The sequence below is a fragment of the Nicotiana tabacum genome, chromosome 22, assembly GCF_000715075.1.
Source record: "Nicotiana tabacum cultivar K326 chromosome 22, ASM71507v2, whole genome shotgun sequence".
In the NCBI taxonomy this organism is placed as follows: domain Eukaryota; kingdom Viridiplantae; phylum Streptophyta; class Magnoliopsida; order Solanales; family Solanaceae; genus Nicotiana; species Nicotiana tabacum.
In genome coordinates, this window is record NC_134101.1 from 52980259 (window position 1) to 53040229 (window position 59971).

Below are 59971 nucleotides of genomic sequence, written 5' to 3' on the forward strand. Positions count from 1 at the left end.
GTTGCATAATTGATAAGGAGAATGACTCCTTACTCGAAGAGAACTCTATCCTAGATAAGGGAGAACTTAGAAGTTGAAAATAACTAAAACTCTTCCACCAAGGAAGAGTAAAGCATTAGAAATATAGGTATTTCCTATTCTACTAACTCTATAAATTACAGGATGTTTTCATTTTACAGGCACGCACAAACGTACGAGAGTTGAGAGCAAAATAGCAAGGCATTTTTCTAGCAATTCTTGTGTGATTCAAGCGTGCGAATCTGAAGCTACATGAACCAGATAGAAGAACCAATTCCAAGTGTTTGTCTTTTATTCTAGTTCAATTGTAGGAGGGCTTTTGAGTTGTACCTTTCAGCTTTCGTTAGAATCATTTGTACTGGGTACTCTGAGTATAGTGTTCAAATTAGTGTTAATTTGAAATTGTCGCAACAGTGTGAGGTTGTTTGCCACAAAGGTTAGAGGTAATTCTTAGGTTTACAAAGAGTTTTGTAAATGCTGTTTTTGACTCAGTGATTTAGTGAAGTGTTGGGAAAAATCCTACTGAGTAGTAGGTCGTGGTTTTTTCACCTTTTGAGTCAGGTGTTTTTCACGTAAAAATACTTGTGTTCTTTACTTTTGCATTATTATTCCACAACAGTAGTATAAAGAGCACATAGAAGAACCAGATACTTCTATAATCCGTGCACGCAAAAAATTAGACACCACACAAATCATCCCCCTCCCCCTCCCTTCTTGTGTGGTATTGAAGTATAAACATCAAAACATATATTATAACATAACATGAAAATTTATTCCAAAACAACTTGACTTTTATAATGAATGGTTGTCATAAATGGATGCTATTGTATATTTAAAGTTCACGTTTCGATGCTCTCATTTTCTTTTAATTTGGGTGAAAATCATTTTTCTCCTCCAATATTGTAAGAAGTCAAAAATTGATCGGGATAACAAAATTGAATGGATTAGGAATGGTTAATGACTTGGTTAATTAGCTGTCACCATGTGTAATTTTAGTAATTAAATTGGTTAGAAGTCATAGTAGTAATAAACGTGGGATAGTGACAAGTAAAACATTCTGCATATTGATAGTTGGAATAACTAAGCACTGATTCAATCACTTCCGAAAGTCAATTAGCAACCAAAGAAACGTATGCACTAAGTTAAAAAGGAAAAGCATTAGTTCATTACCAAGAAATTTCCATAACAGGAGTTGCCTAGTCCACAGCCAAAAATTTCCACGAAACGAGCTAGTAGGAAGACACAATCTGAAAATTTTCTTGTCAAAATACGTGCCCCAAACTTTAGCATCATCAACTACGTACAAAATCCCACTTAGGTTTATCTCGTTAATATATTATTATACTACGAAATACTACTAGCAAAGAATTTGATGAGTATAGAAAACCTTGGTTGGATGTCAGTTCAAAACCACGTTCCTGGGAATATATTTTATTAAATTTTGGTAGCAGTCAACAGTCAAAAACCTATCCTATAAGAGAACAATAGGAAACCCCTGCCTATAAATATGTCCCATCTTCAATAGAAACCTTAATCATAAAAAAGCTACGGATAAAATTAAAGAATACGTGTCAAAAGTTAGACCTCGATAAACCTTTGGGAACAACATTGTTTTTAGATGAAGAGTCTCAATACCACATTATTAGTATTCTTAGGGCTTGTTCTTGTGTGCTGTGTCCAACCAGGAAAAGGAAGCAGGTTGTTGTATGAAAAAGAGTTGATGAAATTGCAGTCTCTTCAAAGAGGTCCAGTCCCTCCATCTGGACCATCTGGTTGCACCAATATCCCTGGAAATGGTGGCTCTGGCTCAGGCTGCCCGCTCAATGAAATGCACTTTGCTGGTCGACATGTTAACTTGTTGAGAGCTACTTCTGCCTATCCCAGCAGCCTCATGGCTCACGAGTTTGGCGTCGCTGTTAATAGGAATGAAGCTCATCTATAATACCACAACAAGTGTTTTACGCAGACAAAATTATATTACCAGGATGGTGCCTTTTGTTTTTATATTTACTTTAAATTTCTTGGAACTCATTTTTGGATTTTCTTTGGGAGGGTTGTTGGGAGACCGCTAGCTAGCGTTTCATATATTCCAATTTTTTCATTTGTTTGTAAATTATGTACAGAGATATTTGTTTCTCAATTATTTAAAGTCGATGCCAAGTTGATGATCATATAAAATATCTTGTTTAAGTATATTATTTCCCATATGTTGTTAACGGAGGAAATTATCTCATAAATATTGCATTGTATACGGTCGAAATCGAGCTCGTGGTGCATCCTACCCTCCGACATGGTAAGCCAGGCTCGAGACATGACAATAAAGGACTGAAGATCGACCCCAAATCCCACCGGGCTAGAACCTGGAAACAGGACGCCTGCCTTTGAGAATATCGAGGCCATGGTCCAGGAATCGATCTTAGCCCCAAACGATGACATTGAAGAAACATTGTCAGCATAGCCAATGGATATTACGGCGGGAATCTCGGCACGTACCGATAAAGAACCGACAGTCAGTGAATCAAATGATTTTTTACCTTTTATAGAATTGTACCTAAAGTATGACTCTTCTACTATATAAAGGGGGTCTGATAATTCATAAAGTACGTTGTAACACGCATTCCAAGGCAATATACCATTATTTTTTTTGTTATTAGTTCTTCTACTTTCGTTCGTCAGTGCTTGTTGTTATGAGCCTAAATCAAGGGCAAATACCTCACTAAGGCTCAAATTGTCTTGTGTGGTTTGAGCTTACTTCATCTTTACTTATTTAATTTGTCTTTATTTACTGCTTTGTGTCAAATAAATCTACATATCCTTAAAATCACTTACAAATTTAATTGTTATCCGATTTTGAGGGTAAACAATCTGCCACCCACCGTGGGGGCAAGGATAATAGTGGCTATTCGATACAAATTTTTATAACACACACTACTTTATACTTGTTCATTGGAGTGTCTCTAATTTCAGATTAAAGCTCAAAATGTTTAACTCTCAGTCAGCACCTCTACATGTTGGCGATGAGTCCGGTCATCACGGCGAAAATAACAACATAGTGCCAGTTGCGAGGTACCACTTGTTGATCCCATCGGAATTCTGGTCGCTGACCTGATTGACGCCAACTCGCATGTGGCCATCGACGCAAATCTGCCTACTGACCCCGAGAATAGCGTCTGTGGTGAAGCCCGATCAGCAGCCCGAAATACATAAGGCATCGGAGGGGACGGGATGAATTTACGGGTGATCTTCGAAATGTTGCAGGATCAACAGGCGGTGATAGCACAGTTACAAAACCAAAACCGCGCGCCGAGCAGAATTGAACCCGATCCATCCTAGGAAATCACCCGCAGAAATGAACCGATCGCAGAGAGGCCAACTGAAAATGAATCGGGGACTAACCCCGAGATCATAAAGATGCTCGAGGAACTGACAAAATGACTAGAATCAGAAGAGGAGAAAAATCGAAGCTAATGACAAAAAGGTGGAAACCTACAATTCCAGGGTAGACCAAATCCCAGAAGTACCGCCGATATTAAAAGGCCCGAATTTCAAGAAGTTCGTTCAAAAACCTTTTCCTCCGAGTGCGGCTCCGAAGCCGATCCCTAAGAAGTTCCGCATGCCCGAGATTCCTAAGTACAATAGAACGACCGACCCAAATGAGCATATGACCTCCTATACATGTGCCACCAAAGGGAACGACTTGGAGGATGATGAGATCGAGTCTGTCTTATTGAAAAGGTTCGGGAAGACCCTATCAAAAGGAGTTATATTATGGTATCATAACTTACCTCCTAATTCCATTAACTTGTTTGCTATACCTGTAGATTCCTTCGTAAAAGCACACGCCGGGGCTATCAAGGTCAAGACCAAAAAGTCAGACCTTTTCAAAGTAAAACGGAAGGATAATGAGATGCTCACAGAGTTCGTGTACCGGTTTCAAATGGAACGGATGGACCTGCCGCCGGTCACTGATGATTGGGCCGTTCAGGCTTTCACCCAAGGACTCAACATTCGAAGCTCGTTGGATTCATAGCAGTTAAAACAAAACTTGGTAGAATATCCGGTCGTCACTTGGGCCGATGTCCATAACTGGTATCAATCTAAAATCAGGTTCAAAGATGATCAGCTTAGGGCATCGATCGTGAATCGAGATCAAACAAGCATCGGTATCAGCCATATAATGGAGACAGAAGAAGCAGTGGGTCTGGCCGGAACCCTTTGAAAAATGAAAGGGGAAATGATCAAGGTCAAAACAACCGGAGACTCATGAGCAAAAACAGTTTCGACAAGCCCGTCGGGCCTAAAGAAGCACCAAGATTATCATAGTACAACTTCAACATCGATGTCACTGCTATCGTATCTGCCATCGGATGCATCAAAGATATCAGATGGCCTCGATCTCTACAGTATGATCCAGCCCAATGAGATCCTAACCTAATGTGCAAATATCACGGCACTCATGGCCACAGAATAGGAGACTACAGGACAATTAAGAGAGGAGGTGGCCCGGCTGTTCAACAACGGACATCTCCGAGGGTTCCTGAGTGATCGGACCAAGAACCACTTCAGGAACAAGGATTTGAATAAACAGACCAAGCAGGAGGAACCTCAGTACGTCATTAACATGATCATTGGTGGGGTCGATATTCTCTAGCGGCTGTTGCTGAAGCGCACCAAAGTATCCATCATAAGGGAAAAACGGACTCGGGATTACGTACCTGAAGGAACCTTATCTTTCAACGACGAAGACGCTGAGGGGATCGTGAAGCCCCACAATGATGCACGGGTAATATCGGAATGCATAAATAAATCTAGATTTAAGCGTGTGTTAATTGATCCAGGTAGCTCAGCCAACATCATCAGATCGAGGGTCGTGGAACAACTCGGCCTACAAGATCAGATCGTACCTGCGGTCTGAGTCCTGAACGGGTTCAACATGGAATGTGAAACCACTGATAAGTAGGGATTTTGACTGCTTATTTGCTCTCTTTTACTTACGTTTTAGCTCAAAAATACTTAAAGGTATTTTCGAGAACTAATGAAATGTGCTTTATTGCAGAAACATTGGAAAACGAGTCAACGAAATAAAAATCAACTAAGAAGGAGTAAAAATTGGACAAGAACCAAAACAAGGCAAAATGGACAAAAGTGCGGACCGCACAATACTGTGTGCGGCCGCAGACTCTGAAGAGCCATTGTCAGAATTCCATCACAAAGTGCGGACCGAACAATTATTGTGCGGCTGCAAAAGACAAGGTTTAGAGAGATGTGTTTTGGGGACCTGAAGATGTATGGACCGCACTATCATTGTGCGGCCGCAGAATGAAAAAGTGCGGCTGCACTCATAAATGTGTTGTCCGCAGAAATTTTCCATGTCCAACCCAAGATCAAGAGTGCGGCCACACTCAGAAATGTGTGGTCCGCACAATCAGAGGAAGTGCGGCCGCACCCCAGATTTATGCGAATTCAGAAGACCACCCTGTCAAGTCAGTTTCAAAGTGCGGACCACACACAGAATTATGCGGCCGCACAACCTCCGCAGGGGCAATTTTGTCCGATAATTTAGCCGGGTATAAATAGATCTTTTTTGTCATTTTAGGTCAAGTTTTGAACACCTGAAAATAGATATCCATTTTTCTTTACTGTTTTGGGCAATTTTATAATATTTTATCATTTTAACATTAGATTTTCTTCCCTTAATCATCTATTATGAGTTTTATCTTAGTTTATTTTTTAATTTTTTCATTTCCTATGAGTAGCTAAACCCTTAGCTAGGGTTGTGACCCAACCCTAGTATGGGTAAATAATGGGTGATTGATTTAGGAAAGGCAAAGAAAAATCATTTAGGCGCCGAATCATTGATTCGAAAAATAATTAGAGCCGGCTACTACTGGATCGACATGGAAAAGGATGCGAATGAGTTCATATGAAAATGTGATGAATGTCAAAGGCATGCTCTAATAATTCATCGAGCCGGGGAGCTGCTGCACTCGGCCTTGTCACCTTGGTCGTTCATGAAATGGGGGATGGACATCGTTGGCCCCCTTCCATGGGCACACGGTAAGGCTTAATTTATATTATTTATGACTGACTATTTTTCTAAGTAGGGGGAAGCCCAGGCATATGAGAAGGTCAAGGAGAAGGAAGTCATCGATTTCATTTGGGATCACATCATATGTCGGTTCAGAATGCCAGCCGAGATCGTGTGCGACAATGGGAAACAGTTCATCGGCAACAAAGTAAGTAAGTTTCTCGAAGACCATAAGATCAAAAGGATCCTATCAACACCCTACCACCCTAGTGGGAACGGACAAGTAGAGTCCATCAAAAAAACCATACTCCAGAACCTCAAAAAGAGGTTGACCGACGCCAAAGGAAAATAAAAGAAAATCCTGCCCTAAGTCCTATAGGCATACCGTATGTCCTCGAAGTCTAGTACCAGGGCTACCCTGTTCTCGTTGGTTTATGCCGCCTAAGCTCTAATACCGGTCAAAGTCGGAGAACCGAGTCTCAGGTTCCGATATGTAACAAAAGAATCAAAGGACAAAGCCATGAATACGAGCCTGGATCTTATAGATGAAAGGAGAGAAGACGCCCTTGTTCGGTTGGCCGCCCAAAAACAGCGGATCGAGAGGTATTACAATCGAAGAGCCAACCTTCGACATTTCAATGTCGAGGACTTAGTGTTAAGGAAGGTCACACTAAGCACCCGAAACCCGAACGAAGGAAAGTTGGGGCCGAACTGGGAAGGTCCTTATCAAATTATCGAGATCCTCGAAAAGGGATTATACAAACTCGGTACAATGAATGGTGGGCAACTACCGAACAACTGGAGCATAACTCACTTGAAGTGATATTAATGCTAAGGCATGACCCCATTCATTCCTTTTAGTTATTTGCATTTTGAACTAACACTTGCAGGCGACCGTCGAAGAACGACACAATTTTTAGGCCTGAAAGCACGCTTTGCACTCTTTTTCCCTTGAGCCGGTTCAAGGCAATAGTAAATCGTGCTAACTTAGAATTAAAGGTCGGCTACGAACCGGTCTCAAAGATCATGAAAATAGTATTCGAGGCTTCTTTATGATCGGCCTCGAACACTAGGGGCATCACCCTCGGATAATGACTTTAGTAAGGAAAGAAACTTTGTGATCGAATGGTCTCGGCTCGATCGATAGGATTTACTGTAAGGGCTAAACGTTCAAATAAATCGTGTCCACATAGACATCTCGAGCCCTGACAAAAAGCTTGTACACATATGTAACCATATATATTACGCACAGAAATAAAAAGAAATTTCTACCTTACGGATAAATATCTTGTCCCTTAAAAAAAAAAAAATCTTTCTTTTATCTTAAGGAATTTCCTACATTCGATATCCTAAAGATATCGAGCCCAAGGGCCGCCTTTATACGGGTTCAAAGGGTCTCTCTCACTCGGGGACTACTGTCCAAAGACAAACTCGGACGGCCCAGGATATCAGAGCCCGGGGGCACATGACCTATAAGGCAGTGCCTGAACCTTAAAGGCTACGACCATTCCTATTCGGGGAATGTTATCTTGGGCAAGCCCGGATAACTCGGGGTAACAGGCCCACTGGGCAACACCCGAACTAAAAAGTCTACGACCATACTAAAATAGCTCAGAGACGTCTGAGACCCGTAACAAAAAACAAGACCTTCAAAATTTCTAAATCGGTTCAAAAGTCTACACTCGGCAAAATTATCATCTAAAAAGTTCTAAGTGTTTTGGTAAAGCTTACGGTCATACCGAGCCCCCACAAATCGTAAACAAAATAATATCAAAAAGAAAGGCTTGTTCGAATCTCCGGGCAAGACCTAAATATTACATGTTAAGGAATTTCGATATCTTCACAATCATAAAGAAAAAAGTGAAAAGAAGAAAGCTTAGAAATTGTCGGAGGGAAAAGAGACTTATATATAAAAATTATCTTTATAAAGGCCAATCGGCCTTAACAAAAAGCACAAAGGTGCAAAAACAAAGAAAAGTTTACAAAGGCCAAACGGCCTTGACTAAAAAAAGGAGTACAAAAATAAAGAAAATTGCACAAAGTAAACGGCTTGGCCTCCACCAGAGCCCGCCTCGACACCAGGACCATTGGAGTCTCCTCTGTCCTCGTATCTGCATGATCCCTCGAATTCTTATTCATCCTCGGGGTACGCCAACTTCTTGGCCTTAACCTCAAACCCCTTAGCGGTTGCGATCTCGTCTGACACATCAAAACCAAGAGAGTGAACCTCCTAGAGCGCCTCCCTTTCGGACTGCCACTTCGTGTATTTGACCATGTCCCTTAAGCGGTCCTGGGTTGCCTCGACGTCGGCCTTATACTGGGACACCATCTCGTCGGCATCAGTTTTGGTCACTTCAACCACCGACTTGGCTGTTTCGAGCTCCTTGGCAAGGGTTTCTCGATCGGAGACGGCCGAGCTTAGCTGAGACTGGATCTCCTCAATTTGCTGGGCCTGCACCTCGGCCTTTTCTTTTGTTTCCCAAAGCTAGACTTTGTCGAGGTCAACTGCGCTCGAACAGTCTCCTTTTCTGAGGCCAGACGATCCATTATTCGGCCTCGACCTTGACTGTATCCATCTCGGCTCAGATTTGGTTGATCCTATCAATCTTCTGTTAGACCTGCGAGTTCCGACCATTAGTCACCGTGTGTAGCTCATCGTCACTAACTTCAAATATTTTTACCTGTTCAACCAGGTCGGTGTGTTCCTTCTGAGCCACCTCCAACTCAGCTAGAAGGTTCTTAGCCTCTCCTTCACGTTGCTCGCTGAGGAGTTTGTAGATGTCTCTCTTCTCAGTGAGCCCTCGAACTTCGGCTTCTAGCTAGTTCAGCTCGTCTCGATACTGGAGGAAAGTTTTATGATGAAGCTCTGAGGCCTAGAAATACAAAGAAAAATGTTAGGAGTATCGATGGATTAGTTTGAGTAAAAAAGGAGAAATTGAAGTCATCGAGAGATATCTGAAGTTACCCGGTTCAGCGTCTGTTGTGCTTTGTTGAGCAGGTAGGGCGCGTCTACCTCGTTCATCTCGGCTTGGTCTTCCTTGGTCACCAGACACTGAAGGTAACTGGCCACCCTTACGGGGGCGGAGAGGACCCAGGCATCATCTGGAACAGAAATGATGATGGATCGCTTCTGGTCAGGATCCACACTCGGAGCTGAGAATCGGTTCACCATTTGGGCCTCGTTATAAATTGACTCAGTAAACGAGGGTGATTAGGTAATTCCTATCACATCGAGTGCTTCCTTCGGGGCACTGCCCGCATCTCGAGAAGCCTCAGCCCCAGCCTCCCCATCGACCTCCTTACTTGAGGCAGGTCGGTCTCGAGATTCTATAATTCGGAGGCCCCCTGCCCTTCGAGATGCGATGGCACGTGGATCATCAGGATAAAGGCTTCTTCTTCTTCTTCTTCGGACTCGTCTCTCAGCCGGTAAAGCGAATCCTAAGGTGTTGCTCGGGCACTGGTGATGTCTTTTAGCTTGCCCACCAACCTTCTTCTTGTTTACTTTTTCTCTGAGCTCGGGAAACTCAGATCCCTCTTTCTTTTCTTCTCTTCAGCCTGTCTAGGAGCAGGGGACTCGGTAGGTAAGTCCTCGCTACCAGTTGGAGGCCTCAATTCGGTATCCTTGGATAAACCTGCAAAAATAAGTAAAGAGAGTGAGGACTTAATGATAAAAGAGGAATCCAAATATTACCTACTCAGGAAAGGAGTCTCATCATGGGAACGGGAATCCCAAAGGCCCTTCGAGAGCTTGAGCCATTAGCTCTCGGAGTAGGGCATCTGTGATACGATACCCTCAACCCACTCCTTGAGTCGGACCCGAGCGATGGTTGCACTGCCACAAAACACCGATAAGAAAGAAGGAAATAAGTATAAAATCAACTTTCAAAAATAAAATTGCACTTACGTGATGTATTCCACTTCTAGGGGAATGGCATGCGCTCAGTTGGGATCAGGTTTGAAATCCTCACTCGGACAAAACGATCTTGCCATCCCCAATCCTGGTCTTTATCAATACTCGAGAGCGGGGCTTTGCTGGCCCGACGCACAAGCTTTATCAGTCCCCCCCCTCCCCGGGAATATTCGGGGACTGTACAAGTGTAGAAGATGGTCGACGGTGAACGAGCACCCATCGATTCTGCTCACGAAGAACCGGAGGAGAATCACGATCCTCCAAAGCGAAGGATAAATCGGACCGAGGCATACCTCGTACCTCTTACAGAAATCTATGATGACCGGGTCCATCAGGCCCAATGTAAAGGGGTAAGTGTAAACACTTTGGTATCCCTCGACATGGGTGGTAATGGCTTCATCGGGGTCAGGGATCACTATGCCCTTATTGGCCCAGTTGCAGTCTTTTCGAACCGTAGGGAGGACTTCTTCAATGATCGAGCAGATGTATCTCGAGACCTCCACACATTGTCCTTGTACGGAGAAAGGTTTTTCAACCTTGAAATAGGCGTTGATCGAGCATCCTCCAGGGATGAACATTTTCAAAGGGGGTTCCGGTGCTGGTTCATCGATAGCAGTACGCAAAACAATCTCCTCGGCCTCAGTAGCCGGCCGCGAAATAGAAGGGGTTTCTTTTTAGGGAACGATTTTGGAAGTCTTTGCCATTTCTTTAAAATGGAGGAAGAATGGAGAAAGAAAGGAAGTTGAAGGATTGTACTTGTTGGCTTGAGATGAAGATAAATAAGAGTTCTTGTAAAGGATCTCAGATAACCGGAGTGAAAGCGCTAGAAAGTATTGAAATCTTAAGGATTCGATGGTAGAAGATTTGGATGTAAAGTTAAAATGAACAAAGAAAGAGGTATTTATAATATTTCAGCGACGGTTCGCATCCAGGAATGGCCGGCTGGCGGCTGACATGCATTTAATGCCATCAAGACTTGAATGACGAGACGTTTCGATTGTTTTGTCGTTTCTGTCACGATGTATTGAAGTAAAAATCGGAAGCGCATGTCGTTTCTCATCGTCTGCTCTCCAAAAAACGAGGGGACTATCTGTGTACGGTGAAAATTGAGCTCGTGGTGCATCCTAGCCTCCGACATGGAAAGCCAGGCTCGAGACATGACAATAAAGGATTAAAGATTGACCCCAAGTCCCACCGGGTTAGAACCCAGAGACAGGACGCCCGTCTTCGAGAATATCGAGGCTATGATCCCGGAATAGGTCCTAGCCCCAAACGACTTTGAAGAAACATTGTCAGCATAGCCAATAGAAGACCGAAATATCCGTGACCGGACGGATATTACGGCGGTATTCTCGGCACGTACCGATAAATAACCGACAATCAGTGAATCAAAAGATTTTTTACCTTTTATAGAATTGTACCTAAAGTATGACTCCTCTACTATATAACGGGGGTCTGATAATCCATAAAATACGTTGTAACACGCATTCCAAGACAATATACCATTGTTTTTTCTGTTATTAGTTCTTCTGCTTTCGTTCGTCAGTGCTTGTTGTTACGAGCCTAGATCGAGGGCAAATACCTCACTAAGACTTAAATTGTCTTCCTCATGTGGTTTGAGCTTACTTCATTCTTACTTATTTAATTTGTCTTTATTTACTCCTTTGTGTCAAATAAATTCGCATATCTTTAAAACCACTTATAAATTTAATTGTTATCTGATTTTGAGGGTAAACATGCATGTTGGGTAAAATGAAACTACACCAAGCTTCAGAGTGTTAAATTGGAGAATAGCATTAAATTAAACATAAGGAGAACAGACTCACCGATTTTATTTTGTGTTACACGTATTTTAAAATGAGGAACCAAACTAAATCGAAAAATTCAAATATTCTTACCGATTAGCACCTTAAATAATCACTTAACTTAGACCTTTATGTGATCTTTGCAGTTCTTTCTTTTTAACATGCCTCAGCATTTTTATTTGAACGCCAAATTGAATAAATTTACCTTTCTGAACCGTAAGTAATGAATAAGGCTGCCGTGTACGTTTCATTCCACTTTCGTTAAAACTAGTTAAAAATAAAGTTAGGTTCTTAAAATTGAAACAGTAGATTGCTTACTGGATAACATTGATATATGGGTTTTATCCTTCGGTGGAAGATGACTAAGCATGCAACACAAAGGTTCACTGCTTGGCGATTGATCAAATAACAACAACAAAAAACCAATATAATCTCACTAATAAGGTTTGAGGAGGATAGTGTGTACGCAGATCTTACTCCTACCATGAGGTAGAGAGGCTGTTTCCAATAAACCCTCGGCATCCTTCCCTCCAAGAACTCTTCACATTGCTCTTAGGGTGATTCGAACTCACAAACCTCTTAGTTGAAAGTGCAGGTTGCTTACCATCACAGCAACCCCTTTTATAAATTAATCAAATAAAAAAACTAAAAAAGCACCTTGTTTCAAATTGCGTATTCAATTTGAAGATGCTTTGAACAATGGAATCAGTTGACAATAAAGAATTGGTAGCTCGTTCTTATTTCAATATAATCAATGTCAAGACATGAAAAATAGGAAGCAAACTTGCCAGTAATTGTCTGAATGTCTACTGGACGCTACGTACAATTATAAATATCATTAATTAGTAGAAATTCAAAAGACGTGGAAGAAAATTTACCATGGTAACGAGCAATGAATTGATAGTAGTACTTGAGGAATAAATCTTGATCTTAATCAGTTGTAGATGCCAATGACGCAACTGATATCTCCGGGGTGTACATGGGTCGGGTTAGTTCGAATTTTTAATTACCAAATCAAACTAATTATATCGGGTTATTAAATCTAAAGACCAAATCAATAAAAGTCGGGGTTTTAAATCTCGATTTTCCTCGGGTTTTTCGGATTTTCAAGTTTTTTTTTTTTCATAAAGTCTTCATACCACAAAACATAGAATTTGATATTTCTTTAATCCTAGTAAAACAAAACTATATAAGGTATTTTTTAATAAAATAACAAAAATATCAAATGATTCATGGCATTGTACTAAAATATTTAACAATAAAGATGAGAAAATCACATAAAATAAATATTATTAATAAGTCATAATGAAAACAAACATAATTTAAAATTACTAATAAGTTGCTAAAATAAGTACGACTCATAAGTACTATTATTTATATGACTAAACACTAAAAGAAAAATAAGTTATGCATGCTATCTAAACCATGAAAAAATAAAAAAATAGATATTCAACACTATTTTCATTCATAGTACAATTGAATTGAATGTCTTTTATTATTATTAGTATTGATTTGATTTTGGTTTTGGATTTATTTGAGTTACTAACATTTATGAACTATAAAACTCATTGAAGCATCCTAAAATTATAAGTCCACGCTTGAAATAATTCGTTAAAAGATAAAATTATGAAAAAGCTTAAAAAATATTTATAAACTACACTACAATAAACATTTTCATGTATTAAATATATTTAAAACTTTTATACATATAATGTTGGGTTGGTTTAGTTTCGGTTTGACTTTTTTTGGTTAAAACCAAACCAATCAAATATCGTCGGATTTTTTTTCCAACACCAAACCAATCAAACCAAATCATAGTCGGATTTTTTTTTCTCGATTTGACTTGGATTATCTATTGTTCTAATTAAATTCTTTGCGACGTTTCTTTAATTTGCCAAACCTGAAATTTTGAGTAATCGACTTCGACAGTACTATGGTAAATATTATAACAACAAATTTAATATACTAATTAATAGTAGCAAAAATAACTTTATTAAGCCACTCTTGTTCATACTAAACATTAGTTTACATAGATATTTATCAAACTCATATTGGGGCAAATTGTATAGTACAATCACACTTTTAAGAAAAAGATATGACTACTTCATTCTCAAGTCATTAGTGAATCTCTAACCAATGACAGGAACCTGTGCAACATTGTTGTCTCTGTCAACAAAAACACGAACTCGGTCACAACGAAAATCAGTGGTACCAGATGATCCCACTGGAGCTACATTAGCTGTGACCAAAGGGTTTTCTCTCTCAATTGTTTCTTTTGCAGTCTGGCCGTTCTCTCCAACTAGTTCTGGCCATGAACTCTTTCCTGTGTAATAGAAAGAAAAAAAATAGTAGTTAATCCAAATATACTTGATAATTTTTCAATAAATGTCAAAACACTAGCTTGGTGCATTTTGTTTGTGAGATATGGTGAGCTTATTGAACTTACCTTGACATGCCATTTGTATTGTATAATGCTTTTGTAGCTGTAACACCTTCTTTTTTCTTGGGTACTTGATTACGGTATGACCATATGGGTATTTATAGTAACTGATTCCAACTTCCATAGAGCCTTTTCCTTTTCCTTTTTGTGAAAATTTAAAGGGGGTTGCTTGTACAATAGAAACTCTTGACTTTTTGCCCAGTATTACTTCTTTTTCCTTTTCGTTTTTTCCTCCCCGAAAATTCTGACTTTTATTATGATAGGACTTTTATTGGTCATACTTTGTTATCCGAAAAAATCTTTATGGGGGACCCAAAAAACAAGGAAAAAATTACTACTATTGCAATAGGCTGAAAGGAAAGTAAGATGACACTAATAGAGGGCTGTCAAGAAAAGGATATTTTTATTTTTTATTAATAACTAGTATCTATGAACATGCGTTGCACGCTAATAATAACACGTGATGATTTAAATATTTATTTATATGAAGGAATAATAAAATTTAATAATGAGAGAAATTTTATGTATAATAATACAACAATCATCTAAATACCGAAAAATATTATTACATCAGCATAATACATAAAATTTAAAATAAAAAGACATCATTAAAACTTACACAAATGATCAATTTTGTCATGTTAGTTAGATAATTATATATTATAGTTTAAAAGTATTTAATGTGATGGTATCTTAACGAACACTTCTTTGTGGACAATATTTTTTTGTGTATGTTTCCTCCTATTGCGTTGGTTGCTCTGCCTTAATCAGAACTCTTATTGTCGATTTTGATACTCCTCTTGAAAGTGCAACATACAGTTATCCGTGCAAGAAAATATATTGCGGTAATATAGTCTAATATTTATGATGTTTGTCCTTGTGCTTTATTTATTATATTTGCAAAATATAAACATACTAAACATTATTTTCACACAAATTTAAAAGGATATTCCTTAGTTTCGGAAGAAGAAAGTTGAATTCATGGATAAAAATATACTTAGAAGCACATTAACCAGTATCATAATTTTTGCATGTATGACGTTAGTGTCAAAACTTCTATATACTATTTGTGTGCTATTACATACGCTATTCGACGTATCTAAGTTTTCCAGTGGCATGACGGGCATATTTTTCTTTCAAATTAACCTATATAAAATGGAAGATCAATTTTAACTTAGTCTATTATATATACGGTGACACTAACATACGTAAAAAATAAGAAACTTGACAACAAACATGTATGGTAGAAGGTCATTTGGTACTAAAGTATTTAAGTATTCTTCTTGGTAGTAATTATTGGTATCATTTTCTGCTGAGTCAAAAACTAAAAAGTATTTTGTTTTTACTATATATATTTGCAATCAACCTTTTATTTAGTTGATCAACATATTCATTTCTGCTAGCTAAAATATCTTTTTAATTCTATCATGCGATTTGCACAAATTGCATTTTAATCTAATGATAGAAATATTTCTCTTATTAAATGCACTACTATTACCATTGGGATTGATAACCAAGTGTTCAGGAAGAACCAAATCATCTTTTATGGGATGCTCTTCTTCGTTTCCGACAAGAAGCAAGAAGACACCGAATACTGGATCTGTTCTCACTTTATATTTCTTGTCAGTTGAATCTTTTCGTTTGAGGCCAGAAGTATAACTTTGGCAAGCTATCTTTTACAGTCTCTACTTTTGTCGATTTTGGAACTACTGGTAGTACTTGACAGAACCTCACCTCCCAAACTATTAATTTTTCACCAAACGGTTCATTAATATCCATATCTCTAGAACTCCGGGCAATTATTTTGATCGTTTGACACTTAGCCATAAGTGCTTCATCCCATATTATCAATTTTGCTTTTCTTATAAATTTAGCACCATTGCTCTGTTTTGATATATTTGCGATGGTTATTTAAGTTGTTTGAAGAGGTATATCAAATCTAAAATGGGTGGCCTCACAATAAAATCGTTGTTGGTACACCACTTGCTATTATTGCTAATAGTGGCATGCCTCTTAATATGATATTTGCAAGTAATACATGACATAGAAATATTATTTTGATTCCGCTGGAGGCATCTACAAAGAATAATCCTGTTATACCAAAGTCGACTCTTTATAATATAGTCTTGAAAGCTTACTCTTGTTTAGGATTTAGCTTTTATTGTGCTTCCTCAGATACTTGTGTAGCATTTTGATTCTTAATAATATACTAACTTTTTTACTTTGTGTTCTAACGCTCTTTTTATGGAATAAATTTATGTACCATAAGATTTCTTTTTTAACTTGAATAAGAATTTTACTCATGTGATGAATTTAAAAAATAATTGAATTACATTCTCTTGCTAAACAATTAATTAAAAAAATTAATTATTTGGTTCTAACATAAAAAATAATTTATTCTATGTATCTTAGTTCATCTATTCTTTTAAATATTTAATCTTAATTATAATTTTATCCACCATAAATTTTATTTTCAAAGAGTAAAAGATTGATATGATATTTCACTTTTAGATCTTTATGTTTGTAGAATCATTAGTGGTATTGACTTTTACCAATCAATTATTTTCTCTTTCTCACACATTTATATTCTTAAATATTTTCTTAGTTATTGTTTAATAATTAGGTATTTTTCAATATTAAACGAAAAATTGATTAAAAAATATTATTTGAGTAGGAAAATAGTTTAAATATAATATAAAAATAAATTATCGTTGGGGTATTTTTCTCTCTCAATTTCAACTCTTTATGCAGTCCATTTAATATTACTTTTATTTTTTCTTCGTATTGGACATTATGGAGTAGTAGTGTATTGCCAATACGGAGGATTCTTATGAAAATAATTTTATTAACCCTTCCTACATATTTTTAATCAGAATTTAATAGACAAAATTATATTAATTTTAAAATTTTAAATATTAAAAATTAGCATAGAAGGTGTTGTAGTCCAAAAATAGGTTATTGCAATTATGTCCTTATGAGTTCTTCCGTTTAATATTTTAGGTCTATTTTGATATATTAATATTGTATTTATGCTATTATAAAAATATAGGCTCTCATTTTTCTGTATGAGTTTGGAAAATATAATATATTCTCAAATTAAATTAGTAATATGATATTATAATACGTTTTCAAATTAAATTAGTAATAGAAATTTTTAAGAAGTGTATCATAAAAGTAATATGATTACATGACAAAAGATATTTACTTGTTCAATTTAATTAGACAGCCCGAAAATAATTATACTAATAGGATTCTTAAGGTAATCATCTAGGATTCCTAACGTGTTATGTCCTAAAATTGATAGGATTATAAGGCTAATATCTAGAATTCCGGTTATGTCCTTTTATTATGAGTTATTATGCTTAATATTATAAGGTTATTTTTGTAAACCGACATTGTATTCGTACTTTTATAATAATATAGATAATAATAATTAATACAATGACAAGTTGTAGCTTGAAACCTTGAGAAATTAAAGCAGATTTATTGGATAAATAATACTAACCACTCATGTAATATAACTTAACGGATACATAGCCATTGTAATTTAATGGCGTGCAAAGTTATCAGTTTAGTTTTTCCATTCAGAATGGAAAATATTTCGTCAAAAGAACCAAATAGTTATGTCCTAAAAATGTAAAGTACTTACGATATCGATCTGCCTAATTGTGAACTGGATGGAGATCGCAGTCTTTGACACAACCATGCATTTGTATATTTCAACTACAAAGCACGTTTATTGGAACTTTGTACTCGTGTTTGTCAATGAGAACTTTCTGGTCGTATTTGTTATTGAAAGATAACATCGTGATAATGTTAAGGCTCATCACCAAAGTTTGTGGTGATAAGTAGCATACATCTTTTTGTAATTAGAGGTCTCGCGTTTAAACTTTTGAAATTGACAAAATCTTTGTAGGGAACGCTTTCTCCTTTAGTGGACCGTACACGATATAACTTTGAATTAATTGGATCCCCTCCGGATATCGACACCTGATGGGAAACCAAAAAAAAATGTCAAGGCTCAAACGATAGCTCTTGGATTCAAAATTTCTTTGAAATACAGGAATTATTTTACTATTCCCCTTATGCTGTAATAGTCCTTGGCAATCAAGGATATTTGTTATTTATAGCATATTTGATTAAGTTTTTAGGATATTTGAATGCTTATTATTTAAGAATATTATTAAATCACAATCAATATTACGACACAATACAATACATTATAGAACGATACATTATGAAATGATGTAAAATATCAAACCAAACAACCTTTTAAAGTTCATAGAGAAAGGTGTTTACACTTCTTCGGGCTAATTTTGTTATACAATCAAATATTCGAGAAAGAAGGCATGTGCAATTGTTCATTATAGGATGTCTAACCAACTACAGGATTTCTCAGAATTTTGCTGTGTTGGTCTGAATGGGAGGGATTATTGGACTTAGAGAATTCAATTTGAAAAATTTTTCTTTTCTTGTTGTATTGAATCTATACAGTACTTATCTTTATACTACTAGATCACATTGTAAAGAAAATAATATATGTACACTTGTCCTATTTTTATTCATTCTATTGTAACAACAATAATTAATTAATATTCCTCTGCACATGCTTAGAAATATCAAGCTTCTAGAAATATTTATTTGACACAACTAGCTGAAAATTGAATCGGACGGTCATAATTTAATCCATCATGAAATCCATCTTCTCTTGAGATCTTGCCATGTGGCTTAGTCTTTGACTGAGATGACTCGACTTGACCGAGATGTTTAGGACTCAAACACTTACGTTTCACTTTACTCTCTTCATTCAAAGTCTTCTTCCTCATTTCTCTGTTTGCCTCCATAACTTTCTTCTTATCAGATTCACACTAAGAATTAAAACCAACGTGACTCTCAACGCACAAAATATTAAAAAGTGTACCCGCTCAGATCTTAAGAAGTTCAATCTCTTCAATGCAACTTTAGAAATCAAATCTGAAGTTCTTCTATCTTTTAAATGCAAATCAATCTCTTCAATGTAACTTCAGAAATCAAATCTAAAATTTTTCTATCCTTTAAATGCAACTTCAAAAATTTGAATCTTAAGTAGTTCAATCTATTGGAACCAACAGAGAAGGAGAAAGTGAAAGGTCTTCAAGCAAACGAGTCAACCAAGTTAGTTCAGTTGCGACCCTTCGCATCGATATGTATTCAGCTTTTGTCGAGGAAAGGGAAATGGAATCTTGCTTCTTAGATTTCCACGAGATGGGTGAATCACCTAAACTAATGAAGAAACCACTCACCGAATGCCGGAAATCTGGACATGATGCCCAGTCGGCATCACTGTTAATCACTCTGTATTATTGTAATAAACAATAAAAAAACCATTAAACTTTCTGAAATAGAAAAAGAAACAGAAAGTTAGTAGAACCAATTTCACGAAATAAAATTCTGAAAAAATAATATTGGAATAAATCGAGCCCGCTGAATGCACAGTGTATACTTAAGGAAATTATTCCCCTTAAGTACCCGAGGTGTTGGAATATTATCCTCCCAGAATAGAACGATTTAACTCACCAGCATATTGGTACCAAAAACTCCGGTGAACTTCGAACCACTCAATGGTCGCAAAATACACTGAAAAATATTGTGAAGAAGAAGAAGAAGATAATCAAAAAATTTAGTAAGTAAAGATTCTGGGATTCAAGTCATATTTATAGACCATTTGGCACTGCTTCTGAAAAGGTTTGTAATATTTCAGAAACAACCATAGCTGTTGGAACAGGTAGAAATATTTCTGTTAAAATATTGCGGGAAAACAGTAAAACAGATTTAAAATAATTCGGGAAAGAAAACGGGTCGGACTGGACCGGATCGCAGGTCATGAGTTATTCCGGATTGAATTTTTGTTAATTAATTTAATTAATTAATTAATTAATTAAAAGAAATTTTGTCCAAAAAGATTAATCAATCAATTGATCTTTGACCAAATCCAAATCCGAATCTGAATCTGAATCCGAAGCCAAGTCGAGCGAGCGAGCGAGCGACGACGACGGCGCGAGGCTTGCTTTCTTCTTAACTCTTTAAGAGCTAGAAGAAGAGCAATTGTATATATACCCATCAAAAGCCTTTTCTTCCTCCAATATGGAACAATGTCCCTTTGCCAAGGAGTGAAACTCAAATATTTTATTTTCCCTCCATTTCCCATTCACCCTCTTTAAACTACACCAAGCTTAAAATTAAGCTAAACCAAGCTTAAAAGCTCAACAATCCCCCACATGAATGGGGAATGGCTATAAAATAAAGGAATGTACGGACGCGTGTGTATTTTACATGCAAGAATTAATTGCATCTGGATAAGTAGATTTTCCTTTGAACTTTTCGTAGTGAACTTATATCGGATATACTCGGTCAATCGGTAGATTTGATATCTTTGAACAGTCGAGCTTTGTTGTATACCTAGACAACATAAGTCACACAATTAACCCTTAACCATCTATGGTTCTCACGGTTGTGTTCGTTTCAGCCATGAACACCGCCTGGTTTCATGAGTGCTTAGAGAATGGACCTTTACTTTCATTCCCTGAGGTTTACACTTCACACTCACATAGGTGATTTCTAAACGTGTAATCCTATAAACACACTATCTGGTCATATCCTGCCAGAATTAGCAAATCATTAAAAAAAAATTAAGCTTTATTGACTCATCAAAAAGCCTTAATGCTTTACCTCGATTTCTGAACATTGTCTTCATCACGAGAATGGGTTGAGTTATTTGACAATGTTGAACCGTTATTCATAACTTTATTTGATCTCTTTGAACCTAATTCTTGGGATCTCCAGTCTGCTAGATAGAGTTACCGTCATGATGACTTGTCCTAGGTCTTAATCCCATTCCCTTTGATGATCTTTCAACTGCCTCTCTAGATAGGCCTTTTGTAAGTGGATCTGACACGTTATCTCTTGACTTTATGTAGTCAATCGCGATAACACCACTAGAGAGTAGTTGTCTAACGGTATTGTGTCTCTGTCGTATATGACGAGATTTTGCGTTATACATAACACTCTCTATCCTGCCTATTGCCGCTTGACTATCACAATGTATACAAATAGGTTCCAAAGGTTTGGGCCAAAATGGAATATCTTCCAAGAAATTCTGAAGCCATTCAACTTCTTCACCGGCCTTATCTAAAGCTATGAATTCAGATTCCATTGTAGAATGGGCGATGCACGTTTGTTTGGATGATTTTCAAGACACTGCTCCACCCCCAATTGTGAAAACATATCCACTCGTGAATTTAACTTCAGATGATCCAGTGATCCAATTTGCATCACTATATCCCTCGATCACTGAGGGATATTTGTTATAATGCAAAGCGTAATTTTGGGTATGTCTTAGATACCCCAAAACTCGTTTCATTGCCATCCAATTTATTTGATTGGGATTACTTGTAAATCGACTCAGTTTACTAATAGCACATGCTATATCCGGTCGCGTATAATTCATGATATACATCAAACTTCCCAACACTCTTGCATAGTCCAGTACCTTTGCTAGACACCCCCACACTTTGAAATATTTCAAGTTGGGTTTTCTTCCTTTCTATTTTTCATATGAAATAGATTGCGTTTTGCTGTGGGGTACTCTGTTGAGTATTCAGTTAGCTGTAAGGATAGCTTCCCCCCACAAACTCTGCGGTAATCCGGAACTTATTAATAAAGAATTCATCATTTCCTTTAATGTCCGATTTTTCCTTTCCGCAATTCCATTGGATTGAGGTATGTAAGGTGCAGTAGTTTGATGGATAATTCCATATTTTGAACATATTTCTGCAAACGGAGATTCATATTCTCCACCCCTATCACTTCTAATCATTTTGATCTTTTTATTCAATTGATTCCCCACTTCATTCTTGTATTGCTTAAATGCTTCGATTGCTTCATCCTTACTATTAAGAAAATAAACATAACAATATCGAGTGCAATCGTCAATAAAAGTAATAAAATACTTTTTCTCACCTCAAGATAGTGTAGACTTTATATCACAAATATCAGTATGAATTAAGTCTAAAGGATTTGAATTCCTTTCAATAGACTTATAAGGATGTTTTACAAATTTAGATTCAACACATATTTGACATTTTGATTTATTACACTGGAATTTAGACAATACTTCTAAATTAATTAACTTCCACAATGTTTTATAATTGACATATCCTAAACGAATATGCTATAAATCATTTGACTCCAATAAATAAGAAGAAGCTAAAATTTTATTCATACTGTCAACAATCATTACATTTAGTTTGAAAAGGCCCTCTGTGAGGTAGCCCTTTCCAACATACATTTCATTCTTGCTTACAACAACTTTATCAGAAATAAATGCACATTTGAATCCATTCTTAACAAGTAAAGAAGTAGAAACTAAATTCTTCCTAATAGTAGGAACATGAAGAACGTTGTTGAGCGTTAACACCTTGTCAGAAGTCATCTTCAAGAATATCTTCCCATAATCTTCAATCTTGGCTATTGCAGTATTTCCCATGGAAAGCTCTTCTTCGGGACCAGCAGTAGAGTAAGTCGCAAATGCTTCTTTGACAGCACAAACATATCGAGTGGCTCCAGAGTCAATCCACCACTCCTTCGGATTTCCAACTAGGTTGCATTCCGAAAGCATTGCACACAGATCATCAATGTCATCATTCTTCTCCACTATGTTGGCATGTCCCTTCTTCTTATCCTTTTTCGAGAGACGACAATCAGGGGCTTTGTGACCGGCTTTTCCACAATTATAGCAGCTACCCTTGAATTTATTTTTGTTCTGTTCCTTAGTCTGTCCAGAAGACCTTTTTCTCTTCTTACTTTATAGAGCAGTCTCCTCAACGATATTAGCTCCCATGATAGTTAAATTTACACGAGACTTCTTCTCGGCTATTTTATTGTCTTCCTCAATCTTGAGACAAATCACAAGATCTTCTAACTTCATTTCTTTGCGCGTGTGCTTAAGATAGTTCTTGAAATCTCTCCACGAAAGAGGCAATTTTTCAATTATTGCAGCCACTTGAAATGTTTCATTCACGACCATACCTTCAGTAATAAGGTCGTGAAAAATAAGTTGAAGCTCCTGAACTTGGGTTCCAACAGTTTTGCTGTCAATTATTTTATAGTCTAGAAACTTGGCAATCACGAACTTCTTTAAGCATGCATCTTCAGTCTTGTACTTCTTCTCATGTGCGTCCCATAATTCTTTCTAAGTATTCATCGCATTGTACACATTGTACAAGTCATCCTCTAAAGCGCTTAAGATATAGCATTTGCAAAGAAAATCTGCATGTTTCCACGCCTAAACAATCATAAATTTTTCGTTGTCCGGCATGTCCGCAGCAGGCACTGGAGGTTCTTCACTAGTGAATTTCTGCATACCAAGTGTGGTAAGCCAAAAGAACACCCTTTGCTGCCATCCTTTGAAGTTGGCTCCAGAAAATTTTACCGGTTTCTCGGCCGGTGGAACAACAGTTCGACTTGACGAGGCTATCGTTGTTGCCGCAACAGTTGCAGAAGGATTTCCGTTATCAATTGCCATTTCTCACTGTCAATAATATAAGAGTTCAATTAAAGGCAGAAAACAAAATGGTAAAAAATACTATAATTTACAATAAACAGTACGTTTAATAAATAAAAACCCAAAGTTTTTATATTTGTTTCACAAAAAATGATGAAGTTTGTATATTCTTCAAATCGTTTCTGAATTTCAATATTCTAATGAAGTTTTTATATCTTCAAGTCAGAATAGTAAAATTCAGAAGGAGTAGAAAACCATACAGGTTTTAATCTCCACAAACAGAATACAGAATACAATAAAATAATTTTCTTAAGATTGTTAACCACTATGTATTACTCTAATAAATAATAAAAAATCATTAAACTTTCTGAAATAGAAAAAGAAATAGAAAGTTAGTAGAACCAGTTTCACGAAATAAAATTCTGGAAAAATAATATTGGAATAAATCGAGCTCAATGAATGCACAGTGTGTCCTTAAGAAAATTATTCTCCTCAAGTACCCGAGGTATTGGAATATTATCTTCCCAGGATAGAACGATTTAATTCACCAGCGTATTGGTACCAAAAACTCTGGTGAACTTCGAACCACTCAATGGTCGCAAAGCACACTGAAAAATATTGTGCAGAAGAAGAAGAAAAAGATAATCAGAAAATTTAGTAAGTAAAGATTATGGGATTCAAGGCGTATTTATAGACCATTTGGCACTACTTCTGAAAAGGTTTGCAACCTTTCAGAAACAGCCATAGCTGTTGGAACAGGTGGAAATATTTCTGTTGAAATATTGCGAAAAAATAGAAAAAAGGATTTAAAATAATTCGGGAAAGAAAACGGGCCGGACCGGACCGGGTCGCAGGTCATGGGTTATTCCGAATTAAATTTTTGTTAATTAATTTAATTAATTAATTAAATAATTGAAAGAAATTTTATCCAAAAAGATTAATCAATCAATCGATCTTTGACCAAATCCAAATCCAAATCCGAAGCCGAATCCGAAGCTGAAGCCGAGCCGAGTGAGCGACGATGACGATGGCGCGAGGTTTACTTTCTTCTTAATTCTTTAAGTTCTAGAAGAAGAAAAATTGTATATATACCCATCAAAAGCCTTTTCTTCCTCCAATATGAGACAATGTCCCTTTGTCAAGGAGGGAAACTCAAATATTTTATTTTCCCTCCATTTTTCATTCACCCTCTTTAAACAACACCAAGCTTAAAATTAAGCTAAACCAAGCTTAAAATTAAGCTAAACCAAGCTTAAAAGCCCAAAAATCACAATAAGCAATCAAGGAGAACAAAGGTGTTGCATTTAAGAACAATATCCTTGACCTGTATCTGTTCTCAAATAGCGCAACACTCGAAGAGCCACAAAGAAATGACCAACACAGGGATGTTGCATGTATTGGCTTAAACTCAGAACCGCAAAAGAAAGATAGGGTCTTGTATGTGTAAGGTAATTGAGCTTGCTAACAAATCGACAGAAAATAGTTGGATCTACAAGTGGTGGCCCTGAATTAGAAGATAATTTCGAACAAGGATCAAGCGGAGATGAAACTGATGTCAGTTGGTTGCAGTCAAACTTAGCAAGTAAGTCTAAGGCAAATTTCTTTTGACTTAAAATGATCCTTTGTTTTTCACGCAGAATTTTCATTCCCAGAAAATAATGCAATTCCCCAAGATCCTTGATCTGAAATTCTCTGTTTAAGAAAGTTTTCAGTTCTGCAAGTTCTGTGGGATTATTTCATGTGATCAAAATGTCATCTACATACACTGCCATAATAGAAATAAGATTTTATGTCTTCTTAAAGAATAAAGAATAATCGTTTAAAGAACAGCTATAGCTTTTAAAATTCAAAGCCCCAGCAAGTCTAGAATATCACTGTTTGGAGGCTTGCTCTAATTCATACAGAGATCTTTTAAGTTTACAAACAAGGTTAGGAGATGGAGGAGTAAGACCTGTAGGAAATTTTATGTAAACCTCCTCGTGTAGGTCTCCATACAAAAATGCATTGTTAACATCTAGTTGTAAAATAGGCCAATTCTTCTTAACCGCAATGGGTAATAGGCACCTGATTATGGTCATTTTGACCACTGGGGAGAAAGCATCATTATAGTCAATACCTTCTCTCCGAATATCCCCTCTTACAACTAGCCTTGCTTTCAATCTCTCAACTGAACCATCTGCATTGTATTTAACTTTGTAAACCCATTTACTAGGTAAAGCCTTTCTACCCTCTGGTAAAGGCACCATTTCCCAGATCTTGTTGGCTTGTAAAGCCTCAATTTCTGGTTCCATGGCCTTTTTCCATCCTGAGTGAAGAGAAGCTTGAGTGAAACTGGTAGGTTCAACTGCGTTTGTGATAGAATGCAACATGTGCTAATTGTGTATTGAGAGTGCAACAAAAGAAAATGTAGATGGTTTTGTGGGCTCAGCAAAACATGTTGAAATGGCATCTGTAAGATAGACATTGTTGCAGACAAAATTCTTTAGATGTCCTGGCATTTTACTTTCTCTCTTTGATCTTCTAAGCGGTAAGATATGAATTGGAGTATGCTAAGTGTGGGGAGAAATTGGATTATGCAAACTAGGTAAAAATGAAGGACACTTGGATGGAGTAGGGACTGAACTGTGTTGAGTAGTAGCAAGATTAGTGGGTAAAGTTGTTCGGGTGGGGATTCTGATCATTGAGAGTAGGTGTAGCAAGTGGACTAGGAAAGATAGATTCAGTTTCCAGTACATGATCAATAAAATAAAAACTACTCTCATGAAAGTGCACATCTCTAGACACTATGATCTTTATAGTGTCCAATTCTAGAAGTTTATATCTTTTTTTCCCCTTATGGATACCCTAGGAACACGCATGCCTTAGCTCTTAGTTCAAACTTCCCTCTGTTTTGTGCCAAAGTGGATGCATAACATAGACTTTCAAAGGTTCTCAAATCTGCATAGTTAGGAGTCTTCCCCAAAACTACTTCATATAGTGACTGCCCTTGAAGAACTCTTGAAGGAATTCTATTGATTAAGTATGTAGCTGTCAAAATGCATTCTCCCCAGTAACAAGTAGGCGCCTTTGAATGAAACATTAATGTTCTTGCTATTTCTAATAGGTGCATATGCTTTCTCTCAACAATCCCATTTTGTTGAGGGGTGGCAGTACAAGATGTTTGATGTAGTATCCCCTGAGAAGATAAGAAATCAGAATTTGCAGTCTTTTTTCCTAATTCCAATGCATTGTCTGATCTAATCACCTTGACTTTGACATTAAATTATCTCTCAACCATCCTTAGAAAATATTTCAACACACTGAATGCATTGCTTTTAGTAGTCAACAGAAAAGTCCATGTTAACCTACTAAAATCTGTTGACTACTAAAATCATTTACAATAGTTAAAAAATATTTGTAACCATTATAAGTGAACACGTTATAGAGTCCCCAAGTATCTATGTGAATAATATCAAAAATTGCCTTTGATGAAATTTGACTTACTGGAAAAAGTGTTCTAGTTTGTTTTGCCAAAGGACATATATCACAAGAATAATCAGAATTAGGCAGAAAAGGAATTACAATGATATTTTCCATTGCATGAAAAGGTAAATCCCCAACCTATTATGCCACAATTTTACATCAGATGCAACTTTAATTGAAAAACAGAAACTGATTTGTTCTCATTAGACAATAGAGAAATATTTGATTGAAAGAAATTCCTAGACTGGGTACTACATGGCTTGAGCAAATATAACCCCTCCTTGACTTCACCAAAACTTGAGGTCTCTTCATTAAAGAGCCCTACAAGAGACATCCAAAATAATCAAACAATACTGAACATTTAAATTGATATGTCAATTTATGAACTGACAAAAGATTGAATTTAAAACAAGGAACATATAGCACATTTTCTAGGATTAGATCTGAAAATATGGGTATACCCAGAATGAGTGACTTTTACCTGATAAGAATTAGGTAAATTGACAATAAGAGGAATAGGAAGTGGACGCAAACACTTAAAAACTTTAGGATCATAACACTTGTGTTCAGATGTACCTGAATCTATGATCCAGGTATTTGAGTTATGAAAAGGTAGATCATAAACTGAGTTATTGAAGGCAATACCAGCTGCAGCATTTGCACTAATGTCTGTTCCATTCCCTGATGAAGGATCCTGATGAACCTTAACTTATTTGTGTAGTGTGATAATCTGAGGGAATTGATCCTTAGACAAACTCTGTGTTGCATTAGCCCCATCAACCTCCATTGGATGTGGTTCTTCTCCTGATATTGCAGTATTTTCTCTTATTGGTCCTTGGAACTTTTTGTTCTTGGTGAACTTGTAGTCTGAGGGACTTCCTATTAGCATGTAACAGTTCCATATGACATGATTAATCATCTTACAGTAGGTGTAGAATTGTTTTGGCTTCTTTCCCTTGTAGTTAGAATTTCCTACATACTGAGAGTTGTTTGCTAAGTTTCCTGTGAATCTTTGCCCTGCATGTGCCTGATTTCCACTTGTGATAGAGAATCCTTGATTTCCTGCCATGAATGATGCACTATCTCCTGGGATTTGGTTATAAACAAGAGTTTGCCTTTGGTTTTCATCTTGCAACAGCAGAGAATATGCATGATTTACTGTGGGAAGTGGATTAAGCATCAGGATACTGCTTCTAGCTGGAGCATAGGTCTCATTCAATCCCATAAGGAAATGAATGAGCCTTTCATCTTCCAAAGACTTACCCAGCTTCTTTTTTCCTCCACAAACACAAACACAGCTACAATTTGTAGCAGTGTTCAAAGAGTCCAGTTCATCCCATAACTTTTTGAGTTTTGTGTAATACTCTGCTATGTCATTGGTCCCTTGTACTAAGTCATTCAATTGCTTTTGCAGGTGAAATAACTTAGCACCATTAGACTGTCCAAATCTTTGTTCAAGATTAATCTAGAGATCCAAAGTTGTCCTACAATAAATTATTGATTCAACAATCTCTTTTGATAAAGAGTTCAACAACTAAGAGGTTACCATGTTGTTGCTTCGACTCCATGGATGATAATCCTTTGAGTTGATTGCTGGAGTTGCACAAGTCCCGTCAATGAAACCCAATTTGTTTTTAGCTGATAAAGCTATAAGCACTGATCTTCTTCATGTCCGGTACCCTTTGCCATCAAAATTAGAATTCACTAGGTTCATACTTGGTGCATCAGAGGAGTATAAGAAGTAAGCATGGTTGGAGTCATATTGAGCTACAACTGCAGTTACAGCTTGTGTGGTGTCTCCCATGATTTTATTTGAAGTCAAAGGAAGGAAGATGAAATAAAAATGATACGATGAACAAGAATTTCTCACTGCTCTGATACCATATTGGACTTAGAGAATTCAATTTAGAAAAATTTTCTTTTCTTGTTGTATTGAATCTGTACAGTACCTATCTTTATACTAGATTATATTGTAAAGAAAAATAGAAAAGAAAATAATATATGTACACTTGTCCTATTTTTATTCATTCTATTGTAACAAGAATAACTAATTAATATTTCTCTGTACATGCTTAGAAATATCCAACTTCTAGAAATATCCATTTGATACAGCTGACTGGTTATTGAATCGGACGGTCATAATTTACTCCCATGATTTTATTTGAAGTCAAAGGAAGGAAGATGAAATAAAAATGATACGATGAACAAGAATTTCTTACTGCTCTGATACCATATTGGACTTAGAGAATTCATTTTAGAAAAATTTTCTTTTCTTGTTGTATTGAATCTGTACAGTACCTATCTTTATAATAGATTACATTGTAAAGAAAAATAGAAAAGAAAATTATATATGTACACTTGTCCTATTTTTATTCATTCTATTGTAATAAGAATAACTAATTAATATTTCTCTGCACATGCTTAGAAATATCCAACTTCTAAAAATATCCATTTGACACAGCTGACTGGTTATTGAATCGGACGGTCAAAATTTAATCCATCATGAAATCCATCTTTTTTTGAGATCTTGCCACGTGGCTCAATCTTTGACTGAGAAGGCTCAACTTGACCGAGATGTTTAGGACTCAAACACTTAGGTTTCACTTTACTCTTTTCATTCAAAGTCTTCTTCCTCATTTCTCTGTTACTGATAATTAAAACTAACGTACTTCTCAACAGGGATAGCCGGGTAAGGCCGCTCGCATCTAATAATTAGGCTGGAAAACTCTAGTTGTCAACGAGGCCTTTCTAGCCCTGTTTATTATTTAGGATTGCTTTAAGTTCTAATTTGTTATGTCAATCTTTTGACGATTGCCATGCAGCCAAACTATAGGATTCTGCAGCTTTATAATTATTCTCAGAAGACTGGAAAAAAACTTTAGTTTAATAGTTTTGTGTAAACATTGGGCAGGTCTCTCAAGCTTCCTAAGTTTGCATTTATTTTTGTTTCTAGTGACTGCCATTTCATTTGTAGATATCTTGTCGAATCTTTTCTGTCATCAATTATATTATATACCAATGAATCCCTATAATTTGGCAACCAAATTGCAAAACTATAGGATTCTGCAGCTTAATAATTATTCTCAGAAGACTGGAAAAAAACTTTAGTTTAATAGTTTTGTGTAAACATTGGGCAGGTCTCTCAGCTTCCTAAGTTTGCATTTTTGTTTCTAGTGACTGCCATTTCATTTGCATCTTGTCGAATCCTTTCTGTCATACCAATGAATCCCTATAGTTTGGCAACCAAATTGCCTATATTAACTAACATGTCTGAGAAATCTGATTCAGCATCATAATTCAGAAAACAGAAGAATATGTTTCTGAAGCAAAATCTAATAAAGGTTCTTACATTTAAAGTCCTATCACAAGGACTGGTGACTTACTATATGTAATCTACTATAACCATACATAATTCTCACGAGAGTGACAAAAAGTAATTGCTAAAAAAGAATATAAGAATGAAATAACAGCTGATTATCCCAATGGGGCCTTCACTTCAAGATTTGCTGAAACTGGTAGCAATGGGGATGATAACTACAAGGATGAGAATTAGGAGAATTATAATGGCAATGCACATCCATTTTCTGCTGCTCTTTTGGTAGTCTTTTGCAGTCTTGAGATTCTTAGTTCCATCATTAACATACTGTGCTGCATTCATCACATGGTGCTCAATGTCATCCATTTTCTCTCCTTGTGCCTCAACCATCACTGCCATGTCCAAGAATATCTGGTGCAGCTCCAGCAAGCTCTTTTCTATCTCCTTAGCCGCGTCGTGGCGGTCCTGTATCTCTACCACTGTTTCCAACACCTTCCCCCTCCCATGCTCCTGCAACCCACCCACCAAAGTTTGTTAGTCAGTAATTCTGTATAACAATAATAACAACTATGCTTCATTTAAATTTTGTTTGGTTGGGTATAAGTATTTTCCTTATCATTTTGGTCTAGAAACAATTCAATGTTTGTTAGTAAATAATTCTGTTTAACAGCAATAACAACTATGCTTCAACAGGTCGGCTCTAAGTATCCTCACTATCAATTTGGACTAGTAACAACTCAAAGTTCAATAATCTGGGACCAGCTATATGAATCATTTGGAACACTCCAAAACTCAATAAATTGGAGTCAACTATATGAATCATTACTATTATTTGGACTAGTAACACTCTGAAATTCAATAATTCGGGGTTCGATTGTACAACCAATTTAGACTAGTAACTCTCCAAAATTCAATAATTTGGGGTCGACTATATAAATCCTCACTACTAATTTAGACTAGCAACACCCCAAAATTCAAAAAAATCTGTTCTTTGACACAAGTCAATAATAAATCAGTAATAATCCCATATGTCTTCAAACAAGATACTTCAAACCAAACCATCATTAAAAGTTTAACAAAAACTATTGAATTGCAGAAAGAAAAAAGGGGAAAACAGAGAGAAATTATATTTTTTTGCATTATTTTGGTATACCTGAATTGCTCTAGAAAGAAATTCTTCACCACCTTGACCATTACCACTAGAAATGATCTTCTCAATTACTTCTTCATCTGGGTGCTCACCAGTCACAGTAAAATATCTTCTCCCAACAGTTTCTTTATACTCAGTCATCATCCTCTGCCTTAGCCCCTGAAAATCCATCATTAGCTCCTTAAGCTTTTTCCTAAGCCCATTTGTAACAGCAGACCGTGTCCTATCAACCGGTGTACCTTCTTTACACCCAGAAAGCCGCCGGTTTATTGCATTGGACCGGTCCATTTCTTCAAGCTGAGACCTAATAGCTCTAGCCTTCTTTAACACAGCTAGAATATCTGAGTTTATGCGATTTCGCATAGACTTCAGAGCTTCGGGTTTGTGCAGTGACTTGCTTTCTTCGTTGGTGTCTTGTAAACGGCGAAGGATATCTTTGATTGAATTCATTTCGAGTTTGACCTTCTCTGCTTCTTCTAGAAAAGCAGTGAGATTTTGGTCCATTTGGGTCATACCCATTTCCAAATCTGGACCAGCTTCAACATCTTTCATCGCTGCTTTCTTCAAATCAACGTAGCTTGTGAAAGATTTGGTCATAAGGTCATTCATCTTGAATGATTTGAAAGAAATGAGTATGAATTCAAATTGGAAGAATTTGAGAATGATAAGGAAAGAGTGAGAATTTGCAGTGAGAAATCTAAAAGCTATAAAGAGGAGGATTGCATCAGGGGAATTAAGGAGAGAGAGCCGTTGGAGGAAAATCTTTAGTGTAACGGCTATATTTTGTTTTTGAATAAAATAAGATTTTCTTGGATCTGATATTTCGTGTCATCAAAAGTTGTCGCCCACGTGTTAGTATACTCCGGTTTAACAACGTAGCTTTTCCTGAATATTGGATTCTTAGCTAATTGGTAATTTAATTATATATGGGTTTGACTTAATTTAATAATTTGACTTCAGATAATGAATCCTCATATGAAAAAATAAATTATATGAAAATGTTTGCTGTTTTAAATACCAAAAAAAAACGTTTGTTGAAAGTCATTTTACTATGTGCCGCACCCATTTTTTCATTTTTCAGTGGATTTTTAAAAAGAGGAAAGTGGAAGAAATGCGACAGAAATAGTGAATCAAAAAGGACTTTTATTTTTTGGAGTCCATACCTAACATTATTTTTTTCAAGGTGGACGAGAACATAATCATTGAATTTTATCTGTTATATCAGTAAAGTCACAAAAATTACTTTTTCTATTATTAAGGTAATTGAACTATCTGTTAATTTATTAAAAAATATGACTCACCGGAAAATCAAATTTCTGGCATCAGAAAGTTCTTTCTCCACATTTTATCCGCGTCACATTCCAAGAAGAAAATTGATTTTTTATATAAGTGAAACATAGATTTTAAAAATAAAAAATATCTTGATATTAAAATTACAAAAAAAAAAAGAAAAAAAAAAAAGAAGACAAGCGACACATAATCTGGGACAAGATACAACAACAACAACAACAACAACAACAACAACCCAGTAAAATCCCACTATTGGGGTCTGGGGAGGGTAGTGTGTACGCAGACCTTACCCCTACCCCGAAGGAGTAGAGAGGCTGTTTCCGAAAGACCCTCGGCTCAAAAAAGAAAAGACAAAAGGGACAAAAAGGGAGACAATATTAGTATCACAACAACAATCATAGGATAAATAGGAACACCATGAAATCCAGAAGAAAGATGCAAAGTAAAGGGAGACAATATTAGTAAATATTAGTATCGCCACAACAGTCATAAGAAAAATAGGAACCTCATGAAATCTAGAAGAAAAATGTAAAGCAAAAGCGATAGCTAGTAAATAGAACCTGCACTGAAAAGAGAAATAGTAAGCCACAACATTCCCACTAGTTATCATAAACCTACATGGCTAGTCCCACTATGTTACGAAGTAAGGCACGACTCAACTACCTCCTAACCTACAACCCTAATACTCGACCTCCACATCTTCCTATCAAGTGTCATGTCCTCGGAAATCTGGAGCCTCGCCATATCCTGCCTGATCACCTCTCCCCAATATTTCTTAGGCCGCCCTCTATCTCTTCTCGTGCCCTCCGTAACCAGCTGATCACACCTCCGTACCGGAGCATCTGGGCTTCTCCTCTGAACATGTCCAAACCATCTAAGTCTCGCTTCCCGCATCTTGTCATCAATGGGAGCCACATGCACCTTCTCCCGAATATCATCATTCATAATCTTATCTATCTTAGTGTGACTGCACATCCACCGCAACATCCTCATCTCTGCTACTTTCATCTTCTGGATATGTGAGTTCTTAACAGACCAACACTCAGCCCCATACATCATGGCCGGTCTAACCACCGCTTTATAAAACTTACCTTTGAGTATCGGTGGCACTCTCTTGTCACACAGGACTCCAGATGCTAACATCCACTTCATCCATCCTACCCCAATACGGTGTGTGACATCCTCGTCCATCTCCCCTCCCCCCTGGATAACCGAACCAAGGTACTTGATGCTGCCTCTACTCGGGATGACCTGCGAATCAAGCCTCACATCCACGCTCACTTCCCCTGGCTCAGCGCTGAACTTGCACTCCAGGTATTCCGTCTTCGCCCTGCTTAGCTTGAAACCCTTAGACTCAAGAGCCTGTCTCCAAACCTCCAGCCTCTTGTTAACACCGGCTCGCGACTCATCAATCAGAACTATGTCATCGGCGAATAGCATGCACCATGGCACATCCCTTTGAATATGGTGTGTTAACGCGTCCATCACTAGGGCGAATAAGAACAGACTGAGCGCAGAACCTTGGTGTAGCCCCATTACAACAGGAAAATGCTCAGAGTCGCCTCCTACTGTCCTAACCCGAGTCTTAGCCCCATCATACATGTCCTTAATCGCCATAATGTATGGAACCGACAAACCTTTTGCCTCCAGGCATCTCCAGAGAATTTCTCTAGGAACCTTGTCATATGCTTTCTCTAGGTCAATAAACACCATGTGCAGATCTTTCTTCCTCTCTCTGTATAGTTCCACCAACCTTCTAACAAGGTGTATAGCTTCTGTAGTCGAACGACCCGGCATGAATCCGAACTGGTTGTCGGATACAGACACCGTCATCCTCACCCTCGCTTCAACCACCCTCTCCCACACTTTCATGGTATGACTCAGTAATTTGATACCCTGGAGAGGGGAAGAATGCCTATACAAAGTTGGAGGAAGAGTTCTTTTTTTTTTTAACACAAAGTTGGAGGTGAAAAACAACTCACCTGAAAATGCTAAATCTTAGTATTCGTTTCAAATATTAGTATCTCATAATACAAATATTTTAATTACGAATGCTTCGTCATTATTAAGTTTGTATCGAGTTTTTCCTATAGATATTTGTAAGGGTCAAATATTCTAGGACATTCAAAATAAAGATGTAACATTTTTAATAACTAATTTGAGAATGACATTAAAAACATTTCCAAACTTGAAGTGTCATCTTTTCTCATGAAGTACAACATTCAGTATTTACCTATCATAAGGTCTCCCACTGCAGATATTGTCCAAATCGCAGGCCAAAAGTTGCCTAATAATACTCTAGATTTGAACTATATGTAAAGCCTCTTGAGTGTGAGGGTTGCGTACCGGGAAGGCATTTCACTTAGGATAACTTCAATGACTTGATCGCATTGCGTGCTGATGTTGTTGCATGTATTCCACTCTTCATCATATGAAGGTCAATGCTTCGCGGGCATAAATTGTGGCCCGTCTTGATGCTAATACGGCTACTGTTAAAGCTCTTCAGAATGAGTTAGCATGTATTGATCGTTGTAAGATAATGTTGGATTTGACGGAGGAGAATGTTTCTCTTCAACGACTCAAGATGTTTATAGATTCGGAGGGGAAGAAGGTTATTCAGGAGCAGGGTACTTTCGGGGTGAAGATTCAAAAGGCTGACACTTCTCATCCAAGGGTATAATTAGAAAACTGATCGGTAGCAACACTCTAGATTTAGATACGGGTACCTTAATTTTATCAGTATGGAGAAGGGAGAAGGGGGGAGTAGAAGTAAAATGGGTCTACACTTGGATTTTATGGTCTTTGTAAGTGACACGTGGAGAATTCAGCTTATTTTATAATTCTGTGGGTTTTTATGCTTGGTTTTACTCTTTCTCTTTTCGAAGTTTGTTGCATGAATGGTCTTTCTCTTTTAAAAAAAATATGCAAAATTTAGTACCGATGCGTTGGAAAACAGAGGGCACCGAGATGATATCAAACAAATGCCAAATATTTGGCTAGTGTTTTTGGTTGAAACTTGAAAAAAAACGTTTTTGAAGTTGTGTTGAAAAATAATTTTTAGAAGTTGAAGTTATATTTGGACATGCATTTTATTTGAAAAAAACATGAAGTTTTGTGAATGAAAGAAAAAGTTTCACTCAAAACTGCCCTAAACCAGTTTTTGGAAACTTGAGAAAAAAATGCAAATTTCTTTCAAAAACTGATCATGGTCTATGAACAAACAGTGTTTTCAATTATTTATTTTTTTGAAAAAATATACTCAAAACTTTCAGGCGAAAGTGAATATATATAAATAAATAAAAAGAGAATTGACCGTTCAAGTATTCCAAATTGAATGGCAAAATGGCAGGAAGAGAGTCCTTTGGAAGCTACTGAGACATAGGTTGGCCCGAGATTCCCTTGAAATACCTGTCAAAAGCTTCACCTTGGTAACCCATCGTCGAGCCGCAGAGGATCCACTATGAAAAACATGCTCAGGTCTAGAAGACCAAGATCTGCACCTTTCAACACTGTCACTCATTGATGGTAGGCTAGAAACTCGTATTTTAGTCGCTTATTCCACTCTAATTCACTGCACTTTACTTATGTTGAACTTTAATTAGTAGTGTTTTGCACTTATTATGTGTTTTATGCCGTGTAGGAGTGATTCTGAGTTATTTAGAAGTTGCGGAGCAAATTCGAGCTATTTGGAGCTTTGAAATATGAGTAGGAGCCCAAGGGATTAAACCGGGATCGCGTTCGGGGGTCGAGGACCAAGTCCGGATATCAAAAATTGGAGAAACGAACTACTCTAAGAAAAATGCATAGTCGGGCCACATGGGGGCAGCGCGGCAGTGCAAAATATGCCCACAACTCATTTTGCAAATCGTTATGGAATTGTCCACAAGCGCGCTGCATGGGGCGGCGCGGCATGCAGCACGGTAGTACAAAAATGCGAGAGTATCTTCCCATTTCCGCTAAAAAGGGGTAATTTCGTCCGGGGATTATTGTGGGACGGCTGAAATACACGAAAAAATATCATTTTCGGGGCTTTTGATAGATTTTCGACCTAAGGAGGCTTAGGAGGAGTGGGAAGAACACAAGCACAAAGATTTCATCATTCCTTCCTCACTCAAGATCCGGGTTTGGATTGAATCTATGTTTTCCTAGACTTTAATTACATTTGTGAAGAACTCTCCATGTCTATGGAGTAGATCCTTTTGGGTTTTGATGGATTTGGTGTATTGATAATTGTTTGTGGATTATAACTCTATTTTTATGTATTTGAATCGTTTTTGGAAGAATTAATTATTGCATCTATATTCACTTGTTCTTGTAATCGAAAGAAGCATAACTTGTGATATCATTGCATTATATTGTTGGTTGAGTTCATAGATTCTTCTAAGTAATCGAAAGAGGCTAGTTGAATCATTGATTAAACCTAGTTAGTAGGATAATCGAGAGAGGTTCTCCTAAAAGACCAATCCACTACGCATTCTTGCATATCTTCACAGAGCTTAAATTGGTTCATATTGTGAGGTTGAGACTTAATTGAGAGAGGAGTTTCTACTAAACAATTGTACTGATAATTAAGTGAATTCGAGAGACTCACTTGAACATTAGAAGTGAATTATCTAGAGTTTGATCTCGAACAATTATTTACACATATCCTATCAACCTCTATTTTCTCCCATTGATTACTTCCTTGCTTACCTTTGTTGCGATTGTCATTAGTCAATAGCTTTAGGTTCTTAGTTAATAGTAGTTAGAAATCATATAAATCTCCATTGTTGATCCTCCTGGATAGCAATCAAGTTAGAAACTACGAGAACACTGTTTAAGTGCAATCCATGTGGACACGATATTATACTATATTATCTTTGACTAGCGAGCACAATTTAAGTGTGTGTTTTGCGCTCGTCACTTATCTAACATGATTGGCCAGAAAACCAGGCGCATAAAGCGTAGCAAATGAAACCAATTCCCCTACTAGGCACTCAACCAAACTGTGTTGTATTAATGTATTTGAATTAATCATATATTCATTATTACACGTAGAGATATTATTAAATGCCTACCTTCAGGAGAAGATTACCTAATGAGTTTCAAACCTGTCCTCTTCGCTTCCCAAGATATTTAGGGAAAGGGGCCTTGTCGGCCACCGCTTGCTGACGACGGAACGCATCGTCAATTAACGGGTCCTCGCCTTGGACTTAGTTGGAAAGGTAGGTGTTCGGCATGTCCCTTGCTTGCGAACTTCTTTAGTAGGGCGGAGGTGCCATTCCTCACGTTTGCTACGGAACTACCGATAAGGGGAAAAAAGACTGGCCAAACGGGTGCTTGAAATATTCACAAGTTCAACATTGTATATACATCCTCATTCTCCATGAAAAGAAAGATAAAATTAAAAGCATTCAGATAAAGAGGCCAAAAAACAAGGATGATTAAGATACTGTAAATGGCGCTAGTGCTGCTTCTTGGATATTTACTTTCTCTTTCGACCACGACCCCTTCCCCTTCTGGCTGGAACATCTTTAGAAGTGCCAACATCTTGCTTTTTTGACGAAGTGCCAACATCTTCCTTCTCAACCTCCTCCCCGCTTTTTTCGTCATCACTTCCCTCATCAAAGGTCTCAGTTCTGTCTGTAGATTGTGTGTCGTCCTCTTCTACCGGCTCTTGAACAGCAGGTCCCTGTTTTGAGAGCTTATCGCGAAGTTCTCTGAGTTTTTTCTTCTTTGAATTCAGGACTCCGACAAACTGGAAGTAAAAGGACCACAGTCATGACCAATTATAAACCAACTCTTTTGGGATGTTCTACTCCTAAGCCTAATTAAACCACTGCCAAGAAAACAAAGGGTAGCAGAATATACCTTGTACGATGTTAAAGAAAGATCACAAAAATTAATATATCGCAACCAACCTGAGAAATAATAAAAGATCTTAGTGCTTGGACTGAAAACAGCACCTTTGCATATATTGCAGATTCAAATTCTTCTTTCTCTTTGCTGAGTTTCTCGCTTTGTGTTAAACATTTTTCAGCCTCCTCTCTCAGCCTCTCAAATGATTGAGTTTTACTGACAACCTCGTCCTATTAAAATCAAATAAACTCGTGAGAAGTTAAATCAAATAAACTGGCAAGGGCTTTCACACCGCAGAACCATGTACATAGAACTTTTAGATGAAACAAACAGATCGTAATTAATATTTTCAAAATGGTGTCTCAACATGAATTGACCGAAAACCTCATCCTTTTTCAATCAAATTAAAAAATTGTGAGCACATACTAACTACAGAACCATATAGATTGCTGTCTAGATGGAAGGAAAGAAGAGTGCTGACATTTTCTAAAGCAAAGATAAGAGAATCAAGATGACAGAAAACATTTCAATTTACCATGTTAAATATTATAGGTATGATATGCTGGTAATGCAAAAGCAGGAATTGAAGCTGTAGTAGCTTGAATATTTCTCTGAATATAGAATATTATATATATAATATTTTTTCCTTGCACCGGGAAGAAGAAAAAAGGAAATCATTTAACAAGAGGATAGGTAACACCACCAGAAATGAGGATGTCTTCAGATTGTTCTCTTTATATTCAATTATTCAAGATGAGGATGAATTTAGTGCTGTCCTGAAATAAGTCTCCTAGGGACAGAGATACACAATTCCCCTTCTTTACAAATGTCAGGGCATATTCAGATGGGAAAATGTCGCAACCTACTGTCCAGTAAGAGTGAAAAATCACAAAGTTCCAAGCATATTCTCATATCGTATTGCAGGTGATCTACCGGTCCAATATGATTTCACTTTCATGCTCCAAGATATAACCAGGCACCAAGCTTGAATGGATACAAATCTCAACTTTCTTAGTAAAGTAGCACCAGTATCATCTAGAAAATCATGGGGGAAAACCAACCATGCAGTATCAGTGCAACTAACCATTGTCAAACCATTCGAATCAACAAGAATACAATAGGAAACTATAAGAACTCATGCAGAAGTACTATATCCTCCGCCAACATTTCTAAGAACAGTTTTCCATCATCACCCATGGCCGAAAGTTAACAATGGCAGTAAAACATGTTATGCATAAAAGATCCTAATCACTTAACTTTATCTGGTTATCAGCAAATAGATAATTAGATGACAGATCAATAGAATAGAATTAAACTGCAAAATTGTATTAAAATTTTGTGAATAAGAGGCAGTACTGGAATCAAGATCCTTACACTCAGTCTAATGTTTGCATCCATGAGAAAGTCCAAGATGTCTGCCGTAGTTTTCTTGCTATTAGGAGACAGTTGGCATTTCCACCGCCATTCCAGCTTTGTGCCTTCTTTCTCAAATGTCCAGGAAAGCTACAAAGATCAAAAGAAAGTATTGGGATACATGGAAGCACGTCATAGCTATTCAAACTCACAATAGTATCATAAATAAAAGTAAACATCCTCAGCTACACTAACTTCACAATAGACAAATCTTTTGCTCTTTAGGATACTCACCAAGCAATTAAAAGAAATATATGCAAGATTTGACCATCAAGATATGGAACACCACAAAACTATTGAACGTGTCTAAGAAGCAAGAAACATCAATCTGAAGAATTAGTGTATATGGCCAAAATCATAGCTTTAGTCAAGGCTTCTAGCTGTTCCCACCCTCTTCCATATTTTGTTCTACAATACATCTCTCTGATGATGGGTGTTTCAATAAGTGCAAACTGACAGCACCATGTCTGTTTAGACCAAGATGGCCTCGGGAAGCTGGTCAATAGTAGTCTAAGAGCAAGTAGAAACTATGAGAATGAACTATAGTGAAGGTATAGAATTTTTCAACTTACAGCTTGTTTGGATGGTTGTTATATGTCGTTTCATAATGTATCGTATTGTATTGTATTATATTGTACTGTATTGTTTTGATGAATACAATGTTTGGATCGATTGTATCATTTCCCGTCATTTCATGATGTCAAGCACCAATAATATGAATAGTAAATTTGTAATATTACAAACAAACAAAAAAAAGTAGGGTACGAGGTAGAATTATTATATAAATAGGTAGGGTAAAGGATAAAATAAGATTATTTAAGACGAGAGAAAAAAATAAGGTAACGATGCGACCATACCAAATAAGTCGTTATATAAAGTGACACATTTCATCATTACGTAATGACGGATTTAACAATATGATACAATAAAATTTAAGTAAACATCAAAATAAATATTGTATTTAAAGTAACAAACAATACAATACAATAGGTAACAACCATCCAAACAAGCTGTTACACTTCATGTTTGTGTCCGCATGTTAAGGAGGCAGAGAGCACCTCATGCTTTTCCCTAATTCCAACTAAGTCTGGGTTATTATTCATCAATCGAATCAGGCCTAGGTGTACCCTAGGAGTAAGCCTATAATAGACAGCTAGTGGAAATCACAAATCAACTCAGGAATCAGAAAAATAAAGTTTGCAACAACTATACCTCTTTGTGTGCTCAAAATAATATAGAAATGACCAATGGACTAGGTAAAAATGAAAATGAAAATTAAGAAAGCTGACCCTTTTATGCCCAGAGCCAGCATCATCAAAGCCATAAACAGAGCCGGGCTGTTGAAGTCCCAAATACTTTTCACCCAAATCAATATACTCAGAAACGGGTTGATCCCACTGAGATGCTCTATCTTCTACCTCTTCCTCCGACGCTACACGGAAAAAACCCCAATAATTACGAAGTAAATGTGAAGAATCGCAATTAAACTAAGTTCAGGAGATAAATTAAACAAATTGGGGATGTAACTTTGAGTTTGAATAAAAGGGAAAATACCAAGGCAAGTCCAAGCTTCGAGACCGTCAGTGATGAAGAGGTCAAAGTGAGAAGAAAACCACGTGCCCTTAACGAATATTCGCTCCCTCTGCGTCTTGCTGGGAATTTCCAGTTTGAGGCAGGTGTGTTTTGGACTTGCTGACCCCATTGACGACAGGAAAACTGCTTTGCTTTCCCTCCCACTGTAGTCTGTCGATGGAAGCTTTTGAGAGAAGAAACTGGAGAAAACTTCCCGCCCCCCTTATTTTCCCTACTTTCCTCACATTTTACATTATGCTGGGAAATTTCTTCCCAATCTTTTTATCTTTTTTCATTTTTCGAAATTATACCCCCAATAACGTTAAAGGTAGAGCCGTCAATAGGCTTGGCCCGTTGGGCCAGTATAGCTCAACCCGTGATTTAGCAGGATTGGGTTAGAATTTTTGGAGTTCATTTAAAGACGAGGCTTTTAAGTTCGGTCCGAGTAAGTCCGTGGCCCGCGAGCCTAATAAAAATATATATTTAAAATATAAAAAGTATATGACATAAAAAATAAGAAGAAGAGTATCTCAAGCTTAAAGTTTATTAAGGTCATCATATTAAAAGATCAAAGTCTTAAAACGTTAATTAGTTTTAAAAATTTAATTATTCTTAATATTTAACTAATTAATATTGTATACGTATTGTAGATATAGATGAAAGTGAAGATATTAAGATAACCTTCTCACAAGCGCATTCAAATGTGTATGATGAAGATGATATGTTGGATATCCCATAAGCGTCATGGACGTTCTCTTGAATAATTTGTTTTGAGTTTTGATTTTTAGTGAATGAAATAAAGTCTTGTCTTTTACTTTTTTTAGTATTTATTGTGATATATTGGAACAGTATAAAAAGTTATTAAGTTTTGTGAAATTTTTCCAATAAGATTTTTTTAACTTTTAAATATTTATCTTTTTTAGGTTAGAACTTAAATAAAAAATATAAAATTATATTTTTTAAAAATAATGGGCCGGCCCGTGAGGGCCCGCAGCCCATATAGGACTGGGTTGGGCTGACCCTTATAAGGCCCATCAAAATGGTGTGCTAGTCCAGCCCAACCCATTAATTGCTAAAGCCCATGTGAGTTGGGCTGAGCTAGTCCCCCCACCCCACTCCCCACCCCCCACATTTGAGAGCTCTAGTTATAGGGTTTAAAATGTGAAAATTGTATTTATGTAAATACGATTTGCAAGTCTCTCAATCGAATAAATAATAAATTAGTTTATCGTTAGTGTCACTGAACAAATTTAGTCTAACGATTAGTTTATCCCCTGTGCCACATAATAAAATTAGTCAATTTTACTTTGTCATTAACTAATCGAGCAGAATAAGCTCTACTACTAGTTAGAGTTGTCAATATGGGCTGTGTCGGACTAGCTCAATCTTGCCTATATGGGCTTTAGCAATTGACGGGCTAGCCCATCATTTTGATGGGCCTTATAATAGTTAGTCCACCCCAGTCCTATATGGGTTGCGGGCCTCCACGGACTGGCCCATCATTTTTAAAATATAATTTTATATCTTTTCTTAAAAGTACTAACCTAAAAAAGATAAATATTTAAAGTTAAAATATATCTTATTGAAAATTTTTTATAAAACTTAATAACTTTTTATACTGTTTCAATATATCACAATAAACACTAAAAAGTAAAAGACTATATTTCATTCACTAAAAGTCAAAACTCAAAATAAACTATTCAAGAGAACGTCCATAATACTTATGGGATATCTAACACATCATCTTCATCAAACACATTTGAATCCGCTTGTGACAAGGTTGTATTAACATCTTCACTTTCATCTACAATTTATATGCAATATTAATTAGTTAAATATTAAGAATAATTAAATTTTAAAAACTAATAATATTCAAATTCACATAAAAAAGAAATTACCAGTTTTGAGTTTGGGAAAAGTCGTACAACCAATTTCGAGTAGTAACAAGTGTTTGGATATTTTCAAGATGGATGCAACTTCTATACTTGGTAAGAACACGCTCATCAATGCTAAATGTTGATTCCGTTGCTACAGTGTAATATACTTTTTATTATTTTATATATTTAAATAAATATTTTTATTAGGCCCATGGGCCGGTCCAGCACAGCCTTAGTTAAGCCTCACGGGCCACGGGCTTACTCGGGTCGAGCTTAAAAGCCTTATTTTTAAATGGCTTCCAAAAGTTTTAGCCAAACCCTACTAAATCACGGGTTGGGCTGAGCCAAATCCATAATAACGGCTCTACTACTAGTTACTACTGTTGGGCGAAGCCGATATTTACGGCTCTACTTCTAGTTACTAGTATAATTTTTTGTGGAAGTGAATTTGGACTTCTAAGGTCCAATATATAAAAATAAAAAATATTTAAAAATATGAATATTAAGATTAATGTAGGATATATAAAATTAGACAAGATTATAAATTTAAACAATCTAATAGAATGAGCATGTAGTAGCGGTAGTACACATAAAAAATTGAGTGGTCGAATAACTGATTTGATTCATCGACGTAGACCTCCAAATACACCAGTATATTGGCGTGGGATCATTATCATTGAAAGTGTTAATAAAAATTTCTTTTTCGACTAGGTGTTAATAAATGAATTGTCTCAAAAACCTAACAATTTTTTGAAACACAATAAAAAGGATCCTTATGTTATAAATATATTATATTATGGATATTCTTTAATACTACGTTGTAAATAAATTTCCTAAAAAAGCTTATCCATATGAGACTCCGCCGTAAATATATTTAAATATTTAGTACTCTATTGGAAATAAGCCTCCTGAAAAAGCTTATCCTTTCGGTACTCCATTATGGATAAATATTACCCTCGATAGAAGATTATCTATATCTGGTACAATGAGCTTATCCTTTCGGTACTCCGTTATAGATAAATATTACCCCCGATAGAAGATTACATATATCCGGTACAATAGCAGCTTACACAACAGCTTGGAGTAGTAGCTTACACAACAGCTTGCAGTAGCAGCTTACACATCAGCTTCCTTTCTTCTATAAATAGAGGAGATTTCAGTTCATTATGTACATCAGTTTGAAATTGAATAATATATCAGTTTCTCTCTATACTTGTCTTTATTTTATAACACGTTATCAGCACGAGACTCTGTCATCTCGAGCAAATACTTTAAAAGTATCATAGGTACGAACTTTCTTTTTCTAAATAATGTCAAATCTTTCTAAACTTGAATTTGTAGCCCTGGATATATCGGGCAAAAACTACATGTCTTGGGTGCTTGATGCTGAAATTCATCTTGATGCAATGGGTCTGGCAGACACCATCAAGGACAAAAATCAAGCATCAAACCAAGACCGTGCCAAAGCAATGATATTCCTACGTCATCACCTTGATGAAGGCTTGAAAACGGAATATCTCACTATTAAAGATCCAGTCATACTGTGGAATAATTTGAAAGATAGATATGACCACCTGAAGATGGTCGTTCTTCCACAGACACGTTATGATTGGACTCATCTAAGGCTACAAGATTTTAAATCTATCAGTGAGTATAATTCTGCTATGTTCAGAATTATTTCCCAATTGAAACTATGTGGTGATAATATTACTGATCATGATATGTTGGAGAAAACTTTCATCACTTTTTATGCCTCGAACATGCTCCTGCAGCAGCAATATCGAGAGATGGGATTTAAAAAGTATTCTGAACTTATCTCACAGTAAATATTTATAAACATGTAAAATTACATAAAAATTGAAGAAAACTATAAATATGTGATATATATATATATATATATATATATATATATGTGTGTGTGTGTGTATTGGTAGCACGTGGATGCCTTCGACTTGAACTTTGTACACATGCATAATTGAAGAAGCATGTATATACCAGTGTTTTAAAAGGCAGGGGCGTGAGGCGGGACGTTTTACTTGATATGGGGCGAGACGGGAGGCATAAGCTCCGTGGATCTTTAAAATTTTTAATTTATAAATTAATAAAATAATATAATAACACAAAAAATATAAAATATAAATTAAAAGTTAAAAATTAAAGAAATTCATAGAAAAAAAATATCTAGCATGATTCTTAAGTATAACTAATGCATACAAATCACGTATAATGTCTTTAACTTTTAAATAATTAAAAACTTATAATTTCTTTAAAAAAATGATCAAACTCCACATTTTACCTTCCTAAAAGTAAATAATTAATAAAATCTTATTAGTACGATAATTAAAATATTACTCCTTCATGAATAAATATAAATTAGTTTAAGATATCAAATTAATAAAAGTGTATAACAAGGAGGGACAAATGAACTAAGACACGACCAATAACAAGTGAAGATATAAATTCGCAATACTATGTCTCATTATTAGAGTTATGCTCAATTTTCATATTTCTATCGATGAATAGAACTTTTATCATTAATTTGTTAAAGAATTTTGAAGGTCAACGATATTAATTAGAAAATTCGACATGTGATTTGCGTTAGAACTGTTAGGCGAGCCCCGAGCGTTAGACGTTAGGAATGTTTAGGGCGCACGGTCGGGCGCTTGGGGCGTAAGCCTCACAGAACTAATCCCCATACATGAGCCCCAGGGCGTTTTGCAAGTCTCCCGCCCAGGGGCGAGCCCCGGACGAGTCTCAGAAATGCCTTTTAAAACACTAAAAATTATGTGGTGATAATATTACTGATCATGATATGTTGAAGAAAACTTTCACCACTTTTCATGCCTCGAATATGCTCCTGCAGCAGCAATATCGAGAGATGGGATTCAAAAAGTATTCTGAACTTATCTCACATCTTCTTGTAGCCGAGCAACATAATGGGATATTAATGAAAAACCATGAAAGCCGACCTACTGGTTCTTGTCCATTCCCTGAAGTGAATGAGACGAACTTCCACCGAGCTAAGCGCGGAAGAGGATGTGGCCCCAGTCGTGGTCATGGCCGTGGTTGGGGAAGAAACTTTAGTCATGATAATAATAATGCACCAAAGAACCTTCCTCACCACCATCAGTGGAAAAAGAGAGGAATAAAAGCATGAAGCGATGCAAGTAGCAAAGACAGAAAATGCATGCTATAGAAGTGGAGGAAAATGGCACTGGTCATGTACCTGTCATACGTCAAAGTACCTGATTGAGTTGTATCAAGCCTCCCTGAAGAAGACAGAGAAAAATGTTGAAGCAAATTTTATTTCTGAAGATAATTTAGACTTCATGCATTTGGATGTAGCTAATTACTTTACACTCCCGAAAGGAGAAACAAGTCATGTGATCGGTGATGAATCTGTAGAAATGTAAATATTTTAATTTTTATTGTTTGTAGTAGATAGTATGGTTATGTAATTGTTATACATAAATAAAAGTTATACTTTGATAATGATGTTTACTATCATATTTATTTTGTTTATGTCATTTTGAAGAATATGGATAATCTTCAAATTATGTTTGGATCAAAGACCAATCATGAAAATATTTGTGTAATTGATAGTGGAATAACTCATGCCATATTCAAATATCAGAAATACTTTTCTTATTTGCATAAGGAAGAAACAAATGTTTCAACAATTTCTGGTAATATAAGTTTGATTGAAGGTTACGAAAGAGCCACTATATTTCTGTCTAAGGGAACAAAACTTATAATAGACAATGCATTATTCTTCTCCAAGTCCTAAAAAAACTTGTTGAGTTTTATAGATATCCGCCGAAATGGGTATCATGTTGAGACGATAGATGAAATGAATATGGAATATCTTTGTATTACAAAGAATGTTTCTAGCCAGGAGTGCATTGTAGAAAAGTTATCAACTTTATCTTCTGGCTTATACTATTCAAATATTAGTACAGTTGAAGCACACTCTATCGTAAACCAGAAGTTTACTGATTCAAATATTTGTGCTTTGGCATGGCCATTTGGGCCATCCTGGATCAATAATGATGAAAAGAATTACTGAAAATTCGAGTGGGCATCCATTAAAGAACCTGAAGATTCTTACAAATAATGAATTTTCTTATGATGCTTTTTATCAAAGCAAAATGATTACTAGACCATCACCAATGAAGGTTGGCCTTGAATCCCCTGCCTTTTTAGAAAGTATACATGGGGATATATGTGGACCTATTCACCCACCAAGTAGGTTGTTTAGATATTTTATGGTCCTAATAGATGCATCTTTAAGATGGTCTCATGTGTGCCTACTATTATCTCGTAACCTGGCATTTGCAAAGCTGTTAGCCCAAATAATTCAATTAAGGGCACAATTCCCAGATTATCTTATAAAGGTTATTCGCCTTGATAATGCTAGAGAATTCTCATCTCAAGCTTTTGATGATTACTATCTATCAGTTGGGATAAAAGTTGAACATCCTGTAGCTTATGTTCATACTTAAAATGGCCTTGCAGAGTCATTTATTAAACGCCTGCAATTGATAGCAAGACCATTACTTATGAAAACAAAATTGCCCACTATTATTTGGGGCCATGCTATCTTGCATACAGCATCACTTATCCATCTCATACCGACACATTATAATAAATATTCTCCGTCATAATTAGTTTTTGGTCATGAACCAAATATTTTCTATTTATAAATTTTTGGATGTGCTGTATATGTCCTAGTAGCACCACCACAACGCAGTAAGAATGGCCCGCAGAGAAGGTTAAGAATATATGTTGGGTTTGAATCACCTTTTATTATTCGTTATCTTGAACCATTGATGGGAGATTTATTTACTGCTCGATTTGTAGATTTTCGATTTGATGAAATAAATTTTCCACAATTAGGGGGAGACAAAAAGGAAATCAAAAGAGAAATTGTGTGAAAAGCTTCATCATTATCACATTTTGATCCACGTACCCCTATATGTAATCAGGAGGTCCAGAAAATCATCTATTTACAAAATATAGCAAATCAAATGCCAGACGCATTTACTGATTTAAAAAGGATAACTAAGTCACATATCCCTACAGAGAATGTGCATATCCGAATTGATGTCCCAGCAGGACCATCTACTAGCATGAGAGCTAGTGAACCTACAGCACGCCTGAAGCGTGGTAGGCCTTTGGGTTCTAAGAATCGAAATCCTCGAAAAAAAAAAATCGACAAATGATCAAAATGATACTATGAAGGGATCCCCTGAAGAGACCCAAGATCTGATTAGTTCTGAGATTCTTGAAAAAATCAATGAACCTGAGACTCAAGTGAGTGAGAAGCTTTTAATAAGTTCTACTGGTGAAGGGATTAATTTAAATCGATCTGAAATAGTGGTGGATAATATTTTTGTATATAATGTTTCTTTTAACATTATGCAAGATATTGAGGATCTTGAACCCCGATCTGTAAAAGAATGTCGACAAAGATCTGATTGGCCAAAATGGCAAGAGGCAATTCAATCAGAATTGAACGCACTTGCTAAAAGAGAGTCTTTGGACCAGTAGTCCAAACACCTGCTGGTATAAAACTAGTTGGTCATAAATGATATTTTGTGCGAAAAAGGAATGATAAAAATAAAATTGAAAGATTCAAAGCTCGCCTTGTCGCACAAGGATTCTCACAACGACCTGGAGTCGATTTTGATGAAACATATTCACCTGTTATGGATGCCATAACATTTCGATATCTCATCAGTTTAGCACTACATAAAAATCTTGAAATACATCTAATGGATGTAGTTACATATCACGACCCAATCCTCCCTCCATAAGATGTCGTGACGGCACCTAGTCTATACAACTAGGTAAGCCTAATAAAGATGCGGAAATAACTAAACAATGGAAACAAAACTTAACAACTAACCGTAACAGATAACTAAATAATGTCGTCTGGTATTTACAATAACCAACACTCTAATAATACACAGTATTCCCAAAACCCGGAACATCATAAGTCACAAGCTACAGATAGGAAACTGGTATCTCTATACACCAGAGTCTAATAAAATAAGTTAGGGGTGGGCATCGGTCGGTTCGGTTCGGTTGCAAATGTTATCGGTTTGACATATCGGTTATCGGTTTATTAATATGCTAAGCCGATAAGATGTCGGTTATTGGGTATCGGGTAGTTGGTTATCGATTCTTATCGGTTCGGTTATCGGTTTACCCGATAAGAATCAAAAACATCTAAAAACTATATTTTTATTATAGAAATCATGATCATACGAGAAAGGAACTGAATTTTTGCTCTTAAGAAAATAGGGAGTAAATTTTGACTTTAGAAAAGAAAACTTTCTTTGCATTTGGAAATCCCAATGAATGATCTAAATTTTTAAAGGTATAAGTTAGTAGGAGTAAGAAATAAGACATTCAATAATCTAATTTTACTAACTACCTCACTGCGAGAGGGCATAATTCACAGGAAAATATAAAAATCCTAATCTTGTAAATACTAAAGAATCAATGCATCAAAAGAAATAAATAGAAAAAACTAAAATTCTGAATAATTAATTCTTTAAAGTTTAAAACTGAAAATCTTAACTAGAGAATTAAGATGAAAAATTCAGAAAAGTTTAAAACTTACTCTAAGGATTATGGTCTGAAGATGAAGAGTAACTGCCGAATGAATGGAGCCATAAGGTGGCTTTATATACTTAGTGGGTAAAATTATAATTTTGTTAAAGCTTATTAGGCTATCGGTTAAACCGTTAATAAAATTGGACAAACCGAGACCCGAACTGATAACCCAATAGTCAAATAATATTAAATTGTTATCGAACTAATTATCCAATAGTCCGATATTGATAACCCAATAACATTTTATCGATTTGGGATATCGGTTATACCCGATATTTGCCCAGCCCTAAAATAAGTAAGGAAAGTAAATGACATAGGAGAGAATAGAGAGGGACTCCGAGGTCTGCAGACGTGGCAGATATACTTAGAAGTCTCCGTACAGCAGCAAGTACTCTCAGCTAGTAGCGGGGTTGATTAGAAGTACCTAGATTTGCACACAAAACATGTGCAGAAGAGTAGCATGAGTACACCACAACGGTACCCAGTAAGTGTCAAGACTAGCCTCGGTAGAGTAGTGACGAGGTCAGATCCGGGCCCTACTGGGATATAATAATAAAACAAATGCTATAATAAAAATGAAGTAAAATGGAGAAGACAACAGCAAGTATTCACAAAGCAATAACAACACCGCACAATGATATAACAACAGGGGCACTCCCAAGATACCGTCTCATAGTCCCAAAAGTAAATATACAAGAAGAACTCCCGAGGTACCGCCTCGTAGTCTCAAAAGTAAATGTGCAGGGAGAACTCCCGAGGAATCGCCTCGTAGTCTCAAAAGTAAATGTGTAGGGAGAACTCCCAAGGAATAGCCTCGTAGTCTCAAAAGTAAATTTGCAGGAAGAACTCCCGAGGAACCGCCTCGTAGTCTCAAAAGTAAATATGCAGGGAGAACTCCGGAGGAACTGCCTCGTAGTCTCAAAAGTAAATGTGCAGGGAGAACTCCCGAGGAACCGCCTCGTAGTCTCAAAAGTAAACACACAACTCAAATCGATAAATACAATAGTTAACAGCAAGATTTCTATAGTTATACTGATAAAGAACAAGAAAGAGCAGGAAATCAACTAGGCATGCTTCACAGAGTTCAAATGAGCAGTTAAAGCATGTAGACATACGATATAAGACTAAACAGGATAACTACACATATTGGAATAGCTCAATTAAGAATAAAAACAGACTCATTTAAACGGTATAACTCAAATTTCAGGAAAACAAATAGGTTGCTACTCAGTAAAATTAATCGGGTTTTACAACAAATAGCCCATATACGTACTCGTCACCTCACATACACGGAGCTTACATATCACAACAGCACCAAATCCTAAGGAAATTTTCCCCACATAAGGTTAGGCAAGCCACTTACCTCGAACCAAGCTCAATCAATCGGTAAAAATATCTTTTCCACGAATATCCGACTCCGAATGGCCCAAAGCTAGCTAAAATCAATTACATACCATAAATACAACTATAAGAAATTAATCTAATTAATGAAATTAAAGCTAAAGTAAGAAATTAGCAAGCGCCCCAAAAGGTCTCCCCGGGACCACGTCTCGGAATTGAGTAAAAGTCACAAAATATGAATACTCATTCACTCATGAGTTCACTCGTACCAAAATTATTCAAATCCGATGTCAAAACCTCAATCAAAACCCAAAATCTTAGTTGAAGAACTTCTTCCCATTTTCTCCAAAGTTTCAACCCAAATCCGAAATTAAATGATGAAATCAACCATAGATTAGTGGAATATAACCATAAATGAGTTAAGAATCATTACCCAAAAGTTTTTTCTGAAAATCCCTCAAATAATCGCCAAATCCGAGCTCTCAAAGTCCCAAAATCGAAATGGGAAATCAACCCTCGAAATCCTATTTTCTTCCCAGCAAACTCGCTTCTGCGAGCCTTCACCCTCACCTGCGGTACCGCACCTGTGGAAAACTCATCGCAGGTGCGAAAATGACTTAAATGGCTGGGACCGCATCTACGAGCTTTGGGCCGCACCTGCGAGCCTGCTCCTGCGGCTTGACTTCTGCACCTGCGCTCACAGACCTTCTTGACCAAATAGCGCACCTGCGCCCTTTACTCCACACGTGCGATCCCGCACCTGCAGTCTCCCCACCGCAGGTGCGAAACACTGGAAACCAGCAAAGCTTCAGCAATTGCATAAGTCCAATATTTCATCCGTTAAGCATCTGAAACACACCCGAGGCCCCCGGGACCTCAACCAAACATACCAACAAGTCCTAAAACACCATACGAACTTAGCCGAGCCCTCAAATCACATCAAACAATGCTAAAAACACTAATCACCCTTCGATTCAAACTTAATGAACTTGTAACTTTAAATTTCTACAACCGATGCTGAAACCATCAAATCACGTCTGATTGACCTCAAATTTTGCACATAAGTCATATTCGACATTACGGACCTACTCCAACTTCCGGAATCGGAATCCGACCCCGATATCAAAAAGTCCACTACCGGTCAACCTTTCCAAAAATTCAACTTTCGCCATTTCAAGCCTAATTTAGCTACAGACCTCCAATTCACATTCTAGACTCGCTCCAAAGTCCAAAATCACCCAACGGAGCTAACTGAACCGACAAAACTCCATTCCGGAGTCGTCTTCCCACAATTCTAACTAAATTCAAAATCCTAAGACTTAAGCTTCCATTTTAGGGACTAAGTGTCCCAATTCACTTCGAAACCACAACAACAACCTCTCGGTAAGTCACATAAGCAGAAAAGGTACGGGAGAAAAGCAGTAAATAGGGGATCGGGGCTATTACTCTCAAAACGACTGGCCGAGTCATTACATCCTCCCCCTCTTAAAACAATCGTTCGTCCTCGAACGAGCATAGAGACATACCTAAAGTGGTGAAAGATGATGATAACTGCTCGATCTCCCAAGTCGTCTCCTCGACCGGCTGACTCCTCCACTGAACCTTCATGTAAGCAATGTTCTTCGACCTCTACATTCGAACCTACCTGTCCAAAATAGCCATCGGTTCCTCAACATAAGATAAATCCTTGTCCAACTGGACTGAGTTGAAATCCAACACATGAGACGGATCGCCATGATACTTCTGGAGTATAGAAACATGGAATATCGGATGAACTTTTGCTAGACTGGGAGGCAAGGCAAGCTCATAAGTAACCTTCCTAACATGCCGCAACACCTCGAATGGGCCGATAAACCTTGGGCTCAGCTTGCCCTTCTTTCCGATTCTCATAACACCCTTCATGGGTGACACTCGGAGCAGGACCCGCTCTCCCACCATGAATGCAACATCGCAAACTTTCCGATCCGCATAACTCTTCTGTCTGGACTGGACTATACGAAGTCGATCCTGAATCAATTTAACTTTCTCCAAGGCATCCTGAACCAAGTTTGTACCCAATAGCTTAGCCTCACCTAGATCAAACCAACCTACTGGAGACTGGCACCGCCTCCTATATAAAGCCTAATACGGTGCCATCTAAATGCTCGACTGATAACTATTATTGTAAGCAAACTTCGCAAGTGGCAAGAATTAGTCCCAAGCACCCCCAAAATCTATCACACAAGCACAAAGCATATCCTCCAGTATCTGAATAGTGCGCTCGGATTGTCCGTCCGTCTGAGGGTGAAATGTTGTGCTCCACTCGAGTACCCAACTCATGCTGTACGACCCTCCAGAATCGTGATGTAAGCTGTGTACCCCAGTCAAAGATAATAGATACCGGTACGCCATGAAGCATAACAATCTCGCGGATATAAATTCGAGCCAACTGCTCGGAAGAATAGGTAGTCATCACAGGAATGAAATGAGCTGACTTGGTCAGCCTATCCACAATCACCCAAACTGCATCAAACCTCCGCTGAGTCTGTGAGAGTCCAATAACGAAATCCATAGTGATCCGCTCCCATTTTCACTCCGGAATCTCTAACTTTTGAAGCAATCCACCTGGCCGCTGATGCTCATACTTTACCTACTGACAATTCAGACACCGAGCTACATATTCCACTATGTCCTTCTTTATTCTTCTCCACCAGTAATGCTACCTCAAGTCCTGATACATCTTTGCGGCACCCGGATGAAAGGAGTACCGCGAACTGTGAGCCTCCTGGAGAATCAACTCACGTAATTCATCTACATTGGGCACACATAGTCTGCCCTGCATCCTTAATGCACCATCATCTCCAATAGTGACCTCCTTAGCATCACCGTGCCGAACCGTGTCCTTAAGGACAAGCAAATGAGGGTCATCATTCTGATGCTCCCTGATACGATCATAAAGAGAAGACTGAGAGACCACACAAGCCAACACCTGAATCGGCTCAGAAATATCCAATCTAACAAACTGGCTGGCTAAGGCCTGAACATCCAACGCCAATGGCCTTTCTACTATTGGTAGATTTGCTAAACTCTCCAAACTCTCCGCCCGGCGACTTAAATCATCGGCCACCACATTGGCCTTCCCCGGATGGTACAGAATGGTGATATCATAATCCTTAAGCAGCTCCAACCACCTCTACTGACGCAAGTTAAGATCCTTCTGTTTGAACATATGCTGCAAACTCTGGTGATCTGTGTAGATCTCACAGGGTATACTGTACAAATAGTGCCGCCAAATCTTTAAGGCATGAACAATAGCTGCTAACTCCAGGTCATGGACAAGATAGTTCTTCTCATGCACCTTCAGTTGTCTGGACACGTAGGCAATCACCCTACCGTCCTGAATCAACACCGCACCGAGAACAATCCGCGATGCATCACAATATACAGTATAAGACCCCAAACCTACAGGCAATACCAATATTGGGGCTGTAGTCAAAGCTGTTTTGAGCTTCTGAAAGCTCTCCTCACACTTCTCTGTCCATCTGAATGGAGCACCCTTCTGGGTCAGCCTGGTCATAGGTGCTGCGATAGACGAGAAACCCTCTATAAATCGACGGTAATACCCCACCAAACTAAGAAAACTTCGGATCTCCATAGTTGAGGACGGTCTGGGCCAACTCTGCGCTGCTTCAACCTTCTTCTGATCCACCTGGACCCCATCACTCGATATTACATGGCCCAAGAATGCCACTGAGTCTAGCCAAAACTCACAGTTTGAAAATTTTGCATAAACTTCTTTTCTCTCAGGGTTTGAAGCACAGTCATTAAGTGCTGCTCATGATCCTCCCGAGTCCGGGAGTACACCAGAATATCGTCAATAAACATAACGACGAATGAGTCAAGATAGGGCCGGAACACACTGTGCATCAAGTGCATAAAAGCTGCTGGGGCATTGGTCAGCCCAAATGACATCACAAGGAACTCGTAGTGACCGTACCGAGTCCTGAAAGCAGTCTTCGGAATATCTGGCTCCCGAATCTTCAATTGATGATAGCCTGAACGCAAGTCAATCTTGGAAAACACCATGGCACCCTGTAACTGATTAAACAAGTCATCAATACGAGGCAATGTATACCTGTTCTTCACTGTAACTTTGTTCAACTAGCGGTAATCAATACACATCCGCATAGAACTATCCTTCTTCTTCACAAATAAGACAGGAGCACCCCAAGGTGACACACTGGGCCGAATGAAGCCCTTATCAAGCAATTCCTATAACTACTTCTTCAACTCCTTCAGCTCAGGAGGAGCCATACGATATGGAGTAATAGAGATGGGCTGAGTGCCCGACAACAAATCAATGCCAAAATCAATATCTCTATTGGGCGGCATGCCCGGAAGATCAGCTGGAAATACATCTGGAAAATCCTTCACTACTGAGACTGACTCAATTGTAGGGGTATCAATACTGACATCTCTCACATAATCTAGATACACGTCACACCCCTTCTCAACCATTTCTAATCGTGGAAATCCTGGCATAGCCAGTGTCACGGTCTTAGCGTGACAATCAAGAATAGCATAATGGGAGACAACCAGTTCATACACAAAATAATATCAAAGTCTACCATGCTGAGCAATAACAAATCGGCTCTGGTCTCAAAACCACTAAGAGCAATCAAACACGACCAATACACGGGGACCACAACAAGAGAATCTCCCACAGGAGTAGACACATAAACAGGGAAACTCAAAGAATCCCGAGATATGCCCAAATATGGGGCAAATTAAGAGGGCACATAGGAATAAGTGGAGCCTGGATCAAATAAGACCGATACATCTCTATGACAGACCAGAACAATACCTATAATGACAGAGTCGGAAGCAATTGTATCTGTACGAGCAGGAAGAGCATAATATCTGGCATGGCCTCCCCCTCTAGGGCGACCTCGACCTCCCCGACCTCCACCTCGAGCTGGCTGAGCAGGTGGGCCGGTAACTGGTGCTGGAATCATAGCTTGAGGACCTGGTGGATCACGCAGTGTCTAAGAAGTCTGTGGAGGTGCACCCCTCCTAAGTTTGGGGCAATCCCTCACCATATGGCGAGTGTCGCCACACTCAAAATAAGCCCTCGGAGGGCGTGACTGCTGTGACTGGATCGGGCCAGGTCTACTGGGCTGACCGCTAAAAGCACCCCGTGCAGGAGGTGCACTAGATACTGGCGGTGTATAATAAGGCTCCTGAGGCCTAGAAGGGATCAGAATAGCACTGGCGGCTGGAAGATCTGAATGAACGGGGAGACTCCCATAACCCCTACCATGGCGAATTGCAGCTGGGGCACGAGTACCACTATAAGTGCCAGACTCTCGAGACCTCTTGGCCTCCCTCTCCTCTCTCTCCCGAGCAAGCATACCCTCTAATCTCCAAGCAATACTCACAATCTGCTAGTAAGAAATATCCATCTCCAACTCCCGGGCCATGCTAAGCCTGATACTGGGGTGGAGTCCCTCGACAAACCGACGAACCCTCTCTCGAACTGTGGCAACTAAGGCCGGTGCATGTCGGGCCAAATCAATGAAGCAAACTTCATGCTCTGATACCAACTTGTCATGACCCAATTCTCCCTCCGTAAGATGTAGTGATGATACCTGGTCTCTACTACTAGGTAAGCCTAACAAAGATGCGGAAATAACAAAAAATGGAAACAAAACTTAACAACTAACTGTAACAGATAACTAAATAACTGATAACAATGTCGCTCGGCATTTACAATAACCAACATTCTAATAATATAAAGTATTCCCAAACCCGAAACATCATAAGTCACAAGCTACAGAAGGAAACTGGTATCTCTATACACTAGAGTCTAATAAAAGAAGTAAGGAAGGTAAATGACAAAGGAGGGAATAGAGGGGGACTCCGAGGTTTGCGAACGCGACAAATATACCTTGAAGTCTCTGTACAACAGCAAGCACTCCCAGCTAGTAGCGGGGTTGATAAGAAGTACTTGGATCTGCACACAAAATATGTGTAGAAGAGTAGCATGAGTACACCACAACGATACCCAGTAAGTGCCAAGCCTATCCTCGGTAGAGTAGTGACGAGGTCAGATCCAGGCCCTACTGGGATATAATAATAAGACAAATGCTATAATAAAAATAAAGTAAAACGGAGAAGACAACAATAAGTATTCACAAAGCAATAACAACACCGCACAATGATATAACAATATGGGCGCTCCCGAGATACCGTCTCGTAGTCCCAAAAGTAAATATACAGGGAGAACTCCCGAGGTACCGCCTCGTAGTCTCAAAAGTAAATATACAAGGAGAACTCCCGAGGAACCGCCTCGTAGTCTCAAAAATAAATGTGCAGGGAGAACTCCCGAGGAACCGCCTCGTAGTATCAAAAGTAAATGTGCAGGGAGAACTCCCGAGGAACCGCCTCGTAGTCTCAAAAGTAAATATGCAGGGAGAACTCCCGAGGAACCGCCTCGTAGTCTCAAAAATAAATGTGCAGGGAGAACTCCGGAGGAACCGCCTCGTAGTCTCAAAAGTAAATACACAGCTGAAATCAATAAATACAACAATTAACAACAATATTTCTACAGTCATACTGATAAAGAACAAGGAAGAGCAGGAAATCAACTAGGCATGCTTCACAGAGTTCAAATGAGCAGTTAAAGCACATAGACATGCGATGTTAGACTAAACAGGATAACTACACATATTGGAATAGCTCAATTAAAAATGAAAACTAACTAATACTCATTTAAACGGTATAACTCAAATTTAAGGAAAAAACAGGTTGCTACTCAGTAAAATAAATCGGGTTTTACAATAAATAGCCCGTGTACGTACTCGCCACCTCACGTACACGGCGCTCACATATCACAACAGTACCAACTCCTAAGGAAATTTCCCCCACACAAGGTTAGGCAAGCCACATACCTCGAACCAAGCTCAATCAATCGGTAAAAATGCCTTTTTCATGAATATCTGACTCCGAATGGCCCAAATCTAGCCAAATTCAATTACATACCATAAATACAACTATAAAAAATTAATCTAATTAATGAAATCAAAGCTAAAGTAAGAAATTAGAAAATTGCCCCAAAACGTCTCCCCAGGCCCACGTCTCGGAATCGGGTAAAAGTCAGAAAATATGAACACCCATTCACTCATGAGTTCACTCATACCAAAATTATCCAAATCCTACGTCAAAACCTCAATCAAAATCCAAAATCTTAGTTGAAGAACTTCTTGCCATCTTTCCCAAAATTTCAACCCAAATCCGAAATTAAATGATGAAATCAACCATAGATTAGTGGAATATAACCATAAATGAGTTAAGAATCGTTACTCAAAAGTTTTCTCTGAAAATCCCTCAAATAATCGCCTAATCTGAGCTCTCAAAGTCCCAAAATCGAAATGGAAAATCAATCCCCGAAATCCTATTTTCTGCCCAGCAAACTCGCTTCTGTGAGGCTTCACCCGCACATGCGGTACCGCACCTGCGGAAAACTCATCGCAGGTGCGAAAATGACTTAAATGGGTGGGACCGCATCTGCGAGCTTTGGGCCGCACCTGCGAGCCTGCTCCTACGGCTTGACTTCCACACCTGCGCTCACAGACCTTCTTGACCAACAACGCACCTGCGCCCTTCACTCCGCACGTGCGATCCCGCACCTGCGGTCTCCCCACCGCAGGTGTGAAACACCATAAACCAGCAAAGCTTCATCAATTGCATAAGTCTAATATTTCATCCGTTAAGCATCTGAAATACATCCGAGGCCCCTGGGACCTCAACCAAACATACCAAAAAGTCCTAAAATACCATACGAACTTAGTCGAGCCCTCAAATCACATCAAACAATGCTAAAAATATGAATCACCCTCCGATTCAAATTTAATGAACTTGAAACTTTAAATTTCTACAATCGATGTCGAAACCTATCAAATCACGTCCGATTGACCTCAAATTTTGCACACAAGTCATATTCGATATTACGGACCTTCTCCAACTTCCGGAATCGGAATCCGACCCTGATATCAAAAGTCCACTACTAGTCAACTTTTTCAAAAATTTAACTTTTGCCTTTTCAAGCCTAATTTAGCTACAGACCTCCAATTCATATTCCGGATATGCTCCTAAGTCCAAAATCACCCAGCGGAGCTAACGGAACCGACGAAACTCCATTCCGAAGTCGTCTTCATACAGTTCCAACTACAGTCAAAATCCTAAGACTTAAGCTTCTGTTTTAGGGACTAAGTGTCCCAATTCACTCCGAAACCACAACAACAACCTCACGGCAAGTCACATAAGCAGAAAAAGGTACGGGAAAAGCAGTAAATAGGGGCTATTATTCTC

The 59971-nt window shown here is 37.6% G+C and overlaps 3 protein-coding genes across 4 annotated transcripts; all 3 read right to left on the minus strand.

Moving 5' to 3' along the window:
- Positions 1–26575: 26575 nt before the first annotated feature.
- LOC142175854 (uncharacterized) lies at positions 26576–29008 on the minus strand. Its single transcript, XM_075242853.1, has 7 exons — positions 28921–29008; positions 28751–28797; positions 27961–28669; positions 27686–27885; positions 27460–27525; positions 27226–27342; positions 26576–26917 (listed from the first exon to the last, which is right to left on the minus strand). Exons 1-7 carry the CDS (start codon positions 29006–29008, stop codon positions 26576–26578), a joined length of 1569 nt encoding a protein of 522 aa, XP_075098954.1.
- Positions 29009–30504: 1496 nt separating this feature from the next.
- Positions 30505–33481, minus strand: LOC107800892 (syntaxin-related protein KNOLLE-like). The gene is made up of 2 exons (XM_016624155.2): positions 31674–33481; positions 30505–31030 (listed from the first exon to the last, which is right to left on the minus strand). Exons 1-2 carry the CDS (start codon positions 32277–32279, stop codon positions 30701–30703), a joined length of 936 nt encoding a protein of 311 aa, XP_016479641.1. The 5' UTR covers positions 32280–33481; the 3' UTR covers positions 30505–30700.
- A 4783-nt stretch (positions 33482–38264) lies between these two features.
- On the minus strand, positions 38265–42057 carry LOC107800895 (DNA repair protein XRCC4). 2 transcript variants are annotated; one of them, XM_016624158.2, is made up of 5 exons: positions 41766–42057; positions 41501–41643; positions 40173–40301; positions 38906–39028; positions 38265–38697 (listed from the first exon to the last, which is right to left on the minus strand). In XM_016624158.2, exons 1-5 carry the CDS (start codon positions 41911–41913, stop codon positions 38425–38427), a joined length of 816 nt encoding a protein of 271 aa, XP_016479644.1. In that variant the 5' UTR covers positions 41914–42057; the 3' UTR covers positions 38265–38424. The 2 variants fall into 2 exon arrangements, with proteins under 2 accessions (XP_016479644.1, XP_016479643.1); XM_016624157.2 differs by having other exon boundaries at positions 38861–39028.
- Between the last annotated feature and the right edge of the window lie 17914 nt (positions 42058–59971).

Excerpts from the sequence above, each read along its gene's own strand:
- LOC107800895 (XM_016624157.2), bottom strand. The coding sequence starts at position 41,913 with ATGGGGTCAGCAAGTCCAAAACACACCTGCCTCAAACTGGAAATTCCC. Across the intron at positions 41,644-41,765 it reads CGAAGCTTGGACTTGCCTTG|CGTCGGAGGAAGAGGTAGAA; the intron begins GTATTTTCCCTT and ends TTTTCCGTGTAG. Across the intron at positions 39,029-40,172 it reads ATGCAAACATTAGACTGAGT|GACGAGGTTGTCAGTAAAAC; the intron begins GTAAGGATCTTG and ends TGATTTTAATAG.
- LOC142175854 (XM_075242853.1), bottom strand. The coding sequence starts at position 29,008 with ATGGGAGACACCACACAAGCTGTAACTGCAGTTGTAGCTCAATATGAC. Across the intron at positions 27,343-27,459 it reads GTTATATTTGCTCAAGCCAT|GTTGGGGATTTACCTTTTCA; the intron begins GTAGTACCCAGT and ends GTGGCATAATAG. Across the intron at positions 26,918-27,225 it reads AAACTAGAACACTTTTTCCA|GGGATACTACATCAAACATC; the intron begins GTAAGTCAAATT and ends TTATCTTCTCAG.
- LOC107800892 (XM_016624155.2), bottom strand. The coding sequence starts at position 32,279 with ATGAATGACCTTATGACCAAATCTTTCACAAGCTACGTTGATTTGAAG. Across the intron at positions 31,031-31,673 it reads TTCTTTCTAGAGCAATTCAG|GAGCATGGGAGGGGGAAGGT; the intron begins GTATACCAAAAT and ends GGTGGGTTGCAG.